General features: G+C 46.3%; 2 protein-coding genes across 2 annotated transcripts in view; one reads left to right on the forward strand and one right to left on the reverse strand.

Moving 5' to 3' along the window:
• Positions 1-13,388, forward strand: part of RECQL5 (RecQ like helicase 5) — a 41,091-nt gene extending 27,703 nt beyond the window's left edge. The window contains exons 9-21 of the mRNA XM_026090574.1: positions 3,043-3,270; positions 4,787-4,886; positions 5,405-5,441; positions 6,058-6,066; positions 6,214-6,272; positions 6,420-6,496; positions 6,982-7,075; positions 7,582-7,722; positions 9,276-9,946; positions 10,162-10,240; positions 11,160-11,411; positions 11,937-12,009; positions 12,112-13,388. Coding sequence (XP_025946359.1) covers positions 3,043-3,270; positions 4,787-4,886; positions 5,405-5,441; positions 6,058-6,066; positions 6,214-6,272; positions 6,420-6,496; positions 6,982-7,075; positions 7,582-7,722; positions 9,276-9,946; positions 10,162-10,240; positions 11,160-11,411; positions 11,937-12,009; positions 12,112-12,233 — 1,942 coding nt within the window. The 3' untranslated portion in view covers positions 12,234-13,388. The remainder of the gene's footprint in view (positions 1-3,042; positions 3,271-4,786; positions 4,887-5,404; positions 5,442-6,057; positions 6,067-6,213; positions 6,273-6,419; positions 6,497-6,981; positions 7,076-7,581; positions 7,723-9,275; positions 9,947-10,161; positions 10,241-11,159; positions 11,412-11,936; positions 12,010-12,111) is intronic.
• A 1,916-nt stretch (positions 13,389-15,304) lies between these two features.
• On the reverse strand, positions 15,305-42,145 carry MYO15B (myosin XVB). Its single transcript, XM_026090549.1, has 42 exons — positions 42,083-42,145; positions 39,640-39,697; positions 38,378-38,508; positions 38,173-38,268; positions 36,124-36,359; positions 35,861-36,039; positions 35,060-35,132; positions 34,424-34,629; positions 34,235-34,318; positions 33,999-34,096; positions 33,719-33,806; positions 32,170-32,283; positions 31,640-31,740; positions 30,872-31,084; positions 30,266-30,362; positions 29,768-29,914; positions 29,287-29,476; positions 29,063-29,153; positions 28,269-28,494; positions 26,627-26,742; positions 26,008-26,067; positions 25,686-25,761; positions 25,054-25,172; positions 24,496-24,614; positions 23,879-24,020; positions 23,639-23,750; positions 23,156-23,316; positions 22,797-22,909; positions 22,600-22,681; positions 22,314-22,386; positions 21,860-21,936; positions 21,405-21,481; positions 20,713-20,843; positions 20,004-20,098; positions 19,610-19,687; positions 19,227-19,335; positions 18,670-18,818; positions 18,080-18,210; positions 16,912-17,045; positions 16,295-16,428; positions 15,681-15,818; positions 15,305-15,394 (listed from the first exon to the last, which is right to left on the reverse strand). Exons 1-42 carry the CDS (start codon positions 42,083-42,085, stop codon positions 15,335-15,337), a joined length of 4,917 nt encoding a protein of 1,638 aa, XP_025946334.1. The 5' UTR covers positions 42,086-42,145; the 3' UTR covers positions 15,305-15,334.
• Between the last annotated feature and the right edge of the window lie 28,815 nt (positions 42,146-70,960).

Below are 70,960 nucleotides of genomic sequence, written 5' to 3' on the forward strand. Positions count from 1 at the left end.
AACTGGCATCTACCTAAATAATTTGTCTTTGTATGATTTTTGTCTTTTTAATGCTCTGAATTCTTGGCTTTATTCCAAGACTTGCTGTGTTTTCAGGGACCTCTTCCCATGCGGCTGGGAACCCTTCTGTGGCTCGTATGAGGGAACACTTTTTCCTGGTGTATTTTGATAGAGGCAAAGCTTCTTTTAGGAGGCACGTGACTTTGTTTCTTCCCTGATGCTTCATCTGTTTGTACAAATTGCAGGAATAGGGCTACAGTTTTATCTGATGTACAAAAGCGAGTAGTACCAAAAGGAGGCATGGTGCAGACATCCACGGGGTCAGTTTAGCACTTTCCTGAAATTTATTGCCACGGAAAAAACATATTAACAAAACCTGATTGTTTTCTGCTTTTTCATCCTATCCCATGATGTAAAACTAGAGTAGGATCTCTCAAATGAAATAATGATTTTTTTTTTGGACATTTTAAAGACAGATGGTCAGCTTATACATACTCTTGTTGAAGTGTGGGGGAGGCAACTAATAAAGTTGCATGTTTAAAGGACTAAGTTTAGGACATGTATAACAATGCAAACTGCCGATAATTGATGTAAACCAGATCTCTATCTCCGGTGCACTGTCAGCTGCTCCTGTGACTCAGGAAGTTTTCCCACAACGTGTTAATGCATAACTAGCTAGGTATAACTAGCTAGGACCTCTTGCCTTCAGTTAAGCATTAACGCAGTGGTTCCCTAGCATTTCTATTGGTGAACCTATTTGTGGCCTTTTCACAGTTCTGGGATTGCAATCTCAGTTTTGCAGCTGAATTTCCCTTGTGCCCGCACTCAGGAATACCGTTAGCTCAGGTGAGGCGGTGGCCCTGATTTGGGTAATCCTGCATGAAGATACAGGCAGTTATGKGAGGCTGGACCAAGAGAGCTTGGCTTTACACGCCTGATAAGCCACCAACTTGAAACTCTAAATTCTAGTGACTTCAGAGCTGATCTCTGCTTCTGCCAAAACACTCCCTTGGGGACATCTCTCTTGGCTTTAGGGGAGAGAGGTGCATGTGGGTGTCTCTCCCCAGCGTAAGTGTGGTGAGTAGGACTGTCGGAGAGGGGGAGAGGGCCTGACCATTACTGTATGCCTCAGTTAACTCTAATTCAGATCAGCGAGTGCGAGAGAGACAGGGACTAATGAGAATGCCTGCCTGTTTTCTTTCCGGGGAACAAAAAGCTGACTTGCAGCTTGCTGACATTTCTATTATCACGTTGCACTGGCAGGACAGGCAGCGCCAGTGGTTCTTTGGGAAAGGCAGGACAAGGGGATCGAATGTGTCGTCCCCGTCCCCCCGCCCTTCCCTGCCATGTGAAAGGAGCTCTTTCTTTGAGTGCGAGAGGAGAGTGAGTCAGTGCCGCTCTGCAGGGGGATATAAAGCCAGCTTTGTAGTAGCCCTTTCTAGGCGTTCAGTGCCCTACCCCGGGCAGCACAACGTCACCCCTGTTCCAGCGCTCCTTACCTGAGCGGTGCCAGGTCTGTCACACTTCAGCACACGCATTTCATCGCTTTGGCAACAGTAGGCTGGAACCTGCTGCTTTGCTGCTTCGCTCGCTCTCCTGCTTGGTAAATTAACCTCCAGGCCATGGGAATGAATGAGCCAACAGCCACCGCAGACCTTTACAGGGTTGGTTTGTGATGCTTTGATAGACATGCGGTCGTGTTACACACACACACACACACACACACACACACACACTCGCAAGCAAACTGCATTTGTTACTCAGCTTCCTGGCAGGTTCAGACATGCCTTAAAGAGTTTCTAATAAGAATAAATGAAATGTTCACTCTCTTACTTTTCTCCTCTGTGAACCATTTTGCACACCAAGTTGCTAAGCCAACAAGGGCAGTCCTTGGCAGAGAAGGAGAATCTCCACTTTGATCTTGCTTGAAGTAAAATAATTCTCTTTTAAAATAACTCTTGTTGCTGCCTGGCTGCAGGATTTGGTCTCTGAATGCCTGGGGAAGTGAGTGTCTCTGTGTGTCTGGTATCAGGATTTTAATTAAGAGACAATTGACCACCTCTGCTGTGAAATCCAAGTTTAAAAAAAAAAAAAAAAAACTCCTCTCAACTCTGCCAACTTTCTGAAAAAAGTGGCTGCCTGGTTCTTCATTCTCCAGCAAAATCGCAGTGTCTTCACTGGTTTAATTAAGGGGGTGTTCTGGAAGAGAATTTGCTTCCTGCCTGTATTGCTAATGAACATGTATCTGTCACTAATTTTTTTTTTTTTACGTAACCCAAAGCACTAATGTCTGCCAGAAATCTTTGAAGATTCTTGGAAAAATCTAATCATCTTCATGTGCCTAGTTTGCTCAGGCTCATAGAACTGGTTGTGCAATATTGTATGAGCAAATGGACTGGTATTCATCACAGTTTTCATGGTGGTTGGACTCTACCAGAACTTTAACCACTGATCTGAAGCAAGTCAAGAACCCAAATGTCCTTTTCTGAATAATGCTCCCTGTTACCTTAGTCCAGACTTTATTTCTGTGACTTAATGTACATTCCTGCTTTTTCAAATGTAGATTTGTTCACCTTCAGACCACAAACTATAAAATTAGAAGCTCTCCAATGTGAAATATATGGGTATATTCTAAACTCTGCGGTGTAGGGAACAAAATGACTTCTGTACATATTTATCTTAGAGCCGTTCTGATCGGACAGGGTTCACATGGAATATATTTGGCCAAYGATGCAGAATTAATAACTGCATATTTAATCCACTACACTTTTTGTAGATCTCAAAATCTGAAAGCATTTTGCAGAGTAGATTGATGCCACTGTTTGTTTTACACGTGAGGAAAGGAGGGCACAGAGCCCTTAAGCAGGGTGCCAGGAACAGAACCCCAGTTCTGCTCCAGGGCTTGATCCTTACGTCTCTGGCTGGAATTGGCATTCTCTGGGCAAAAAAGAGTCAAGTCTTCATCAAAAGACAACTTGTGCTTGGGGGTTGGAGATCTTCAATGAAAATAATTACCAGTTCACTTTCCCTTTTGTCTCCTAGCTGTCGCCATGCTGCCATAGCGAAGTACTTTGGCGATGTCACTCCGCCTTGTAACAAGTGCTGTGATTACTGCAAGAACCCAGGGGCAGTGAAAAGGCAGCTGGAGTCACTGGAGCGTTGCAGCAACAGCTGGAGCAAAACCTGCATTGGGCCCACAGGTTCCTCCTGGGATTGTTATGATCCAGAGCTGTATGAAGGAGGGAGAAGAGGTTGCAGAGGTTTTAGCAGGTCTGTATTTGGTAGCTCAAACTCAACTCGCTTGAGCTATCAGAGAGAGGAGAGCATCTTCCAGCTGCAGGCCCTGCCACTCCTGTTTTCAGCACGTGTTTCTGTGTGGTGTTTTCCTGTAACTTTCTGGCAGCAGGAGCTGGAATTTCATTTTCCACGCACTTTGGCAGCCTTGATCAAATGCATGTCTCGGAGAGCCAAAAGCTGTTTTGATCGACCTAAGAATTGCCCTGCAGAATGTAATTGGTTCAAGAAACTGACTTGAAAGTTTTGAAAGGAGTAAGGGGGCTTAGCCCCTGCTCACAGCCACAAGAACGCAAAATGTTTAAATTGAGACAGAGATGAGAGCAAAGTATGACATGGCCCAGAGCTCATTCCTGGCTTAGTACTGCTGTCTATGGGGCCAGCAGGCTGAGGCTCCATTGAGAGGACTTAGCCATCACAGAGGATGTAATGGGGTGCCAGTGTCAGATTCTTCTGCAGATTGCTAAATTTTAGTGACTCCTTAGCAGATGGATGGTAAAAKGAAGAGGTGCAGTGGGGAAACATGACTTATTCTGTAAAATGCTTGGCAGTGTGGAGATGACAACTTCTCTTCTCCTTTGCTCTCCACAAGAATCCTCATGTTAAAAAGCAAAGATAGGTGGCCTGGCTGGGTTGCAGCCATTGTGCAGGTGAGGCAGGGTGCAATCTTCCCTGCTTGCACTGCCAGTGACGCTCTGCCATGAGGCACAGCAGCCTGGCCTAGCCCTCTGCTTTACTTTAAACAGCTGGAGAGTAACCGTAGCTTTGTTCTTCAGGCTATTCCAGCTGAGTTGGAGGAAACTTCTGTACTTGTGACCTGAGTCTGTGTTTGATTCTAGGACTTGAGAAGACGCAGCCAGTGTTGTTGCTGTACAACACAGTTTGCCACTTGGTTTATTGAGCCTCTACGTGACTCACTCGTAGCTTTTCCTCAGAAGCTGTACTAGTCACCAGTCTTAGCATTCTGATTTGTGATACCTGGAAGTTTTGACTGTGACAGCTGTAGAAGGCCATTAACTCTTGAGCTACATCTGGGAAGAATAAGGCACAACATTTCAGAGTATTAGTGATGGTGATTTCATTTAATATATGAGTCTGTGAACAACTGCAGCTGAAGAATGGATGCTGTGCCCGTTCTGCCATCTCTGCTGCAAGGGCAGTAACAGCTGACAGAGAGAGAGAGAGGGTGGGCAGCTGGCGGCAGTGACCGCTCAACCCCATGGGAGAAGCTGGCAGAGCTTCTGAAATGGAGCTCTCCATTCTCAGAGCACTGGTTACCTGCTGTTAATCCCATGAATTGGAGGGGAGTACTACCCAGGCTGAGGGATGGTAGCAAAACTAAGAGCTATGACTTGTTCAGAAAGGATCTGAAATACCTCTTCTTTGTAAATACTGGGATGACCCAGGCTTTCCAAAGCCTGTGCCCCAACCAGCTAATGCTGCATCTGCCTGCAGGAATGGTTTTTTCCTCTTGCTCTCCTGCCTTATTCAGGTACGATGAGGAAAGCAGTGGGAATGGGGATGAAGTCAATGAAGAAAATCGGAAACGGGAGTGGAACAACTTCTACAAAAAGCAGATGAGTCTGCGCAAAGTGAGTTGATGTCCCCGTATAAGAGATGCACAGATTGTTTGCTTTTAGCATCTATGCTGTGAGCTTATGTTCCAGACTTAAAAGCTTCCTGGCACTACTGAAAGTCAATTATTGCACCTTGTTGTTGCTTGTTCTGATTTTTACTGATTACCTCTGCTTTTGCCATGCTGTCTGTATTCTGGATCAGTCCTGAAATGTGGAGGAACTCAACTTAATTACGTACTGATCTCTCTGCAGTGCTAATCAAGAGGATCCAGTTGTCTTTAGCATCTTTGATATTAGCAAAAACAGATTCTCCCATTCAGCTTCTCCTGTACATTCCTATAGTGAAGGTGAATCTCTGGCTTTGATTCCCATCCTTTGCCTCCCTTGCTCTGTTTTGCTGCCTTTTCAGCACCTTCATAATTTCATCAGTAATCTTCCCTGAAGCAGGGAGATAAAGAGTGTCTTGTGTGCTCCTAGACCTGTATGTGTGTTGCAGCATTGGAAATGTTTGACTGATCTGTTTTTTCTTCCAGGGCAAAGAACCAGAAAAGGAAGATTTTGTTCCTCCAAGTAAATATCTTCTTTGATTTATAGTGGGTTTTCTTTGGGAGAAGGGATTCTTGTATTTTGCAGCTGCATGTAATTTATGTTGCATCAACACTGGGGGTACCAATCCCTAAGCACAGAGGTTAGATTTTTGGCTGTGGAAGCCTGGCTGAAGGAGATCAGTCTGAGCTTAGTCCTGGTCGGGGTGAAGATATGGAATGCATCTTTATGAACAACTTTTCTAATGAGCAAGAGAGAAGAAAAACCCTGTCTATTCTGGGTTTTTAGGCTTCCTCTTTTCTGCAGTGGTTATGCAGCAGTAATCACTTGGGCTATATGGAAATTGCTGAGGAACTTTGCCATTTTTATTTGTACTACTTGGAGCCCTGTCTAACAACACAGTACTTAAACTATTGTAAACGAATACCTGATAGTTCATGTTACTCTATTCAGCCTCTTTATTTTTGGTTGCCATTGCAGGGGGGAGGGAAAGAATTGGGTTTTCTAAGAACTGGGATGTCTCAAAAAAGTGCTTCCTGGGATGGGGAGTTTTTGGAGAGCTGCCAGTCATAAGCTAGCAAAGTAGACATTCCCATCCAGAAAGAGAAATCTCACTTCAACTTCTGCCTGGTCTTTGTAGCTTCTCCAGGTAAGGAGGTGATTGTAGTGGCCCTTGGGGTGACTATGCAGGGAAGAGCATGCCAAGCAGTACTGGTCTGGCACCCTCCTAGTGAGATGTTCTCCATCAGCCCTGGCCCTGCTATGACATCTTTCCCAAACGTCTCTTCTGTGGTAGGTGCAGACTGCCCTTTGAAGGATGCCTTCAGCAGGAGAATCTCTAAGCTCACAGTGAAGGTAAGAAAGGCTGTTTAACATTCAATCTTGTTGATTCACAAAGGAGAGCAAAGGTTTTGCCTTCCCCATTTCTATTCCTTCAGGGATGAAAGTCCAAGGGGCATCATGACTTCCATAGAGCATGTCTAACTATCCTGTGTTTCCTAGGGACGGGAACATTGCTTGAAGATACTGGAAGAAGCTTTGACCAATAATCAGAAAGTTCCAGCAGCAACAGGAAAAGGGTATGGGATAAGAGAGAAAAGGGGTAGCAAACTGTATCTTAACATGGGGCCTACCCTGTCCTAAGCGAGATCACCATTCTCAGGAAATACCTTCTTAAGTTATTGGGTCCACGGATGTAGCTTTGCTTAACAGCATCCTTCTTGTGGTGATGTTAGGACCAGACATGAGGATTCCTGGGTCCAGTTTTGCTAATTCAGCTTGATTCTAGGAGTCACAATTCCTCCCTGCCCCACAAGATGGGGATAGCGTACTTCCCAAATCCAGCAACTGAAGAAGAGAACTTTGACTTAAATCTCTTCACCACCCCCTCCATTTCCCAGCAAGTCACCCCTGCATACCTTAGACCTTAATCGGGAGTTATCTCTCATTCTTGTACCAAAGGGTGTGAATTTTCTATACTTTCTGGGAGATGTTTAAGCATTAGTGTTCCCTTTACAGATATAGAAGTGTGTCTTGCCAGAAATCACCCCAGCCTGTGTTACAGGTCAGACCCTCACGCCTGTGCTGTGGAGCTGGAGTATGAAGCTTTCCGAACCAGTAAAATGGCTAACTCATACAAGGCAACTGTGTTAAAGAAGGTAGGGCCCTAGGTCTGCTATTGCTTCCTGATCTCTAAACAAGGTGTGGCCTCAGCTCAAGAGGAAATATGGTAGAGTTGTGTGCAGGAAAGGTGAAGGAGCAGCTTTGCTTTGCCTTGGATGTCTTCCAAACCTTTCTTCATGGTTTTGTTTCCAGGAGGAGCCACAATCACACTGGCTTCACATCTTTGTTGGCTTCAGCCCATAGGCTTTGGAAACCTACGTATCAGTGCAAGCTTATCCAGATATCATCTAGGTGTAGCGATAAAGGGAATGCAGAGTTCCTAGACTATCACTGACAGTAGAGAAAACTTGGTCTAACTGGCTGACAGAAGTCTCTTTCAGGATGCTCCTRTCCTTGAGATAGGTGTCTCTCCAGGGAAGACACGTCTTGCCACTAAGGCTTTTGGTACATACATCCAAGGCATATGTCGAGATGCCCATATGAGAGGCAGGCATACATCAAGATTTCTAGCCACTGGAGACCATTTCTGTTCTCTCTTCAGGTAGCAGAGATCAACAAGGCCTCAAAAGAAGGAGAAGTGTTCTCAGTCTTTGGGTCAGGAACTGGTAGCCACAGCAGCTTGGAGACAAAGTCTGGACATCCAGCAGAAGAGGACTTCCTCCCTGCATCCCAGGTTTACTCGGTGAGTGAGTACAGATGGGATAGACAAGGAAGGAATAATGTGGTGGGACAGACAAGGAAGGAATAATGTGGTTTGGCTATTCCCTTTAAAAAGGTTGTTTTGTTTTGTTTTGTTTTGTTTTGTTTTAAGTTCTTTGTGTGGCCATAGCTGTATGTTTAGACTGGAATTGCTTTCCCTGTCACCCTTTGTCTCCTGTCCGTGAAGCTGTTGGGGTGAGAACAACTAGTCATGCTGGTGATTATAACGTACGTGCAGGCCATACATCATATAAGTTTTTCTTATCTTGCTCTAACCAAGGGTGCTGTCTGTCTCCTATGACTTCAACCCAGTCCATTTCTCTAATGGCTCAGTTGATGGTTATGATGATGATGAGTCAGTTTTAGAGCCCACCCCAGGTTATGGGTGTATGTGCTGTGGTATATGGTGTGCTGTCCTGGGGTGCACTCAGGGCTTGTCCTGGTTAGTCACTGCTTGACTTCTCAGGAATGGCTTCTCCCTCAGATCACATTGCTCATCACTAATCTTTCCTCATCCACTGGCAGATATTACCCTTCCCAAACTAATGGTGACCAAAGCTCATCTGGTGGCTTTTCAGCAGGGGTGTGTGTATGAGAAACAAACCCGGCTGGCTTTCTGCAGGGATCAGGCTGCTGCACTGCAGGAGTCACTGCCGCAGTGCTTGGACTCCTTTACTGACAGCCTTTTTAAAGCAAGGCTCCCTGACCTGGTAGCTCCATCCCCAAGGCTCATAGGTGTGCTCCAGAGAGGGTTCCATCTGATCAGGATGAAGGAAGTATTTCTTTCCAATTCCTGTGCTGCAGTGAGCTCCATTGGTCCACCACTATTTATCAGGTACCTTTTCCATTAGTTGACCACTCTTACAAATTTTCAGGTGCTGCCAGTGTGTGTGGATGCTCTGCCTCCTCCACATCAAAATGAGGATCCTGAGATGCATCTGTTCACAATACAACAGGTGCTAGTCCTTTAGCCTCTGCTGAATCTCCTGCTAGAACTCAGTTTCCTCATCTGTGGCTCCACAAAATTAAGAAACTCTCTTTTAACCTCCTGCTGGCCCTGCTCAAAGTGGCAGTCAGGAAAAAAGGCTCTTCAGCAGAGCTGGTTGGCTGTGACACCCTGGCTCAGTCTGATCACTTAATATACCTTAGTAGCAACATCTGCTGAAGCTCCACAGGGCAGAAAGTGTCGATATGGCTTCTCTTTTCAGCATCCCTCATCATGTGTGTCTCTTCCAGTCTCCTGCTCCTATTCTTTCCCTTCCCCCCAAGGTTATTTGTTTGCCTAGTCCTATAGTCCTCCTGTTTTAAAGGCCAGTCCCTAATTTGGTGGGGTCTGTCCGTTGGCTCCAGAATACAAATTGGCTTCCACTTCTTAGTTTGCACAGCTCAAAAATAGGCCATTCTTCTGTCTCCTGGTACACTGCTGTGACAGTGCAGGCAAGGAAATGGAAACACTGCTCCTTTCAGGGTTCTGCACATGAAGCCTCCTTAATGCTCTCATATCCTAAATCTGTCTTCCCCTTCCTTTCTCCCTAGTTCAAACCCAAGCGTGTGGGAGCTGGGTTTCCAAAGAAATCTGGCTTGTTCCAGACAGCTTCAGAACTGCTGAAGATTGAGGAGGAGAGCAATGCCAAGCCTGTCAAAAAAGAAGATTGTCCAAATGGGCAGGACAACAGCAACTGCAATCTGGAACTGGACACCAGAATCCCGGTTCTCCAGGAGAAGGAAATAGCAACCAAAGCAGTGTGTGAGAGTGCTGGGGGAGAAGTACTCCTATCTGAAAAGCAGGAACAGCAACCAAGTCCAGACACAAAAGTTTCCCTTTGGGATAGCCCTCCTAAGAAGGCCAAACCTAGCAAGAAACAGCAAATGCTGGCAGAAGCGGCCAAAAAAGAATCACAGGATATTTCCAAGTTCTTCTCCCTCACTAAAGCTGGATCTAAAGCCACAAGTTGCAGCTCAGCAGAGGAAGACTGCTGTTCTGCAAGGACACTACCTCAGGTTTCTTCTCAAAGCATGTGTCAAGAGAAATTGATACCTCAGGAAATCAAAGATGTCTCTGGAGAGGATGTGACTGGACAGTCCCTGGCAGAAGATAAAGAGTTGGAGGAGATGGAAGGAAGACTGACTGAGAGAGAGGAGGACTTTAAGACCCAGCAGGCTGCTGAATCTGAACTACTTCAGACAGAAGTTGATGAAAAATCCAGGTAAAATCTTCACCTCTGTGCTCCCTACATTGCTTTACTAACTACCTGCAGAGCTCCACCAGCCTTGTCCTGGAAATTGAAAACGCATGTTGGAGGCTGGGGAGGGAGGCTCTTGCTTTACCATGGAGAGTCTCAAGGCCACTGACAGTGAATGCAGTAACGTCTTTACTGTGGAATAATTAAAATTGTCCTTCTCTCCACTCTTCCCATACCAGTGCTGCTGAAACTGTCACAGAAGGTGAGCTAACTGCTGTTGGGGAAGGTCAGAATGGAAAAAGACCAGGATCAGATGAGGTAAGACTTTAATGGATGCTGTTTTCCTCTGTTCCTTCTGCTCAGCTTGTGCCAAGTTTCTCTCTGGGAGTGATGTTCCCAGTATGAACTTCACCTAATAGTGTTATTTGGGGAGAGCCCAGCTGCAATCACAGCAAAGAGAACCATGGTCAAGTTGCCTTCCTGGTATGCCCCTTCTGCCCACTGGGCCCATGCTAGCAACCCACACTGCAGGTCTGGAAAGCCTCCCCTCYGCTTTGCTTTGTTTCCCCTTCTCTGAAATGCATGTGGTTGTACCCTTTGCTGATGACTTGCCTGGAATGAGTATCTCCATCCTGTCTAGATTGGTAACTAACTATAATTAGCAAGTTGCTTTCTCAAGTCAAGGGAGCAACTGTAGGCCAATAACCCACAGGACCACTCAGCAGCAGGCCATGGACACAGCCTTCCTTGCCTTTCAGTCCTTGGTTCTGCATTTGGTGTCTGTGACTGCCTGGTAGCTGTCTCTCCTGGACAGCGCAGTTTTTTCCTTCCTCTTCCGAGTTGAATGGGAGTGCAGCTCTCCTGTGGTGGTTGATTCTTCCTGAGAAGTGTATTCTCAGCAGACAGCCTGGGAGATATTTTCCTATCACTTTCCTGTATAAGAGAGGGTCTAGCAATTACCTGTCCTAATAAAGGCATAGGCTAATTCTAAATATGGTAGTCGGAAAGGGGCTTTGAAAAAGTCCTTTAATTTGTGTGGGAACCAGGATGATATTATGGCTGCACAGCTTCATGTCCCCAGGAAGGAGGCAAAATGGGTTATACAGATTCCTGCATGGTATTCACTATAGGGAGAGCCTGCTGCAAAGATTCGTGTTTTCAGAAGGCAATTGCTGCTTGGAAGGCTAATGCTGCTGCAGGAATCGATGGTTTTGGTTTTCTTCTGTCCTATCTCCAGGATATGGAAAGCCCTGCAACAAAGAGGCTACGGACAGCAGCAAAGTCTTCTATTCTGTCCCAGCCAGAAAGCAAAAGCGTTGGTCCAGCAAAGAAGAAAGTGACTTTTGATCCAAACATATCACAGTGTGATAAAGAAGGAACCAGCAAGACCATCCAGCCAGTGACCAAAGGCATGTCCCTCAAAGAGACAGCAGACATCGTTGTCAAATATTTGACCCCGTTCTACAAGGGTGGCAAATTTGCTTCCAAGGTAGGGCATGGTTCAAGGCCTTCTCTAGCAGAAGGATACTGAATCTACCTAGTGATCCGGGTGTCCAAGAAGGGAAAGATGTGATAGGGATATTTCTGCCAAGTCAAATGTTGGTACGTGCTGCTGTAGTGACTCTAGGTCCAGTAACTTGCCTCTCCCAGGAAAGGGTTTGCGTGTGATAAAGCGGCATCATGTTGGTCCTGTACTTGTTCAGAAGTGTTCATGTTTTCACACTAAACTCTGGCAGGTTTTTAGAACTCCTGCCTTGTGGAATGGCAGCAGATCAGGTTCAGCTTTGGTCTGGTTTATCTATCTGATGTATTCTGCAAGGCAGCATGTGTGTGCACATGCTAATTCAGCACTGAAGGGTCAGGTCTATTTGCAGGCTTACAGCACTCCTATAGTATAAATATTTGAACAGTTTGTGCTACAGCCAGCCCATGCTAAAGGCAGAACAAGTGTGGGAATGGTTCAGTGACACAACTAATCTTGACTTCCTGCTCTTTCTCCTCTCCATCCCTGCAGGATCTGTTTAAGGGCTTTGCTCGGCACCTGTCTCACCTACTGACTGAAGAGCAGAACCCTGCCCGCAAGACTGGTGAGTTGGTAGCTGGGGATAGCACCAACAGTCCTGGGTTCTTTTGATGCTAAGTGGATTGATCTATTAGAGGGGGCAGATGTCTTAAGTATCTTCTCAAAGGTGGTGCTGCTTCTCTTGCAGTGAAAGAAGAAGCACAGAGACTCATCAAGGAATTTTTCAAAACACGGGTCAGGTGTGAGAGCGAGACAGACTGGCAGGAGCTGCAGAGCTCAGAGACATAATCTTTGCATCTTGTTGGCTCTTTTCCTTCCTCGAGCAGGTGGGACCAGGGGACTTGCTGAGCTTGGCCAAGGAGAGTTTTGTGAAAATGCAGAAGGGAGCTTTTTCTTTCTGCTGCATTTTTGGTCTCTTCTGTCTGCAGTGTCACCTTAGTGACACACACTTCCAGGAAACCAGTTTCTGTGAACTTCTGGAGAGTTTCTCCAATTACCAGGGCACGGAAGCCCTCCAGCGCATCTTGCCAGGAGCTGTAAAGTCTGAATCTGCTGTGTAGATTAGAGGCTGCTGCCTCAGGTGTTCTGCAGTGCCTCCAACCTCTGCTCCCTGCAGCAGTCTGGGAAGGGCTCAGATTTTCCAGTTGGGACTCTGCTTTGGGATAGCGTCCTCTTGTTCCCTAGATGGCTCCTCCCCTTGCTCCCCCATCTCTTATGTTCTTATTTAAGTGTTACCAATAGAAGCCTTACACTATGAACATGTTCACATGCTTGCTCAGGGCTGCCAATGATGGAGTTGGTGGTTGAGTTCCTGGATGGAACATTTTCCCTTGGAGGGCAGTGTTTTGTTTTTACCATGGAGGCACTGCCTACTTTCTGAAGGTAGAGAAACTCGGATTCTTTTTGTTTTAATCCTAACTTTTTTTTAACTGTGTCTAATTCTGCCTGCCCTTTAATTTAAGTGGTGATGCTCTTTCAGTGTTAACTCTCCAAAGGTGGCACCAAGATTGCTGACACTTTTCCAGTATTTGCTTGTAACCCCTAAAGCCATATCTGCTCCCTGTGCCTCACCCACAGCACCCAGTATGGAGGGCAACACTGCTGTCACAACTGGTTAGCATAACTGCTGTGGCCCTCAAATTGATGCTGTGGTGCCTCTGCTGCTATATTTATATAAGGACCTGAACCTTTAGGGCATCAGTGTGCTTTAAATAACCTGATCCCCAAGCACAAGTCCTTTCTGTTGGGTTTTTGTTGGGTTCTGCCTTTGTTCTGTGCCTACAAGAGGATGGTGGCCTCAGGTACTAGTGCTGCTAGAGGAATCCACAGCCTGAGAAGCCATGAAAGAAACAAGCTTTTGAATCACTTGTACTCAACAGATTTTTTTTTTTAATATACTGAAGGGTATGTGCGGAACTGACAATAAAATGATATTATAGCTGCTGTGGACTCTTCTTGAAAGCTTTCTTACCTATCATATAAACTTGTCTCAAGTTACATTAAGACAATGCTCCATGCTCCATCACTGTGAATACAAACATGAAAGCTCATTCTTTTTGTTTGAACAGGCAGCTAATGAATGCAAGACTGGGATATGATGGGTGGGAAGTCTTTGGCAGTAGACATCTCCAATCCTGATAGCTTCAGGACTTTTCCAGCTAGAACTGTAAGAGGAGCTTGGAAATGTTTAACTCAAAGTCACTTTCATCTTCAGCTTGGTCTGGTAGGACTAAAAGAGCTCACTGRTAGGACCAAAGAGCTTTACAAGAAGCATTTTGCACACAAAAAAAGTGTTTTTCAGTTGTTGCTTGATGGTTTCTGCTTCACCTTCCATTAAAGATCCTGTATTACTGGCAACTTAAGTGGGATTACTGTCTCTAGTCTAGAGTTTAGTGCTTATAGAGTTCAACTGCTGTCTGGCTGGGTGAACTTCTCAGAAATACTTTGTGTGGCTTGTAAATCAGGGGGCTCTTGTAAGGGACCGTTATGACATGGTTTGTGTGAAACAGCATTGAAGCACCATGTTTAGCATTTCTAACCAGAAGAGCTGTGGGGAGTTCTGCCTCAGTGGAGGGTAGCAAAAGCTCATAAAAAGAGAAAGGGAAGAAGGATGAGTTAAGCATCAGAAATCTCTTCTTCTGTTTCATGTTGCTGTGGTGCTTCACCAGCCTTGCAGTGACACTGCTGAAGGGAGAGGATGGAGCATGCTTCAGCTGGGGCCTACCAGGCCACAGCAAGTAGCACTTGCAGGGAAGTTCCTGACAGAAAAGACTCAGCTGTTACTGCCAGCATCAGCTCACCAGCAAGGAGCCAGCTGTGGGTCATGGCTTGCATTGAGCACCCTCAGATCTAGTCCATTCCCAGCCAACAGTAACATCCTTTTCCTCAAGCTTCTCCAGGTACCTGCAGGTCAACCTTCTCATGTTATATGTAAACAAGGATCTGTCATATCATAGCTGCAAAACAGCTATTATGTGATTATTTTATTGCAGTCCCCTAAAAATGAAGGTATGTTTTATTTCATTAAGATAGCTGTAGTAATAAAAATAAATTAAGCATTTTTATACAACCCAGGCCTCTATCCTCTGCTGTAATACAAGTTCCATTTGAATATTTTTCTCCATGGGCATAGAGCCATCATTTAAATAGGACAGCTGCATGGACATGACTGAGTTCTTTATAGTAGAAGGAAAAAGATGCACATAATTATGTCAGTAAGAAATTAATTAACAATAAACATTCTTACCATTGCAGCTCAATCTGTGACCCAGCACATGTGGTAATTGCATATTAACACTGATCTGCTTTGTAATTAAGATGCTTTCTATAAGCTCCTGCTTCACAAACCCTGCTGCAGGGCATCTCTTGCACATCAAGATAGAGAAAAAAACTGGTCTTAGAAAAACACCAGCAGCCAGTGCAGTCATATCATAGCCCTGGCTTTGCTTTCCGATACAAAAATCTCCCGCAAGCATCAGTCTTTGCGCCTGTTCATTAATTCAAAAAAAGAAAGAGAAAAAACAGTCCCACACTGCATAGCCTGAAGGCAGTTGCCTCTGTGCTTCCATCTGTTCAGCTGCTCTATGATGGAGCAGGCTATGAAAAAGCAATGGTGTGAAAAATGTGTTGTGTGGTTCTTTCAGCCAGTGCATGCATCACTTCAAGGAAGAGTTCAACTCACAGGGACTGAATTGCGAGGCACATGGGGTGAGATTATGGGTCAGTTCATCAACAAACAGACCATCACTGTGGTGGCAGTCTTGGAAAGCAGCAGAGATCAAGGATGTCTTTTAGGAGAGCCATCCCCAGAGGACAGGGCAAGGAGCACTGAACAAGCCCAAAGAAAGGAAACCGGTGCTATTCTGCCTGGTCAGTTCTCTTCTCAGGCTCTAGTGCTGAAATTCAGTTTGACTCAAGATGACAGCAATTGTGTGATACACTTCTTTAGCCTGTCAAAACACAAATCAGGCCCCAGTTATTCTCTACTTACTGCTGCCGCAGAAATCCCTGCTTATTGTAATTAAATATTCCCATAATTAAGTATCTTCCCTTAATTAAGTATCAGCTATGCACTGGAACCCAAGCTGCATTCTAGGAACTGGGAAACACACTGCCCCAACCACCTCTGGGAGAGAAGAGAGCAGTAGTACTCTCTTGGTAGTGGCTCAGCTGGGCAGTGAAGGGCAATTTCTGAACTGCCAGGAGAAAGCTGTGGGTCAAGGCTGATCATTTCACCTGTGACAGTTCAATCCACAGAGTCTTGGGGCTGGCGGCTGAGCCATAGTTCAGTTCCACACCAGGAAGCCCACCGTCAGAGGCAGGCCGCAGAGTTCGCATCTTCTGCAGCTCTTTCAGTGGGATGACGCAGCAGATCTGTGCAAGGAGAAAAAGACACGGAGCACTCTGGCACAGTCTTTACGAACAAAACCACCTGGTTCTGGTCAAGGAGGATTTGTCTCAAGAGTCTCTTTAAAGCTGAGACAAGGAGTGAGGCACAGGGCAATGTGCACTGAAAACAGAAGGGCCAGAGCAATTGCTAGGCTCCTGCTGCCAATGTGTTCATACAACTGCTACAGGAATGAGACAAATAGGAATGGGACCCAGACTTAGTTTTACTACAGACCACGCTTGTTTCCAAGACAGTTGTACTTACAAAAGAGCACGTGGCAGCATGCATGTCTATTCTACCACTCTGTCTGTCACTTGCTTTGGGCTAGAGCTGTTGTTACAGCGAATGGCTGTCATGCAGGTAAATATAGTCTCCTCCTGCACAGGTTCTTCTAAAAGTCAAAGCTAATGTCTGGCAGGCATCAGGGTTCTGGGCTTGAGGGAAGAATTGTCTGGCATACCTGGGCAACGCTATCCACCACGATGATCTGTTCTTTATTCACGCCAAAGAAACAGGGCACAGGGATTGTCTCATCACTGACTCTCTCTACGAGGTAGATGTTGTAGCCAAAGAGAGGCAATTTGATCATGTGCTCTGTAAGAAAGCAAAAGGTGGCTTTCAGGCAGCAGCTTTCAGTCAAGAATCTACTGCACCAACCTAAGACAGTCAAAAGCTGCAAGTGTTCCCAAGCTTTTCTACATTAAAAAGTGAGACTGACAACTTCTCCCTCCTCCCCTAGGTCCCTGGTATTCAGTTGTCAGCAACACGAATGGATGTGCTATTGTTTAAAGAGCAGGAAACAGGCATGCAGCCAGAATATCAGTTTAAACATAATCATACAGGGCTCTGAAAATTTGTTGCAGGCTTTTACCAAGAGGTGGAACCTGTACCATGATCATCATGCTTGGGAACAAGTGCCGTTCTGCYGGGGGGGGCTGTCAGGGAGTCATGTGTATTGGGCCACTCCAGGCTCCAAAGATCCTTGCCAAGCTCAAGAATTGCCCCAAAAGTGGATTCAGAGGCAGCTGCCATCATGCTCGGGATGGGCTACTCTAGCAGATCTGGATGTCTCCTCACCTATAAACTGGATTTTTGCGTCCATTGGCTGGAGTGGTTGCCTGGTTCTCAGCAGCAGGCCAATGTGGTTCTGCAGAGCCTGGGGGCTGATGCGGGACTGCAGGAGCTTTGGCGTGTACTCCTTCAGCTCCTCCCTGTGCCAACAAGCAGAGACTGACTCACCCCCTGCCCAGCTAAAACAGAAAGTTCAGCCAGGGGAGTTAGAAGCAAGGAGGGGATGTAACAACAATTTTCACTGGCAAGGCCGGGAATGAGGGTGGGGGGAGAGAGAAGAGCACAAGAGGTTGTGTCCAAATTGAATAACGTGGAAGGAAACATCACAGACAGAGAGACCATCAGATTTCCACAGGGAAGAAAGCTGTGTACCACTGATTAGTACACTGAGAGAAATCCCTCCTTTCCAGAGACAACAGGAGCTCTTCAAGCAAGAACTGTAGCATGGAAGGAGAAGTACAGGGTGTTTGTTTCATAGGCAGTCTCAGCTGAAAAACACTGCACTCCATCTCTGTCTCGCTCCTGTGTCTCCAAAGTACTACACCGAGCAGAGTTCCCCATGCCCAGCAGGGCTATTCCATTACCCCTTAATGCTGATGCTTTAAGGGGATTTGATAGACATCCTACCACTAACACCACTCTGAGTGTACACAAGGATACAGGAAGAAACGAATGTGAAAATAAAGCTCGGGGCTTTAGGAGGGCTGCAGGACAGCAGCTGGGGCCTGAGGACCTTCCCCAGTACCCAAGGACACCTTCATTCCCATTAGACCTCACCACAGATTTCAGGTGCCCAGGATTGAAAACGTTGGCCCTCATGAGAAAGAGCAAAAGAGCATTCAGCCCAATTAAAAAGCTACAGCTATATAAGCTCAAGCACTTCCTTCTTGGTAACCTGAACATGGGACTGACAGCCAAGAGAAATGTCTGTGGCACCCTAATGGCCCTGAGCTCAGGAGGAGTCACAAAAGGAAATGTGGATAAGAGATGGTCAGCATTCAGAGTGTGAACAGGAAGTAAACTTTCTTGACTACAGGCAGGAGTCAGACACTAAGTGCTTGCAGTTAGTGTATAATGTTCACTAATTATCCACAGAGTAGTTTCAGGCACCTTCCCCTGACCCCTGCGATGCCAGCAGCCATTAGAGATACAGACCACCCTGAGACAAGCTTACCTGGAGGGAGCAGTGCTCTGCTGCTCTGTTGTTTTGGCCCAGTGCTGGAGCATTGCCAAAATGCTCACCTGCGTCTCCACTTCTTCACTATAGCCCAGCAGCATCCTCCCATTCAGGTAATCCCACAGCATCTGAGAGAGAGCACAACAAAGTGGCCTTTGTTAAACCTGCCAGAAGGTAAACGCAGGTCTGGGCAGCCCCAGGCTGCAGAGATCCGAATCCTGCCTTGCAGAGAGCTCAAGCTGAAAACACTAAAGCAGAAGCTTGCTGGGCTCTGGAAAAGCATGCAGAACTGCACAAACCACGTCTGGAACAGTGACGGCTGCCTCCTCCACCATCACTCTCCAGTACAGCTCATGGGCTAAGGCCATAGGGGTAGTGCCTTCCTTGGATCCATAGCATCAAATATTAGCCATTTCCAGAAACAGCAAACAAAGTCAATCAGCTAAAGTCCTCATGCTTTTTCAAGCCCCCTGGTTTTCCTGTTTTCCAGGAAAATCCCTGTTGGCCTGTACACCAGCTCTGCTGCAGGGCTCTCAGGAGCTACTGCTAGGGAGGTTTCTGGTGCACATGCTGCCTTTGTTGCTTACCTGTCCATAATGTACATCAGTATAAATCTTGTTCTCAAAGTGCAGAGGCGTTTTCCAGGTGACCCTCCGTAAACTCATGGTGATCAAGTTGTCCTCCAGCAGATAATCATGAAGATATTCCTCTGATCTCATTGGCCTCACCATTTTCTCTACATGTTAATGCAGAGAGATGGTCATCACTCTTAAAGCTAAGGCAGTGAGTCAAACTCTATGGCCTGGAAGGGGAGCCTTTCTGCACACCCCTATTCCACCCTGCCCCTACAACACCCAGCATCAGCCATTTCCAAGGGACATGGACACACACAGACCCACATGGATACACACGCACGCACGTGTGTGCGTACACGTACACACACACACACACACACACACACTCAGCTTTCAGGAGCAAGCAACACAGCCCCTGAGAAGGCACCATCCCTAACCTTAGTACAGGGGACACAACTGGAAAGGAACCTCCCCAAGGCCCGCAAGGGTGAGGAAACTATCAAAAGCAGTAGCCATGGTACTGCCTGTTGGGCAAACTTTAAGAAAGAAGCTAATTGCTCTCTACTTGCCGAGGTTACCACTGGCACTCCTGATAGCAAAGAGAGCAAATTCCTGGATCTCCTCCTGCTCGCCTGCTCCCATCTGCTCACAGATCTCCTGCAAGGGCTCCCTGGCCACCTGAAGCAAGAAAGAAGCCGATAAGCACTATGGCCAGGAAGCCCAAAGCAGCCCCAGAACAGTGAGACATGCTGGGCCTGYTGGAGGGCCTCCAGGCCTTGTGCAGAAATATGGGCTGGGTGTGGTGGTCCCAGCATGCTGCAGGCCCTGCAGAGATGTGCTGTGATGGCACCATGGGAAGCAGAGGCTAGGCCTGAGGATTTGACAGATAAAGGAGTTCCCTGGTGTGGCTCAGAGTCTGGATCAATGGAAAAATGCAAAGCAGAAAACTCACGGTGAATGTCTTGATTCTGGTGAGGAATTCCACACCTCCAGGCATGAAGATCACAAGTCGGCGGGCCCCACGCCCCTTCTGCAAAGGACAGTCTTCAGGCAGCAAGACACACAAGACCCTACCAGCCACACAGGTCTCCTCTTCATCTTCCCTCCTCATCTCTGCCTTCTACTACCTGACCCACAGCACTTGCCTCTTCCCTGCCCACATCTGTATCTACCCCATGGCATTGCACCCCCCAGTCCCCTTACAGATACATGCCTCATGTCCTCTCTTGGACCGCTAACTGCCCCCGCAACCTCTTCCACATGTAGCAACAGTGCACATCACACCTGCAGGCAAGCATCTGCCCTTCCTCTCTTCCCAGTATCCCCACTCCTCTGCCCCTCAGTACCAGCAGTGCCTCCATCTCCACAGGGAAAGGAAGGTGTCGACGGCCCCCATACATGACATTTTTCCGCAGGTTGCTCTGACAGATCTTGGCTATATCTGCAAGAAAAGGAAGAAGCTCCATGTGCTGGGCCAGACAGAAGGCTGAGCATTGACTCCTGCAGTGTTGGGTCATCCTGGCAGTGTTGAATTCAACCCGGTCCACTGCTAGGAGAGGAAAGAGACCTCACCCTGTCCCTCACTCTGTCAGGTCATGTCCAAATCGTGAGAGGCCAGCCCCAGATAGTGCCCAGGGCAGTAGGAGTACACAGGAGTGATGGGACCCTCTTCTTCTCTGGAAGGATTCCAGTCCAAATGCTTCACGTCTGATGACTCTGGAAGAGCACAGCCTACCTTGCCTCTAGAGTTTGACTGTCAAATTGGGTCTATGTCACAGAGCTAAGCTGAGGCCCAGAGAGAGACACATCGTTGTGCAGGTGAAGATGAAACAGGAAATGACCTCTGGAAGCAGGGAGATTTCAGACACAAAGCAGGTTATTGCCTGCAGGCCCAGCTCCCTTTGTATCCTGCTCATTTCTCCTGTTTGACAAAATCAAGGAGATTTCCCCATTGGCCCATGTCCCCCCCTGAATTCTGTCTTCTTTCCTTGACCACTGGGGCTTAGCAACAGGGAAGAGAGCTGTTTGTTTTACAGGGCACAGAAATAGCCATACCATGGTGGTTGCTGGATGGATCGCTGCTGGCTTGCTGCAGAAACTTGGTGGCGTAGGGCATCAGGACGTTGGAAGGGAGGAAATACCCAGTAAGCAGGTTCAGGAGCAGCCAACCACGCAGCAAACTCTCCCTATGGGACAGAAAGAACTGTGGACACCTTGGAACAAGACAAACTCTGCTCCAAGGAGCTCAAAGTGAACCTCTGCCCTTCTCAACACCTATGGGAGGTAGCAGCAAAAATGAGGTGGTGGCCCTTGGCCAGAGCATCCTTATGAAGAAGGGACTGACCAACCTACTCCAGCAGCAAAGAAAGGAACAGGCACAGCCACTCTAACACCACTGCTGCCACATCACAGGGCAGCATGGGATCAAGTCAGTCCTGGCTGCTGTACCAGCTCCCCAGGGCTCGGAAGAGGAAACCAAGGCTCTGAGCAGCACTGCAGCTGGGAGCTGCCAGGAACGTTTACCAGTGCCCAGATACCTCAGGAGCCAGAGACACAAGGACAATTGTCCTTTGAAGTGACAAAGCCAAACCCACTGACAGGTTAACCTCCTTGGGTGCTCAGCTAAAGCCCCAGCAACTAAGCAGCTGGGGACAACACACCTCTTCCCCTGCTCTGCTGTCCATCCAGCATGGCAGATGTTCCCCTGCAGCCATGCACCCACAGGAGCTGATGATGTGGGTACTCACTTTTGAGGGTTGTGGGTGACCTGTTTGATGACCTGGCAGTACACCTCATCATGCAAAATCTCCTTCTCCTTGCACAGCTGCATTCAGAGAGGGGACACAGCATCAGAGAGGCCCCAAGTCTGCTCCACAGCTCTCCTCTCCCAGCTCCTGAGCTCCCTCAGGAAATCCCTAACTCCCCACCATAGCCTAAAGCTGGGACTTCACAACCTCTGGTCTCTAGTGCTATCTGGGCCCAGAGAAGATGGCAGGTTGTGCTCTCATCCAGGGAGTGATATCCAGGTAAACCATTTACACACACATCCCTCTCCAATTTTTAAACAGCCTCTTTGTTTCGGTTTCTTTTCTCACCCAGGAGGTTGTGTTATGGCTCTCCCTGCTCTCTGCCTTCCCTGCAAGGCCTTGGCCCCTCATTCCCATCGGTGCTTCAGCACCTTGCCCAAGGGAAGGTCACAAACCTGAAGGATTTCATAGATGCATCCAACCTCATTCTGGTTCTTGAGTTTTGGCTGGTCTCCCATGAACCGCATTAGAGCTACAAAACAAGGGCTAGCATTTAGGTCTCAACAGAGCTGATTCTGCCATGGGGCAGGCAGTAGACTAGTAAAATCCTGAAGACCTTTCTGCTCCACAGACTATTATCACACTTGCACTGGACATACTTTCTGGATGGGGCGTCACCCAGGCAGTGTGTGATCTTGGGCACTTTGCGCTGAAGGCAAAGTGTATTTTACTGTGTGCTTCCAGCAAGGACGTGTGTGGCTATCAATAGCAAAAGTGCCTTAGGAGGGGCTCTGCTCACAACTTTCATTCCCCATCCCGAGCCCCAGGGTGTCTGTKTGTGGCCACCAAGGCCATCTTGCTCAGCCCTGCTCCAGCCTCTGCTGTGTTGTGTCTTGGGGAAATACTTACTCATGAAGTTCTTTGTAGCCAGCTCATTCAGCTCACTATCAGAGTACCGGAGCAAAGACTCCTGGATTGGGACCTGTGGGGCCAGAGCATAGGGGTAGGCAGGGGAGGCAGATCAGCACAGAGCTGCATTGCAGGCTTCATGAAAGACACAAGCTCCCAACATCTTGCATGCAGCACTGAAGAACAGGGGACACCTACGCTTCTGCAGAGACTGCAGCCAGGGATCTGCCCTGAGCACTTTTACCATGATGGAGAAAAGCTAGAAGCAATGCTAGCCTTGGTTCACCTTGGTGTGCTGGACTAGGTCGGCAGTACTCTTCTTTTCACCAGACATCATCTTTTCAGCAGTCATCCCCTTCCATCCCAGCCTAGCCAGAGGAGAGAGAACATAAGCCAGTCCAAGAGACACACACAGAAATGGCTGGCATGGGTCAGGCTACACAGGCCCATATGCCTCCTCAGGAAGGACCACGGCCTACTCACATGGACTGATCCTCTCGGAAGTGGGCTGTGGCAAAGTCCATCATGGTGTAATGATCACCAACAGGAACAAGCATGATGCTGTTGGGTTCTGATGTCAGGCTGGGAACAGAGCTCTGCAGGGACAGGCACCAAATCCACTTGAAGGTCAGCTGATGCAGTGCATATTCTCCTCACCTGCGAGACCTGGGCAGGCCTCATCTATGTGTGGTGCCTCCCTCTCCCATTATGATAGTATTGGTGGGCCTCCATCTACAAGGATTAAGCAATCCTCTCCTTCCCCCAGCCTTGGGTGTAAGACACTACCGGGGCCTTGGGCACACCCAGCCATGTCCCCCTTCAGTTCCCCAAAGACACCTCACCTCCCTGCTGGTGTTCCTGCCCTCCATGGGAGCTTTCATGCTCTTCCGCAGCCTTCCATGTCTGTCCATGCTGGTGTTGAGGTAATCAGGGGCTGCAGCCAATTGCACCAGGCTGGTGGGGAAAAGACCAGAGCGGCCACCAACAGAGCCAAACTGCCAGCCTGCAGAGATGGGGGAGAGAAACAGTCAGGCTGCATGGCAGCCACAAAGAGAAAGGAGCAGTGAGGCACCCTACAGGCAAAGGAGAGCATCAGTCTCTGACCAGGCTTTCCAGCATTCTAAGGCAACATCCGTTACAACTGTGGCAGCAGGAACAGAGTAGGTCACGATCAGAGAATGGCGGAGCCAAAGGTGCACAATGTCAGCCCTTAACAGTCTGCTTTCCTCTGGTCTGCTTGATAGCAGCATGTAGGGCTCCACGATCTAGCAGGCCCTTGAACCCAGTCCCCATCTTTCCCGCTGATCTCAGGAAAACTCCCTCACCTGGCTCCACGCCTTGCATGGGCAGTAACTGGATGAGGTCACCCTTCTTGAAGCTAAGGAGGCTCTTGTCATCTGTGAAATAGCTGCGCAGAGCAACAACGTAGTTGGTGTCCTGGGGAAAAAGTGATGGGGAGGTCAGATCTTGTCCCCAAGATGTAAGAGGCTCGGACCATGTCACCCTGTTGGGGCCATGGGGGAAAACCACCTTCATTCCCTGCTGCACCACAGCCACTCTCTCACCTGCCTCAGCTCCTGGATGAAGAGTTCCACCATGGCCTTGATGTGCTTAGCCTTTGCAGAGTGCAGGAGGAGCTGTTCTGTCTTCAGAGAGAACTCCAGGGTGTTGCTGCCCTTCAGCTCCACTGACAGCACATCTGCAAAGCTGAGAACACAGCCAGCATGTTCAGGCTGCTTCTGCCAGAGCTAGGGTCTGCCTGAACTGTAACCAGAAGCTCATGGGGATGGGGCTCTGAGGAGGCCAGAGAGCCCTCAGCATGCTCCAGAGGGTGGTCTTTCACCAATACTCATAACAATAAAGAGTAGCACTGTAGGCTGCTGAAGGTTTTTGCTGTACCACTCTGAGAACCTCCCTTCTGATGCCATGCATGGTGCTGAATCAGGCTTAGCACTTACTTATTTTAAGCAAAGTGCAATGTGGGAAGGAAAGGAAAACACCAAACTCATTAGAGGGAGGGTCAGTGAGTCATGACAGGACAGAGACGATCCTGGAGGGCACAGCACAACCAGGGAATTTGTCAGCTCACCCATTCAGTCTGCCTCCCACTGACTGACCACTCTAAAAGCAACCTGCAAGTCACAAACGTTCCTCCTGCAGCAATCAGTGCCCTTCTGCTCACCTGTAGCTGCAAAGAATCTTCAGGTGCTCAGGAGTATGGCCAGCCGCCCTTACCACCTTCAGCAGCCGCAGGCCCCGGTGAGAAACACCCAGGATCTGAATGTCACTTCCATTTTCACCCTAAAAGGGAAGTGCAGCAGTAGACAGGACACAGCGGGGAAGATGCTGCCACATGTACCAGGAAGGAGGCCTGGGCTGGCAGGGGTGCCAAACAGCAACATTTTTGCAGCAGCCTGGCAAATGGAGAAAGCAGGTAAAGGAAGACAGAGAAGCAAGAGTCTGAGGGTGGAGAGACACAAATGGGAGAACTATGGGGACAAAGACTCAAGGGACAACTGCCCAGCAGGGAGCTTTGCACTCTTACATCACAGCATGGAGCAGGGATTAGGGCATGAGAGCTAAGAAAATATGCAAGTGAAGAGAAAATTACAGAAAGCACAGAAGAGTGAGCGATGTGTGGCCAGGGAGGAAGAGATGGCCGAGACAGAAAGACATCCCAAATGAACCAGAGCCATGCAGCCACAGCACACCAGGGTCTGGTGAGACAATTAAGACTCACATGAACTGGGAAAAGGCGGGAGAAATAGTTAGCCCAGTTATCCCGAGCAGCCAGTACAATCCTCTTCTTTATCCCATCCTCCTGAATGGATTGGACATCAGCACCAACCCGAAACTCCGCTAGCAGAGATACAAAGCAGATGTTTTCTCAGCAAGGCAAAAATGGCCAAGCCTTCCTCTGCCCTGGGACTTGTTCACACCATTCTTTGTGATTTGGGGGCAGTAAACAGCATGCAGAGGCAAAAGGACACTGTGATGGGAAGAACCAACACAACCTGCACACACCAGTCTACTACGAGTGTCTGTCCCCCTCTCCATGAAACTCCTGTCAAAGAAGACAGATGGATTTTAAGACATTTCAAAATCCCATCTGTGTGCCTCAGTTTTCTCCCTCCACAATGAGCACATCAGAACTAAGTTTCCTTGGCTCAGAGAAATTCTGGGGCCATGTTCTGGCCACCGGGAATAAATGAATGTTTCTACACTGAACTACACAACACACACAAATGTGCTTTCTTGCTGCAGTGACAAACAATCCTCTGCACTAAATCCTGCCTGAAAGGGCTTGGAGGCCTGTTTCTCTGGGAGCTGGGGTGGGCACAGGGAGGGAAGGAGGATGGGACTGTTAATTACTCAGTAGATCTTTCATCTTGCGCTTCTCCTCCCTGGAGATCCGAAGGCAGGAATCAGAGAAGGTGTCACGGATGATCTGCAGAGGAAGGAAACAGAGAGGGTTCCATGGAAAGGGCCACAGCTGAGTGTGTTGGAGCATCTGAGGCTGTAAAACAGACTGGGTTTCAGAGAGAAGAGAGTAGGGACTTGGCTAGGTGGACCTGAGAAAGGGACCAACACTACTACGGATGCAGGAGTGAAGACAGCTTATGCAATATTATTACAGAATATTTTGTCCCCCAATGCAGAGGCGAGGGGCCCTGAGTCATACACCAGTACACACCTGTTCACACAGCAAGTTCAGATAATAAGGGTGACTGAAGTTTTCTTTGGGATAAAACACCTGCAAGAGGAGGAGAAAAGCAACATTGATGTTACAGATGTTGCAGAAATAGCTCGCCAGGGATGTTATGTAATCTATATGCCCTACTGCCAGAGAGGAGTGAGTCCATCTCTAAAGTCAGTGGGAGAAGAGACAGGGTGAATGTGAACGGAAGAACCAGAAGTGAAGGGTCAGAAGTAAAGTGGTGAGGCCACAGGGAAAACCTTGCTCAGTTCAGTGCATTCTCCAACACTTGATTTTAAACACATTTGTAATATTTTGAAGAGAAAGCAGCAGGTAACAACAGATTCACTTCATTTCTAGATCTCTCAGTTCTTTACAGAGGAAGGTAAGGACAGGTAGGGAAACTGAGGCACAAGATTCGGTAAGGTGGAGTAGGACCCTGATGCCCTAACTGCCAGATGATCCCCTAACTCCCACTCCTGCGTCATGCGGCCTCCTCCCAGAACTATCTTTGCACTCTTACATCACAGCAGGTGCAGAGGCAAAGGCAGATTTTAACCTACTGTGGGACCAGCTCCTTCCCCCTACAACAAGGCCCTCAGCAAATGGAGTGTACCTCTTTGCGCAGAAAGATTTTCCATGCAGGGTTGACATAGGAGAAGCTGACACTGGCAGTGAGCCTGTACAGCTGGGTCTTGATACCGTCRTCTTTTGCCATTGTTACAGTAGAGGCTGGGTGGGAAGAAAGAGCAGTAAAGATGGGCTTTGGTGACTACAGAGTCACCTTCCCCCCTTCTGCCCTACCAAGAGAAAGGGGACAGTGCCATGTGCCTCACAGAAGATTATTGTCAGGAACCCTCTTCAAGGTCAGTGATCAGCTAATGTGGATGCGCGCACAAAAAAGTCGTCATGTACCAGCATTTCCAATAGCACTTACACTTGCTGTACTAGCCACCAAGTTCAGTGCTCAAGATAAAAACGAAGCACTCCAGAGATAAGGAGTACRCAGCATCCCAGGCAAAATATTGCCACTGTGCTTAGGCTTGAAGACACATTTTCAGTTTACATCACTATAAAATGACTGTTGAAGGATTCAAAAGGACACAAAAGTTCTCCCAAGTTTGCATATTGTAAGGTTCAGGTACAAGGCATCTAGTACTTGCACTGGATTTTCTCTCTGCAGGAGAGGTATTAGAGATAGGTTCAGTTTGAAGGCAACCACTCAAAGGCATTCCTTTATGAGGTAGGAATGTCCTCATTTAAGAGTCACAACTTTTGAAATTTTGGAGTTCGCAGTCAAGAAATGCAATAGATCCCACTATGCAGCTATTTCTATATCCCTATAAAAAGAATCTAGGGATTTTTGAGGCTAATCCAGCTACCTAAGTTTGCTTTCACAGTACTTCCTAAACATTGGGKTTTTTTTTAAGAGAGTGGGAAAGAAATAATAGGGCAATTCTTTTATATCAGAGAAGCTGCTGCAGGATGTAAGCCTGCAGGAATGTGCATGGGCTCTTTGCATGTTATAAAATGCAATGCTGATGAGTGTTTGAAACAGCTTAAAAGACAGTGGTACATGTGTCCAAAATAGTATAGTATAAAATGAATTATGGCCCTAGGCTCCCATTGAAGTTCAGAGGCAAAACCTCGGATGGAATAACACTTCTGAAACACTGCTTGGAAGCATTAGCTACCCCATTTTTCAGGTGGGCAGCATCCAGACATACTTTATGTGGCCAGTGTTCAAGGATCTCCCAGGCTCCCATTCTCCCTCTGAGAAACACTCCCACATTCCTTAGCTCATCTCTAAGAGCCCTCCAGAGACTCTAGAAGGTAGAACACCTCCCTTTTCATTCCCCCTAGTCTAAAGTCTGTCCCTTGAATTGCAGCTTTGATAAAGCAACTATGATTCAGGTAGGCAATAAAATGTGTTGTGGTCTGGACTTTGATAAAGCTGTAGCCCAAAGGTCCTTTTTATTTTTAGCTGCATTTTTTAGAGAAACCCAGCCCCTTCTTCATCATTCCTGTCTGACCTCCTGCATTGCACTGGGAAGTAAGGAGTTAGAGCTGGGCCAGCGACTGTGGTGACAGCATCTCTGACTTCACACAGTCTTGTGCCTCTCCCCAGAGCCCACTCAGTCTTTGGCCAGCTAGCAAACAACAGAGTGTGTGCTGTGACTCTCCTCGCACCCTGGCCACTGGGTTGAATCTGATCCTCCACCTGCCACCAAACCCACTCTGGCAAAGTCAACACTCACCTTTCCCTGTAGATTCCTGCCAGCCTTGGTCCCCAGGCAGAAGTGGCGCGCGCAAAGGTGGGGAAGCAGGAGGGGTCTCAGAACCTGGAGGAGTACTTGGTGGGTCACCAAAGATGGACAGGAGAGGCATCTGCTTCTGCCTGATGGAGCTGGAAGCTGAGCCTTTCTTGGGTGGGGGAGGTGGAGGCATCCCTTTGGGACTCTTCTCTAGTGGCCCAGGAGATGGCTGCAAGGTAGCAAAACCATTCAAGACAGTCATTCTCTGCACCACTGCACTCTGCCCTGACACCGCTGTCAGAAATCATCCCCAGGGCAGCAGCTCAGTTCTGTAAGCAAGACCTGTGTGAGCAGGAGTACTGGAAACTGTAAGTCAGCGTACAATCACAAACAGATGAGGATCAAGCAAATCCAGGTGCAGAGAACCAAGTACTTGAGACTCTATCCTCCATTTGGAAAGGGGGGGAAAAAAGACATCAACAGAAGAAGACCTTGGGGCCAAATGTGGGGGACATGAATAGTTCTCTTTGAACTGTTTTCTTTCAGATCAGCCCTAAACATACCACAATAAGCCTTGTTGCTTCAGGGCCTTTCTCCGGGATCTGAAGGAACTTTACAGACAAGAATGCATTCTAGGATGGGCAGTACCATGAGCTCTGAAGCCACAGCTATCTTGTAACCAAAAAAGAAATCACCTGGCTCTTATTGCACTACCAGATAGCTCCCAACTCATTGGAAGCTGCATACACAGGCTCTCTCTGCTGAGATCTTGGCTGATCAGAGAGGAAGAAACTCACTGATTTGGGAGGCTGGAGATTCATCATCCCCAGCTTGGCCAGAGCCTCATTCTTGGGGTCATTCTTCTTCATAAATGGCTTGGACACTCTCCTGCAAAACAAGGGAAAACAGAGCTGCTGGGGCTGCAGTGGGGTCATGGCCACAACAGAGCCTTGTGGCAGTGCTGAGATGTGGTCCCCCTCATCTCCCTTTCTGCCCACCTGGGTGGCTCCCACCCTCTCACCTGACAGGCTCGATGGGCTGTGGCTCAGGGGCTGGCCTGCTCTGGTACATTTTGATGATGTTGCGGATCTCCCGGCTGGGTGCAGGCCGTGACTCAGGGCCCGAAGGCTTCACTACAGGTGGCTCCTTCTTCGCTGTTGGTGTCTGCTTTTCTGGCTTTGGCTCAGGAGGTGGCAAGATAGGAACAGGAGCTATTGGGAATGAGAGCTTTAACCAACAGACCAGCACAGGACAAAGCCCTTAATCCCATCTGAAAGTCCCTCCCTTTCACTCCTGGCCTGACTAGTCTTGGCCTTCCTGTGCCTTGCTTTGACATCCCACTTTATAAAGCCCAGGCCTTTCTCTCACTCCTCTGTTCTCAAGATGCAGACTCACAGAACAGCCAAATCCTTTCCTTCTCTGGCTATATCCTGGGCTGATGCTCACTCCTGGRAAGTTCCTGCTTGTCAGCCTGCTTGGGTCTCCACTGCATGTCATCTTACCTGCCTCTGTTTTAGGGCTGGGCTTCTCTTTTTCCTTCCTTTTCTCCTTCTCTTCCTTCTCCTCTTCCTCCTTTGGCTGAGGATTTGCTGGAGGAGTCCAGGTTTTAGAAGGAGGCCTGACTTTCTTCACTCGGATCTGTTGCTGTCCTGCACAGAAAGGGGGAGCCCGGCTCATCAAAGCCATAACAAACACCTAGCCCCTGGCATGGGGCTACCTGGTTCTCACCCTTGCATCAGTCAGCAGAAGCCTGTGCTTTCCAAGGGCAAAGGAGAATGTGGCAGTCACAAGCCCAAAATTTCTAGAAAACTGGCAACTCAATGCCTCACAATCTTAACTGCAGCCAGCTGAACAGGCACACAAAGTTCCTGATACATGCAGCACCACAAGCTCCTGCAGGGATCAGCTGGATTCCAGACAGGGAACCCTGCTGCTATGCTGTGGAGGCTGCAGAGCAAGATGATGTGATGAGTGAAATTCCCAAAGTGGTAGAGGCTCACCCATCTTCTGGAAATATTCTCTCTTCTGCTCGAAAGTCTCCCGAGGGTAGCCATCATCTTCACTGTCAGAGAACTGGTCTTTCGTGTAGTCAAAAATCTGCAAGCAGTTCACAACATGGTCAGTTAGTACTAGCCAGCAGGGACACCTCCAGAGTGACCTTAAACTCTAGAGATGACCTTCCCTCACTAGGGTTGGACCCTGACACAGAACTCCCCATCTGGCAGTGTCCCAAGAGATCGGGCTCTGACCCAAGAAAACATCAACCAAGTCCAGAGGAGAAGGAGGATGTTATAGCCCCAAGACAGCTTGCTGGAAGATAAAGAATTCGAAGTCATGAATTTCCTATATACCTCATTGAAATTCAGCTCAGCTGGGAATGAATTGGCCAGTACTGCAGCCAACCCTCCACGGACCTAAATGTCACCAAGGTTTGACCCTGTATCTTAAAGCCTCAGCAAGTAGAGTTTGAAAGGCTGCAGTGTCATAGATGAGTGTAGCTCTCTGCTCTCCTCTCTGCCGAACCACTGCCAGAATGGAAGGGGAGCAGAGCAAACACAAAATATGACATGCAAACCCAATTCACCACCACCATCTGTTCCTTGTACCGGTTCTTCCGCCTGAGCTGGAGGTTCTGGAGCCTTCGGTGGCTGTGCAACATTTTGGCTGCTGGGAGACTTCTTGGGTTTAGGGGAAGTGGCTGGGTTTCGTGGTGGAGTTGAGACTCTTGGCCTTGAGTTCTCAGAAGACTGCTGCTGCCGCTGCTGTAGCTGCTGCTGCTGCTGAGACAGGGTCATTGCTTGAAGGGTCATCTGCTGGGCCTGGAGGAAGGAATTGCAGTGTGCATGAGTCCTAGGCCTCACAAACAGCAACTATCAGTCAGGCTGCCCCATTCTTTCACTGGCAATCACAACTTCCCTGTCCCCCGCCTTTATGGACAAGGCAGGCCTTCAGAGCTCCTGACAACACCCCAAAGACTCAGCTATCAGTGATATAGCCTGGGGCCTTCCTGCCCTCACGGGGTTTTGTGCAGAAAGCAGAATACTGCAGATTTGCATCCCTAGCAAAYCCAGCTTAAATACATTTGGGAATTACAGCTGAGGCCTCTTGGGACCTGCTCTTACCCCTGCTACTCACTCACCCTGTGGTGCTTCAATGTCCCTATCTACACAAAGGGGCAAAGAGGGGATTCCCAGCTYTGCAGTCTTAAATAACTCCAACTTGACACACCTAACCCCCAGCACATAAGCACAGAGTGCTACAGAGCAGGCCCAAGGCAGAACGTAAGCATGGCTAATCTTTTCACAGCTCACATACACTAGTGTGTTTTTCTTCCCCAKTTCCCGGGCCTCTCCCACCCAGTCCCTTCCACTCACCATGAGCATGGCTTGCTGGTTGATAAAGGCTTGCTGTTGTGCTGCTAACTGATTGGGATCTACAGCTGGAACCACAGGCTGGGCCTGGGGCATAACCATGGCTGCGAAAGACAGACACACACGTATCTGCAAACACTCACAGGCAATCATTCCCCACTGTGCCTGAGCATCAGCCCAGAGCAGCCTGCCTGGCCCCATCTTTTTCTCACAGAGCTGAGCTACCCAAAGGCTGTACACTCAGCTCACCTGTTTCTGAAAGAGTTGGTCCTGGTTTCAGCCCCAACACAGATCACGCTACACTAACATGTGGCTGCACAGCTGCCAAACAGCTGGTGGACTACACTCTAGAGGTAGCTGCACTGCAGTGGCAGCTGCTGAACCTCCTGAATGTAAAGTCTGTGATTTCCCAGGAAAGGTCTAAAGTGCTATGATGACAAAATACTGCTAATATTCAAATGCACAGGCTTCATTAGGATGCCAGCCCTTCCATTCTCTTCCCCTGTATAGTTATTGAAACACTGTGTTATTACCTGGCATAGGTGCCATCCCACCAGCTCCTGGCATCATGGGCATGGATGCTGGCATCATCCCCGCCATCGCAGGCATAGGCTGGTAAGTTGGTACTTGCATCATTGCAGGGAGGCCTAGAGGCAAAGAGGCACATGCACAGTGCTTTTGGGGAATCCCAGATCAGAAAGCCCTGATCAGTCCTGCAGAACACGACACACAGGCTTGGTACCTCTGGTTCTCTCCACACACACCAAGCACAGAGATACGTGAAGGGCTTATCTCTTCATACACAGCAGGATACACAGCAAAACTCAGGTGAAAAAGGAAATCAAAGAGAAACGTGTGGCCTGATGAGCTTTTCAATAGCAGGAATCAGACTCTGTTTTTGCAGCCTTAGGACACCACATCCTTCATGACTAAGCATAAAGACACCTCCTGCCTGTGTATGATTATGGAGAAGGATTTCTTTTGAATGATGGGCAAAGAGCTCTGGAAATGCCACATCCATGTGGGTCTCTTTGCAGCAGGTAGCATGGGCGAACGAACAATGAGCCCTGGCCTGGGCTGATTTGAGTAGCATGTGAAGGTACTGTGGGGAGAAAGGAATTTCTCTGCTCCCAGCAGTCAGGACCCACACGAGACCACAGAACAGAAATCCCACTGAGCAAAGCCAGCGGAGCAAGAGGCACAAAGATCAGCGTCAGCTAGGAGTGAGACAGCATGCAGCAAAGGTCTTCTGAATCATGACGTTCTACCCAGTGAGAATGGCACAATTCCACAATTGACCAAAGGGCACAAAATTCTCTAATGGCACACTAAGAATAACATAAGTAGCCACATGAGTGACAAACTGGTCTCATGCCAGTGATCTGAAATAGGGCCTATGGTCATGCCCCAGAGGCTCTACAATAGCCATAAATAGCTCCAGTCTCACTGCAGAGGTGAACAGGACAATCCCCACCTTTCTGAAACAGTTGGGAGTGTTCCTACACATGCAGATTTCTCAGTGCCATTAATATAGTGGTGTTTGACTCCACCCTGCTGAAAATAACAAAGTCTTGGGCTCCACACAAACAAGGAAAAGTAAAGAAGCCAAACACACAAACCAAAACCTCCACAAAGTTCAGACTTACTAACCCATCGAATAGCTAGAGATGACGGGAAAGTCTGTAAAGAAGCAATATGAAAGATTAAAACCCTCACCTGAGAAAGGCAGCAATTGTTTTGGGAAAGTACAAGGTGCATTGAAAGTGAATGAAGGACTTATAAATACTGGCCTAGGGAAGAGGTGGTCTGGGTCAGAGGCAAGCTATCTGCTGCCTTATGCCCTAGACCAACTCAGGAGAGAAATTAAAAGCAAGACAAAGGTGGTACCCGTAGCTAGGCACCTTCTCCAAAGCATCTGTGTCTCCCAGCACCTGGGAGGGAGGAATACAAATTCTAATTACCTAAGCTGGAAGTCCAATGCTCTTCATGAAACAGCTGAGCCCATGCAATAATTAGCATTTGAGGCATTCAAGCACATGTAGCCCCACAGGTGTTCCTAGCTGTCCCCATCCCCTTACAGACCTGTGGAAGGAAAGATTCCTCTCTGTGTGGGTCCRATCTTCCCACCTCCTTTCATGCGGCCAGTCAGATTCTCTCTGCTCTCCATATCCTGCATCAACAAAAAACAGAGTTGTCTGTGCTCAGATAAATGGACTTCACAGTGGGGGAACCATCCAAACGCTTATCTGAGCTGAGGGAAGGCAGAGTGAACAGTCAGACTGAGGAATGCTTGAGGAGGGAGTCACAGGGAGAGGAGAGCTGCAGAGAGAAAGGAGGGAAGAGRGAACAGCAAGGAACTTACCAGTACCCTGGAACCTTGATGCAGCACAGGGCTGAAGAGATCATCCACGTAGTGATCCAAGCCCACAGGAGTCCTCAGGTCATCTCTGAATCTTGCATCTAAGAGCAGAGAGGAGTCTGGTGACAAGACAGGTAAGGAACATCTCCCTCTTTCCAGTCCTTATTAAACAGCCATGTTTTGGAGCAGAACCCTTGCCTTACTTTTACTTTTCATGAAGAAAAGTCAACCATTCTCACCTGTGTAGAGGTGGCTGAAGTCTGGAGGCAGATTAGGTGGTGGGAAGGTAGGGGCCTGGATGCCTGGAGCGGGGGGGATCCTGTTGAAGGTAAAAATGAGATCAGGACAGCACAGAGTGATGTGAGAAGAGATGGGCCTCTGGGTAACAGGGCCAGAAGTGGTGGAGCAGGAGGATGAGGTGACTCACGGATCCAGGGCAGAGTTCTGGAGGAAGCTTCTGTCCCGTTCAGGGTTGATGGGGTATGTGACTGAGGATTGAGAAGGGTTGCTGGGGCTCCTGGCCTCTTCCATCTCTCCAATGAGGTCCAGCACAAAGTCACAGCCCAGCAGATCCTGCCACGTGTTGCCGGTGAACATGGAGACAGACCACCCTCGAGGACACTTATCACAGCCCCTGGTAAAAGAGAAAGGAAGGAGAGAGAAGATGGCAGGGCAAGCATGGGGAAAGAGAAAGGGAAACACTGCGTTCAATTTCCTCTTGCCTTGTCTATCCTGGCTTAAGTCCTTAAGCTTCTGGGTGCGAACCAATGATTACGTGCACAAGGTCAGGAAGAAACTAGAATCACTTAAGATTTGTCCAATTTTTGCATCTTTTCTCTGAAGCAGCTCTGATAGATCGTATTTGTAAGACCTCTGCTCCTAGGAAAACCTGCAGTCTAAGCACAGATAAGGAAGGGAGAGGGAACAAGCATGTCCTGGGAGGGTGAAAGGAGGGGCTATTCCACATCTGACCATACTCTCTGTAGCCTGCAGCCCTGACCAATCTGAACTCTTAAGCTGGTCTCTTTCATAGCCCCAGATCTTCTCCCATCCTCTGGCAGTACCTTGCATTCAGGATACAGCCTGCATACTGCTCCCCGGTCATCCAGGACTCCACTTCAGCTGAGAACTTCTCCTCTAGCCCAGAAAAGAAAGAGTCAGTGCACACAGCCCCTGGCAAGGACCTAAGCAACACCTAGGCTCTGGAGAGCACAGGTAGAGCCCAGCTGAAAAGCCTCACACACTCCTGAAGGGGCCCACAAGAACTGAAAGCAGACGGAGGACTCTGCATGAGCACATTCAAATCTATAATGACCATTTCACAGCACATCTCAAAGCATTTCCAATCCAACAGCTGAAAGCCCTCACAACATTGTGGCTCATCTGGGCCATCACTCCCCTCACTAACAAGCCAGAGGAGGGATGCCCTGCACCCAGTTCGCAGAGCTTCTGAGCACTCAGGAAGTGGCATGAGCCAATGTTTGGGAGTAGAGAAAGGCTCAGAAAGTCTGTAACAAAGGCAGTGGATGCTGCTATGGGGCCTATGCAGTAATGGGTAACAGGAAAACTAGATCCAGAGAGATGCACCACCAGGACAGCAACCTCTGCTGAGATGGGCCCCAATCCAGAAGAATCCCATCGCTCAGGATGCCTGAGTAGCAGGTCTGAGCTGAGCAGGCTCAGGTTTTAGAGAGCTGGGGTCTGGATTCAGATGCTCCTATCCTCAGTGGCTGCACCAACCAGAAGCATTCGGTCTTCTGATCACTCTTCACCAAGCTGATGGAAGTATTTTCTGAATGCTAATTTCTGYGCTGGAGGAGTCGTTAGGGACTAGGTGATGGTGGAAGGGCAGAAGCATGAGTTACCATTAAAGGTATGGACATCCAGCACCATCTTCCCTCTCCTCTGGTTTGCAGTCCACTCCAGCTGAGTGGGAGGGTAGGCCCGGGAGGCTGCTGGGCCAGTCTGTGTGTGCTGTGCTGCTGTCAAGATCTTGCGCTGGCAAACAGCATTGTAGCCTTCCATGCCATGGTCTGACACAAATCTGGGAAAAGGCAGCTGCCTTTAGCACATTGCTCATCTCTCTCAGCCCTAATCAAAGCACAACCAGCCCTTCCCTCCTCCTTACTTCAGTAACGGCTTCTCCAGAGCTGGTGAAGGAGCAAAGGAGCTCAGCAAGGTTGTCATCAGGACCCAGGCTCGCTGGCTCTGCTCCATGTCTGGGTTCTTCCATGCCTGGCTGACCACCTGACTGAGGATTTCATCACGCAGGGACAGGTTATTCAAACCTCTGCCAGCAATGTAGTTGCCCAGAAGCACCTCCTGCCAGCCATGGAGGTTCTTGTCACCAATGAACCGCAAAATCTAGAAGCATCCAGGGGAAAAAGAGAGAGCTTTAGCTGCAAAGCTCTGGCCTAAACTGTGCTGCAAAGTGACCTCAAAACTCTGAGTTGTAGACATCAGGGTGTTTGTGACCCTAGGAAGAGTAGCCAACACTCACATCTGGATCTGTGCTCAGTTTTCATGCACCACCTAATTTCTGGGGAATTTGGGGGACGGTGTTCATAGGGATAGGACTCTGACTAAGTGTCAGGACTCCTTCAGTCTATTCTTATTCTGCCTCTGACACACAATTTGCTCTTGGGCAAAACAATTCCCCTTCTTTGGGCATCACAGCTCAGATAGATGAGCCTGTTACCATGGGCTATTTCTCCTGTGTCTGAGCCCACAGGCTGCTTAGCTGTAAAAATATGAAAAACAAATTGATTCAGAGCTGATCTCTGTGAAACACTCAGAGAACTAGACATGAAAAAATGCAGTCTAACAGCTCAATGTTAAAAAGACTTTGGTGTATTTAATATTATACCAAGTAGCATGAGACATGTTATGCTCAAACAACTCACTTAAGCAATGATTCAGCTTCTTTGCTAGGCACATCAGCATCACAGGTGTGCTTGTAATTTATATTTCTCACCCTTAGCTATAGAATAATTTCTTTTCAGCCTCTACAATTCAATATGTCATTAGATTAAAAATTTTCTAAAATGTGCCATGGACAGCTTTGAAAAGGACATTTATGAATGATGATCTATTTTTTCTCAAAGAGCAACACTTCTTAAAATCTCTGGCTGAAGGCAGTGGGGGTGTCAGAGACTACTGAGAAAAATCAGAGATGGTGGTTGTTTAGTTCTTTATGGAAGAGGGCTTATTTTAATTACACATAACTCCCCAAAGGATTAACAGATTTATTTACAAATTCTCTGAAGATTCATTCTATTTCAGAGAGTAAAAATCATCATTTTTAAGAAATGTACTTTTCACATCCACAGAGAAGAGGGCTGGACCCTCCTTATATAGGAAACTCAGTTTGTGTCTTCATAGGACAATTGCTATTGATACCTTCATGATACAGTAGCGCAGAACCATGCTGACCCAGGATATAATGGTGTCTCTCATTACACCAACACTACAGAATTAGGGTGTGGTTCCAGGTGTAGTTTTCTTGATGACAAAGTCCCTGCCTGTGGCCACTTGTTCCACCCTCTATACCACAGTTCACTGTCCCCTGTCGTGCACTGACGCAACTGTACATCTGTGACACACCGGTGTGTTTTAGCTATAAAYCATATCATGGAAAAGACCTGGGTTTCTGCCTGAGACCAGTTCTGACTGAGGTATAGGAATAAGTGCCTGAGGGAGGGAGGAGACAGATCTCCCTTATACCATATCATATATTGCTACTGAAGCTGCAACACTGCGAAACAAAGCTTAGCATTCTAATTCCTATATGCCCTGCCAAGTTATGAGACTATGCCACTAGGCAATTCACTTTGATCTCAGTCCTGCTCTCACTTGAATCAGTAGCAAAACTCCTACTGAGACTTCCTTTTACCTTCTAAGTCTTACTTAGGTACTCACTGAAGATAACATTTACCCTCTAGGGCTGGTCTGTGTCTCACCAAAAACACAGAAACCCTTCAGGGCTGCATGTGATCTCTGTCAGACAGCTCCAACGCCTAGAAGGAGCTGGAGTTTGTTCTGCTCTCCTAGCACACTGCATATTTTAAGAACAGCAGTAACCACCATGTGCTTCAGCATCTTGTATGAAGGCATCAAAGTATTCTCTTATGTCCACCTGTTCTTCAACAAGGCCCTGGTCAAGGAAGAAGTCTCTCACCAGTTTGTTGACCTCAAGTGCACTCTCCTGGTATTCAGCTTCCAGATGGGTTAAGGGGTGCTGCAAGGGCTGACCGGGGGCAGGGAAATCTGTCTTCTACAAGGAAACAAAAGGACAGAAACAAGGAGTCTGGTACTTGGTGTTACCAGAACTAGCATGTCCTCCCTGTAGGGAAGCAATGGAGAGATATGAGAAAGATTCCCACCTGGAAGTGTGACTTGATGAAGGAGGAGAAGGGATAGCTGTTGATGGCAGGTGGGAGGGAAAGGTCATCTTTGACCTTGACCTCTGGAGGCAATGCCTCAGTTATCTGGTTGGCTTGTGCTTGATACTGACCTGCAAGAGAAAGAAGTCCTGTGTTGTGGCAGGCAGAAATGCCGCCAGAGCATACCTGACTTGCAGCGCAACATGTGGTTATTCCACATATCTACTCTCACCCAAGCATCTGTACCAGACCCCTTGGCTCCAGAGACTCCCAACCCATCCCTGCTGCCCCCAACCCACCAAGCAGGCACATCCTCATGACCTTGAGTCCACAAGGCCTTACATCAGTGGGAAGCTTTTGCAGCTCTGATCTTTTGGACTCTTATGCCTGGGTAACACCCAGAGGACTGTCAACACCTGGCATTTCAATTCTGTTATGCAGAGCTTACAGGACAGGAAACACTGAGGTTACACAGAGATACTGCTGGCAACTGCTCAGTCAACAAATAAATTAGAGGTTATCATAATGAGGCATTGGATAAAGGATTTATCATGAATAATAGAGGAGCAAACATCTTTCTGAATGAAAAGATTTCTCAGTGCAGCACAGCTTCTGCTGCACTCCTCTATCTCCAAACCAATATGCCCCTTGATGCCCTCTGTCCTCCTCCCTGTTTACATCCCATCAGCATTAATTTCCAGTAGCTTCAGTGCAGTCCAGCCCCAAGCTCCTAGACCAGCTGATAGTTCCTGGAGGGGTACGCCATGAAGTATGGAGTACTAGGGAATCCAGCACAGTCTGTTCCAGTTCACAAGATTCTTCTGACTGATTATTACCTATTATTGCACTATATAGAAGGCCAAAGATAGGGCTGTCATTTTATTAGATGCTGTACCAACATGCCAAGGAGGCAATTCCTGTCTCAACACATTTGCAACTTAATCATATACATTGTACAAAGAGTTACAGAGGAAATGAAACTGTGAATAGCTTCTTGCTCAAGATCAGGTCAAGAGCCCGGCAAGTAATTTTGATTAATGGTATTTGAGTGATTTGAAAAAATAAAAGAAAACAAAAACACACACATACACAACATCCATTTGCCTTTATCATAATTACACTGCAATGCTAATAAAACAAATACAGCCCGGGTGAGAGACAGCAGGTAGAACAGGCACACACACAACCTCCTGCTAGGAAACAAGATAATAAACAAAGTAAAACAGTGCAGGAGAGGGAGGAAAGGAGAGAGAGTTTCTAACCTTCAGCTAAGTGCAAGAGTGCCGCAAGCTCTGCAGGTATCTCCAGCAGTCCCACATCCTGGGGAGAGAGTGAGCAAGTCAACCACTGGGGTACCAGAAATGGAAATTTCCTGCAGTTGAAACAACAGCTAAACCTGGACTCTGTTTTGCTGAGACCGGGTAAAGCCACCTTTGAAAAGCTGGCCATAACAAGGACTTGGGTATCTGAACAACAATAGTAATTTCTGCATGTGGCATGTTCAGAAAGGTTACAAATAAGGAAGTATCACATTAAAGCAAGTATCTGAGTTGGGTCAGCAAATCAAGGAAAGGTGAGTTCTTTCTACCAACAGCAATTGCCACAGAGAGAAGAGACAGGCACATTGATTTTCTTTGACTCATCTCTCATTACTCACAGGCTTTTCATTTTGCAAGGAAGAGACTGTGGTTTAAGGATAAGGGCAATTTCCTTCTGCTCCTTTTTCTGCTATTCTTAATTTTTCAGAGTGCTAAAGAGTGCTACAGCATAGCTAGAGAGAGATCTGATTCCAATTTTTGATGCACCACCACTATTCCTAAGGAAACTCATATTTTCACTACGGTAATTCAGATGAAAATCTGGCAGAGAACCTTGATTTTTCACTGTTTTGCACCTTGCACAATGCATACATTTGTGCAAGGTAGGAAGTAAATGGACCAGCGCACCACAACGTATCAAAATCAGTATCTGCATGTAATGTAAGACCAAAGATAATTGTGTTCTGGAGCATTGACCTGAGACTGCTGCTTCACATTGGTCCCAGTTCAGGGCAGGTATCTTGCTGGCCAGAGAGCCTTATTTATTTCTGACAAGACTACTCAGATGAAGAAACTATTTAACAGAGCAAAAGGGTCAGAAGCTTCACCTTTTTTTTTTTTTTTTTTTTTTTTTTTTAAGATCTGCATAATAAAGCCACTACTCACCAGCATACCATTCTGGCATCTCTCTCTAAATAATCTCTCAGCAATTATTAATTGATTCACAGTATTTTTGATCAGTTTGATTTTGCTCATCATAAAGTCTTTGATTTTAAAACAAGCTTCTCAGTGGAGCATTCAGGAAGTGTACTGTGAAATTCCACACTGCTGGATCCAAACCTGAGAAAGTAGGTGGTATTTTAAGAGCACCCAGAGCTGGATACAACTATTGTCATTACTGGCAAATCCACACAAAATTGTGGGTGATAAAGTGTCGACCAGCTTTCCTTGTTACATGCATCACAGCAAATGCACGCTGTCTAAATACACAAGTAATGACATCAGTTAGCAGTGTTACTTCAGTAATTGATACGGGTTACTCCTGTACACCATTAATGGCTTATGCAGTTATATTACTATAAAGCATTTAACATCTCTCTTCATCTACAACATCTTCCGTAAATACATTTGCCCAGAACTGCCTCATTCCTACCCTTCACAGCTGAACATATTCCTCTTCCTCCCAGATCCAGTGAACAGGTTTTAGTGCAACAAATGAACACCGTACTCTTCCTCAGGACCACTTTAGGATGCCTGACTATGCCCAGTGATTGGGAAACAATGACCTACCAAGATAGCTATACAGGTAAAAGGCTCTTCATATCAGGCTAAACTGCACCCTTACTGCTAGGTTTCCAGCCTACATGTGGGTTCTGTACACTGTCTAGGTGTTTTGCTGTTCCCCAACAAGCTTTCAGAGAAGCCACCTGCAGTATAAAGCCAGCCTACACCAAACAGTGCAAGAACACATAAAAATCCTTGCATCAGTTTCAAATGAACCCCAAGAGCAACGCTAAGATGGTATTGTCTCAACTCAACACCCAAACAGTAACAAGAAGGGTGGAAGTAAAAGAGGTGGCCTGTAGTGAAACTCCGGGGTGTCCAGTAGTAAATAAAAACGGAAATCCCAAACCAGGTTTTGAGGAAAAGTTTTAAAATTCCTAGTGGGAAATGCAGCACCAGATCACAGGCATGTTCTTGTTCTTTGCATGACTTCAGCAGCACCAAGTTTACATCACCCCAAATCTTTGTGTTCCTGCAAAGTGTCGAGCTCTCCCAGCTTCCACCACTGAGCAGGAATGAAACAGGCCCTACTACAAATGGGTGATCAGAGAATAGAATTAAATAGTAACTCATTAGCCCAGTCCATCCCCTCCTTGTGGATCCAAAGGATGAGCAAAATGGCAAGGGCCTCATTTTGGCAGGTCAGACAGAAAGGTTCCTAGAAGATGCTGAGTCATTTGGATGTTCCCATTCTGCACATTTTTATCCAGAATCTACAATGCCTAAGAATGTTTCCAGAGTTCAGCACTGTTCCATCTCACAGGTACCCCAGGGAATTCCCATCCATCAGTCCCCCAAGCTGAGGAGGCACAGGGGGCAGAGGAATGCCCTGAGAGCCTGCCTTGTTTTGTCTCAGACTCTTCAGGACTGCTTGTTAACCTACCATTCCCGGGCTGGGACCGTTCTCCTTGTCACCACTGGCCAGGGACTTCCTTCTTTGCTTCCCTTCCTCAAACTCCTGCTGTTAGGAGATAGGAGAGGGGGAGAAAAAGATGTATATAAGTCCAGCTAGTTCTGGGAGCAGACACTGTGGACAGGCAGGAGCTGGTGTCTTGCTCTAGCAGATAAAATGATGAAACAGCTACAGTGCCTTCTTAGGACTCATGACACAGAATGGGAAGGGGATGCTCAGGCAAAGCCTTTAGGTTTGCTCAAGCACCAAGTGCCTCGCACACCACAGTTCAACAGCAGCAGCCTTTGCCACCTGCCCAGCATCCCCACCACACCTTTCTTCCCTTGCCTGGCATTCGATGCATCTCAGGACAAAAGCAATAGCACACACGAGCTGTCAGAAACATTCACCTGTCTCCACCAGCGCCAGAGAAGGTGATAATGCAGCCTGAACAGAACCTAAGAGGTTGTCCATGAATAGGGACCCCTTTAGAGGGGGTGGGAGGGACAGCAACAGTCAAACTCTCTCGCAGCACTACCGGTTCCCATCCATTCTACTGTCCCATAGCCTCACCACTCACCTGCAGCCCGCTCCAAGGTAGAAAAGGAGGGTTTCAGTCTCTCCCTCTCTCTCTCCTGCTTGTCTGCGTTGCAGAATGGTGTGACTAGATGGGATGTTATGAGGGCTGGGCTGAGAAAGATGGTAGGCATACTAAAGTCCAAAGGGCAGGGCTGTGGGGAGGGAGGAAAGGAGGAAGAGGGCTGTCTCTCTCCAGCAGGTGAACTTTGAGAGCTTTATTGTTGCTACTGTACGTACTGTGGCTTCAGCAAGCAAACACTGGAGAAATAGAAACAGGTTCAAAAGAGCACTGCTGCTGTGGTTACCCGGGACAGAGAAAAGCTGGATCCTGTCCAAGCAGGAAGGGACAGGAGAAGGAACAGAAACACACGCTGGTCTAGGCACGGCATGGCAGAAGGCACCTCTGCAGAGTCTTCCAACAACATTGACCTGAACATTCTTTCCTGTGCTTTACTAGTCATGCCAGCAGCCGCATTGCTTTCCTCCCTCCCTAACTTGTGAAGCTGCCAGCTACAGGGACGCTAGCTGCTACCATGAGTGGTCTGGTTCCCTATTTTCAATTTTATTTTTAGCAGCTTGTGCAAAACATATTCAACACTTTCAACAGAATCATAGCTCCTTCCTGCAGACAGTTTTCTATCTTCCCAAACCACTGCCATCCTATTCTCACCCCAGCTATGAACCTGGCTGATTTCCAAAAGGCTAAGGACTCCAGCAGACTGAAGTAGCTGTAGGAGGTCAGTGAAGGATCACAGTGGACAGAAGAAATCTTGCATTTCAGTCACTATCTGGGATAACACCAGAAATTAAACTGGGCAACTGCAAGAGCAAGATGAATGACTCACTACAGCTTGAGCAGAACAGCAGTTCTGGAGTCCAGAGCTGGAACAGACTCAAGTCTTGTGTGGGGCAACCTAAAGAAGCTCACACTCACAGAAGTACTGCCTTTGCCGGTTCTATACCTTGTTTACAGAGAGAAGGCTCCAGTCTCAGTGACTGCTTCTTTTGACTACACTTATCTCAGTCAGAGAGTGAAAGACAGTTTTACCACATCATTGCCTCACTTCCAATAAACTGTCTTGAAGGCCAGCCCTGCCCTGGCCTCACCCACTCTCTACCTAGGGCAGAAATAGCTCTTGCAGTACAAGTTCTGTGAATAGGGCTGTTACCTGGCAGTACATCCTCCTTTGAACAAAGGGTCTGGAGATTAAAATCATGACCTTAAATTGCATCAAAGTTTTCTTCAGTCTCCTGTATTGTTTCCTAAAGGGTTGTGGAAAGAGAAGAATTGCAAATGAGAAGGAAATATCAACAAGTTTGGGCAAACTGCGGACTCAATTCAAGAGTATTGGGCAAACATAAGGTTAATGTAACCAGCCAATCTGGATGTGGTATTCCCTTGTTAAGCCTGGTCCTCATCAGGAACTGCCTCCACAGCCCACTGGGCTCCAGTGAGCTCCAGTCATTCCAGTAAGAGTTCATCCAACAGGATTCCCCACCCAGGGGCCTGGCCAGGCACATCCTCACCTTGTCATCCTAAGCAAGGACAAGGGCCAGACTTTGCCTGACCTTTGACTCCTGACCTTGCCTGATAACCACGGAAGTGAGCCTGAATGATCGTGACTTTTTCCTGGAGAATGCGGAGGCGCCTGCGGTGGAGGAGGCGGCGGAAGTTCCGCTGGAGGGTAACGATGGCCCAGCTCTGTCTCTGGTTCCACCGTCTCTCCAGCAGCTGCCTGGCCTTCTCCTTCAGGAACACCTGGGCAAAGGGAGAAGCTGCTGACCCACAAGGAAGCTGCCAGCTTCTCTAAGGAGTGATCAATAATAAAAAGCTGCTGGTTCACCTCCTTGGAGCCTTTGTTGGCTATAAGATCCCCTGCTAAGGGAAGTGCATTGCCTTCCATTGGGGAGGGCAGGAGGTTTAGGCACAGGAGACAGGAGGGAGGGATGGAAGTATTTTTGGAGGACAGTTCAGGAGCAGGCCATCAGGGAGTGATGGCGGTTAGCAGACAGGGAAGCAAGAAGCCCAGGCCTCCATTGAGGAACACTAGCTGGACCAAGGAGTTGGCCCTGCTACTACAACAACCTGGAGTCAGCATTTCCTGTTTTTCCATCCAAGTCACTAAAAATCTCTCCTTCATACCAACGGCAAGAGGCAAACCAAAATGGAGGCAGAGGCATGCAGGGCTCTCCCTCTTTGGGCAGAAAGGCTGAGGTGCTCACTCTCCATTGATACCCAGTGAACAGATGGCTGGAACTGTGCGATTGAGTTTCTCTATAGGCAGTACCTTTGTTACTCCAATCTGATAGAGTTCGGAGGGGTTCCCCACCACGTGAGACAACACTGCTGCACAGGCTTCCCTCTCCTCCAAGCAGTCATGTCCTCTCGCAGCCAGGAGTCCATACCTGGAAGACAATACAYTGATATAAGGGAAGTCAGGGCTCTACCTATAGTCACCAAAGAACAAATCTTGATATGCTGACAAGTCCACCCAGGCCTTGAGTGGAATCGCAAGCCAATAAACCACTCTACCTGGCTAGGAAGTTCTGGAATGGAAAACGAAATGGGTATCCCTCCTTTCTAATGTGGATGGCCTCCAGTATCCCAGAATGCCTCAGCTGACAAGTGACATACTCCACATCAAAGATATTTGACAGCTGTGGACATAAGACAGAATTAAAAATGGGAAAAGGGAGAAGAAAGAAAAAAGAAAGGAGACAGAGGGTTGGGTGCTTAGAAAGGGGCTCCTTCTATTGTCCTGTCTTCAGGTAGATCTTCCAATGGTCTACAGAGACAGGACACACTAATCATCGAATCCTTTGAGTCCCCATTTGACACTGGCTTCTTATCCCCTAGCATGTGGTCAGCTCACACAGCCACAGGGATGGGCGTGAGAGAAAGAAGGGGAAGAAAAGTCTCAGCTATCGATTGAAAAAATAAAAGCCCTAACCCCAGCTGTGGCAGGCAAGGTGCTGGAGAGGAGTGGAGTACTTCTGCTGCTCAGGATGCTGCCTTACCTTTTTGGGATTAGGGGTGATGCACCGAATGAAGAAGGCATGACTCCTGTAAAGCAGAAGAAAGGAAGAACCTTTCACCAGCCTCCTCTCTGTGCTGACTTGGGCAGACTTCACGAGCCTCCACCTTTCCAAGACACCTCTCTCCAACACACAACACCAGCCTCTCCTTCTGCCTCAGCAGCTCACAACCAGCCCCTGCTCAAGAACTCACTCCAATCCATCCCAAAATAACCAAGGAGGGGAAGCTTCTGGGTGCAGCAATCAGCCCAAAGTAGGGATGGCACCATAACAGCATCTCTCACCTCCTCAGTTTGGCTGTGAGGTCCTGCAGAGATTGCTGGAATTTGGACACCAAGGTGGAAGCCTGAGGCTTGAGCCCTTTCCCTCTGGCCCCCAGCTCCCTTTGCTGATTGTAGGCAGCCTTAGCCTTCTGGAAAATGTGAGACACCAACTGGAAAGACACAGAGGAACAGCCAAAGCTCCCTCAGCTACATGGAAAGAACARTCCCTTTTATCTGAAACTGGAGGATCATTCTCCCTTGCTCCCAGCACTGCCAGGACCCCCATCCTGAGGCAGTCTGTAAGTTTTATATATAAAATGCATTAATTGCAGCCAAAGAAGGGACTTGCTGAATTCCCAAGTGCCCTTCAGCAGAACAAATCTCACAGTTCCTCCAGGCTCTCCCCAAACCTGATCAGGCTCCTTCTGCTTCTCATATGAAAGCCATGAGGGGCTTGTTAGGTGCCTGAAGCAAAGATCCTCATCCTCATCCACTACAGTACCTTGAGGCGGCTCTGAGAGAAGATATCCAGCACCTCTGGACGCAGCTGGTCACGGTTTTTAGTAAGAAACTTGTGGACCTGCAAAGGCAAAGCCTGATTTAATGCACAGTACAGATCAACAAACCAGACCGGCAAACGCCTCTCCTACACACACCTTGACTTAAGACAGACAGCTGGAGAGGGGAGCTGGGGGTAAGTGCTAGAGACTGAGGCTTGCTGTTCCTGCTGCCACCAAGAGTGGAGAGGAAAGTGGCTGCTGCTTGTAGGAGGGATTGCTCCTTTTTCCCCTCACAGTGGAAGACACTGCCAGACAGGCTCTGATGTCTCACTTCATCCTCTTCAGCAGCACCAGCTTTCCTGGCTTTCCAGGGCTCTTGCATGAGCAAAAAGTAGGTAATTCCAGTTACCTACTTTGCTTCTGCCAGAGCCAGACCTGGTTGTCTCTCCTCATTCCTGATACACTGACAGTCTAAAGGGATGTACAGTTACAAAGAGAGGGTCTTGTTCACAGCACTCGGAGCTGGTCCATCAGGACACCCACAGCATGCTTCCACTCTGGCCCATTGCTCCCACTGCTCAGAACCCCCTGCCAGTCCACAGAGTTCACCTGATAGGTGACAGGGCCTGCATAGTGCTTCACAGTGAAGACTGGCAGAGGTAGCTTGGGCTTGGTGTACCAAGGGCTGTTTCCATGATGGTAATGGCACTTCTGGAGGAAAGTGTGGTCAGTGGCCTGAAAAGGAGATGATAAACATGTTTCCTGCCACTCAACATATTTTGTGGGACGAAAAGTCACTGCTAAACTGAAGGTTTCTACACTGTTACGTGTAGAAACACGTAACACCTCTGTAAACACACAAATACCTTTGTTAATGGGTATAACTACCCTGCCATATCCATCCCGTGAGAGGGATCAGATAAGAAGAGTTCCTCACCTGAGGCAGTGAAGTCTGGTCATCCAAGATACGCAAGATGCCATGGGGTTTTGCAGAAATGAAATCGAGGCATGACTCACTGTACATCTTGGAAATAGGAATCCAAACTAACTGCTCTTGGCTATATTCCTCCTGCATGTTAAAGATCAACTAGTCAAATCCAGCCATGAAAACAAGAACAAATTGAAGGAGTTAACAAACAGATTTGGTTTACTCTTCAGGAAGCTAGTGTTTCCCTGCTGTTAGAAACCTGCCTAGAATCATCTATTCTTGTCTTATGAAACTTTTTAAATCCACTAATGATTTTCCTAATTTGAAGGAGAAAGGCTTCTAGTTGGAATAAGATAAAGGGAATTATGAAAGTCAACAAGTCTGATAAATATGCTTCTATTTTCAGGAGCTTGTGAAGTTGTGAGCAAAATGCTACAACGAATCTATCAGAACAGGCTTTAGGAGTACCAACTGAGGTCCCTGATCCTGACCAAGTTGCTTATAAAATCTGTAAGAGGAAGAAGGCACTAACAATCTCTCTTTCTCTTAATTTACTACCAAATTAGTAAAAGGTAATAGCCAGCTTTCTTTGGATTAGGATCCCATGAGTACTGCTTAACAGGGCCAAGTCCATTCAGTTTCATTCTTCCCCATTAAAGGACACTCTCCAGCTGCTGCTGTCTCAAGCTCATTCCAAACGTGCTGCCCCTCATCTGCTGTCATGAGTTCCATTTACCTCCTCTTGGGCAATGATAGTCTGGCTGAAAAAATGCTGAAGATGCTCATTGGCAAAGTTGATGCAGAGCTGCTCTAAGCTGTTCACCCCTAGATCCTGCAAAGACAAAAAGGCATTACATGTCCAACCTGCAGCCTCCTAGAAGGCTGTGCCTTTTGGGCATAACACACAGCACCAGCTAGTGCTGATCTGAGCCCCCAGTCCAGGCAATTTGTTCTAATCAATAAGTGGTATTGAAGCTGAGAAATCCAAATCATCTTATGTTTGGTTTGCAAGCTCTCAGCCTGGTTTATTGACTAGCCCGAACAGCAAGAGGCAAAACAAGCTGTGAAGGAGCACGAAGAGAGATATACTCTTGGATGCACACCCCAACCTGTATATGTGCTATCATTCTCAGTGTGCACCAGTCCAAGCATAGACTTTAACATGAATCCTAAGCATAAGACTCACGGGCCTTGACAAGCACATACCACTCCATGCTCGTTCTGCATGTTATTTATTGCTCACAAGTCTGCGAAGCCCCTAGAAGCTCACTGAGGCAGGAACATGGGTCTATGCATGCCACAAGGGGACTTATTCCTGACTGAGAACTCTACATGCAACCCTAACCTCAATTTCAAAAAGTCTCATCTGCAAGGCCTTTGCTCACAAAAATCCCTGCAACTCTCCTATCCTTGGCCTGATCTAAAACATACTGGATCAGTGCAAATTTCTTCAGAAACTTCAGTGGATTCTGGACTAACTCTTACTCATGTTAGGAAGCCTTACTCAGGCTGAAGCACATGAAAAAAATACATTTTAATAGACTGTGTGAACATATTTCCAACTTCATTCAAGTCTTCAGGAACAAATGGGAACAGATTAAAACTGTGTTAAAAATGTTTTTCTTTTCTATGTTAGTAGTAGCATCAGCAATAATTAAAATGTGATTCATTAAGAGTTACCTCATTCAGCTCCCTCCATCAGTGTAGCTTATTTATATCAGAAATTCTTCTGGGTTTGGTCCATGAAAACAGGTTAGCGAATGATCTGGCTCCCTGAGCTACTGCAGAGCAGCAGAACACAGGCTGTGAGGAAAGGACTCCAAGCTGCTTTTTACAGGAATTTGTTTAAGAGTAAACACTCTAAGAACTTTTGGGGATTTTGTCAAATCTTCTTTATATAAGAACAGAACCATGGAGTCAAAATCACCATGTGTCCTGTTAACATTACAAATAACCTCCTTGATTTCTAAACTCCAGCACACTTGCTGAAACCACAGTTTTGATCTGTGTTCAATACAATGGGTTAATACAATGGGTCAGATTCACATTTTCACTGAAAGTGCTGGTTTGGTCTGATTTTAACCCAAATCATTTTCCTCTTCCTTAGAAAGCCAGATATATGCACTATTTATGCAGCACCATACTGGTCACTTCATGTAAAGATATGAAACATGTAAGGCTGAGATGGTGGGAGCACCAGAAACCATTCTCACCATTTGAGACTAGGTTTTTAACTGCCTACATCAGTTAGGACTCCACCTACACACCAATCCACCCAACTGTACATGCCTTAGGATTCTACCTATGCCACAAAGTCATGGGAGAGATGGGCTCCTCCACATGGCAATTCATGGCAAGAATCTATAGTAAATGTGTTAAATCATCTCCTGAAGGAGCCCTTTCCACTGCTTCTGAAGGAGAAGTACCCCCCGCAACAGAGGCACTTACATTACATGGTACAAATACTGTCTCCTTTCTGCAGACATGATCAGATTCTCTCCCATTTCTGGCAGTGACTGGAGAGAATTAGCACACACACTTGCAGCCCATAAAATATGAAAGGAATGGGAAAAGCAACCTCAAAACCATATATGTCCACAATGCCCACAGTGCAGTCCGTTTCCGAGGGAGCCAACCACTCATTGATCCTCAGCAGCAGCCATTCAAAGAGAAGGTAATACAGAGTCTTGGCAATGGAGTCCCTGAGAGGGAGAGGGGAGTAAAGACAGTTACAGCAGAGATAGCACCCTTGAGTGCATCTCACCAACCCAGACAAACAGCAGCAGGAACTACCTGGCATCAATGGCTCCTTCTACAGACAGAGGGGTGAAGATCTGATCATACGACATCACCTGGACACATAGAAAGAGCTGGGATTTACTGTTATTATCTTGCAAATATACCTCTCTTTTGAAAATCCACAAGAAAATTAGCCCAGCTTAACTACAGGATTTTCTTTTTGGCCTCAGAATTTCCCCAGGTGCCAAAAAGGAAAAAATAAAAGCAGAATTTTGCTGCCACATCTGTGTTGGGCAGTCAACTAGCCAAGATGTTAGGCCTGAAACCGTGTCATGTTAGAGAAGAGCCTCCTAGATGCGAGTTCTGCCACTTTACAATCTTTCCACCCTGACAGAGCTGCCTTGAGGGGTTCAGCCCATCCTTCTTGATCCAGCATAGGAACCATCTTACAGCATTTTATTTCTACAGTTACTTCCCAGATTTTCGACCCTGCAAGGTGGCAGCCCTTCTGATGACAGAGCATGTCATCCCTCAGGATGAACGAGAAAGGGCCACAGAGGTACTCACAGTGACCCGGTGAGTGACAGCACTTTGCAGGAGATCTGCTGAGACGCTCAACAAATTGGCCACAATCCGAATCTCAGTATCACTGGCAATGACTGCATGTTCAAATGATCCTTTCTAGATAATGGAGGAGAACAACAGATTCAACTGTGGACTAGATACCAGATGCCAGATAAAACTAATACTCTTGACAGCATCTCAGCAGCACAGAGACAGGTCACAGCCTGGGCAGAACACCACCATCTAGGTTCACTTTGGCTCCTCAAACAGCTGCCCATTGGTTGCCTCCCATCTTCTGTCCCTGCCTAGGTCAGTCTGGAACCTCATATGCTAGAAACAGGATGGTCTTCAGATCATATCATGTTCAGTCAAAAATAACATCCTTGGTCCCATCACATGGGACAACTGCAATGCTCAGCACTAGCAGCCCAATCCCAAGCTGCCAAGGGTTAGCATACCTCATAGGAGGTAAAGCAGATGTTCCCCAGTTGCAGAATGGCAGCCAGCACAGCCCACGTGGAGGTCAGCTGATCGTCTGAAAGGCTGATTCCCTCCAGAGCTTGCACCAAGACCACAAAGTCTTGACTGTCCTCCTTCCCCAGGATGTCACACACTCTGCCCTAAGAGAAAAGGGAGAAATAATCATAGTCAGCCCCCTTTGCCCCCAGCTGAAGCTGAGGTCCCAGCAGCAAGCTTCAGACCAGGATTTCAGGGGTAAGGGCTGGAGGCAGCTGAAACAGAAAGACCAGAGACATCACAACCAGCTGCCACTAGTGGGAGTTCAGCATTCAGAGAAGACCAGTCTCTTTTCTCCCTGAAGTTTTTGAGACCAAGATCTCTATTGCCCACAGATGATGTGTTTTGATTATGCTTTCAAGATAGGCACCCACAGACACCCCTTACCCACTACTGGAGTGCAGCTCAACAGGGGAGGGGATGCTAGAATCTCCTCCAGGTGAGGCATGCCAGAGTTACTACCTCAGATGGTACCAGAACCTGATGTATCAAGGCAAAGGGTTTCTATACACACAGAGAGCAGTCCGGCGTTATAGTCTCGCCTCTGACATAGAGTTTCACTATGGGTAAATCACTTCCATCCTTCTTGTGCCTTTCTCTGCAAGAATGACACTCCTAACAACTACCTGTGATCCTGAAGCACTTGGAGGTCCTGGGTCAAGGAAGTCTGTAGAACCTGTTTGTGTACAAGAGCAGTCTCTGACGAAAGCTCCCACCTGACATCAGATTCAGATAAGGAAAAGAATGAGGTCCAGGCAGCTCTTGGGCTTTTTCTTGCCAAGCCTGAGATCTAAGAGAAATCTGAGAGAGATTTTGTCAGTCTCTACTAAACTTCTTTCCACATGATCTGATCTTTTTCCATTTCTTCTCTGCAGCAGGCTGAGACACTCCTGTTAGCTATCACCTAGAACATCACATCTCATAGGGCCTGGTTTACAACACAGAGCCTTTGCCACTAGAAAATCCCCATGAGAATATAGGAGCATCTTTCTGCAGAGGTAGTTACATCCTCTCTGCAAACAGTGTTGTCTGAGCTGACAAAAAACACACTCCTAACAGAGCAGCAGCACCATATCCAGCAGGTTCTGGCAGGATAATGCTGGTGACAGGTGCAAGTTTTCCACAGCATACGTCAACACAACCTTGCCAGCAGACCTCAGAAACACTGATCCAGGCCAGAAACAGCATAGTCGTCTTGGTTATTCCCAGGTGGTGGAGAAAGGTATATTACCAACCTCCAAGACAGACTTCCCCTCAAGCAGGTAAGTTTTCTAGCCCTTAGCAATCATCTAATAAGTATCTATTGGGTAGGATGGGCCCTTAATTGTCCTCCATTCTTGAGTCATTAATGCTACTTGTCCCTTCCTTGCCTGAAGGAAAGATGATAGCAATCACTTGTCAAGTGTTCCTCAAAAGGCCATAGCTGCTATAAAAGAGTTTTTTTCACCTGGGAAAGTTGACCCACACAGCTGAAACAGGAAAGATGTCTTGCTGATGCTGTGAACTCCCTGGGTATGGAAACCATTCTCAAACAAAAGCAACCGTGCTCCAAGATGATGACTTGCCAAAAGTCTGGGGAACAATTTTCTGATTTAAATAAATCTTAATCAAAAGTTTATTTCAGTGGTTTTAGACTTTCCACACATTGACTCAGTCAAGTAATCATGCGCGTTTTGGAGAAGGTAAAAAGAAATTCCCCATGTTCTTTTCAGTCCCGTAATAAATGACAAATGCAAGAAAAGGTGACGAGCAAGGGATTTCCACACCACGAGGTGGAGCTATGGGGCCACACGATGGTTGGGCTTTTTTTAAAAGGCTTTCTTTGGGAGCAGCAGGGGCCATGAAGGGTGAGAAAAATAGGAAATTAGACACCAAGGCATTCCTTCTTGGGTCAAGTGTGAGAAGGAGCAGAGCAAACTTCAGCATAGTGCTGAGAGGGGCACATCAGGAGAGAAGCAAAGTTATCAGGTGCCTCATAAAGGGCCCTGCTAATCAGAGAGAAGTGATGTCTCAGCAATTTCACTTTATCACCTGCTGCAGAGCACCATCACCTCACTCACCTGATTCAGGTAAAAGTAAGACTCTGCCTCTTGCAAGTACAACTCCTCTTTCTGTTCCATAGGCAGCCCAGCCAGTAGCTCATAAAACACATGGTAGTTCCTCTCACCATGGGCCTAATAGGGTACACAGTTTATAGAATTGACTTGAGTCCAGTTCCAGGACCCTAGAGAATACATGCTTCCACAAACCAAACACTCAAATAGGTGGACAATGAAACTCTGAGGTCAGTAAGATGAGGGCAGAAACCACCCAAGAACTGGGTCATTTGAAAAGTTTCCAGCATTTCTCACTGACACCTTAAGAGCATTCCATCCAAGAGCAGTTCCTTTCACAGGGCTCCAATATCTGACCCTTTCCAGACTCCAGACATCATGAAAAATTAGGTGAGGAAAGACTTAACTTTCAGTAAGCCCTAATAAGTGGCTTAATTCAACCTGCTTGGAGTAGAGAGCTCCTATTTTATTCAAATAAGAGAAGCGGCCACCTTGTGACGTACTTCTTGCTGACAGAAGAAATGGGAGGCAATTATACTTATTCCCATCCCCTTTATTTAACAGTGAACTTAACATAAAATATGAATAATACAAAGAGAGTGAGGGACCCCTCTAGGAGGGAGGGGCTCATTGGTCCTCACCTGAAACACCACACGAGACTTCTCCAGCAGGTACTGGGAGATGGACATTCCCACCATGGCCCCACTGAGTATAAGAAGGAGACATTCTGTAAGAGGCTTGTGACAGATTTCCTGTAGATTGTTTCTCTGAGGATCTAGCAGAGGGAGTTGCTGCTAAGAAACAAGGGTACAATCTGACCAACTTGGTCTGAATTTTGAAGACATCCAACACTGGCATTTTGGATCAGACTATTACACAGAAAGTTGCCATAAAACATCCCTCAAGATTCCAACTTGGGTTCTGAACAACCTCCAGAGTACAAGGGAGCCTGAAGTTGAATGATTCTCACAGCTTATGTCCCCAAAATGTTCAGGGGACGAGCTACACACCTTCCCTTCAGTTGCATTATCACTCCCCTATCTGTCCTTACCCACCCATTCCTTATGTCAGGCTGACAGCTTTTGGGGACAGGGACCACCTTTTTGTTTTGTATTTGAACATAACCTTGCACAACATGATCCCAGACCAACAGCAGGAGGCCAAGTACTATAGCAATAGTGTGCTATGAGGCCAGCAGTTTGGAGTCAAGCTGCATGCAAGGATCTATAGGCCTGTAAGCCCATCTGCCTGTCTGTCCCAGGCAGATTAGGCAGAGGTGTAATGAAGGACAGAATTAGTAGGCATCTGAATAAATAGTTGATTTGAAAAGTGTCAATATGGCTTTGGTAAAATGAGGTCCTGCTTCACAAACCTCCTAGAGTTCTTCAGATGAGATGATAAGCATGTGGATATGGGCAATCTGACAGATATAGTCTACATGGATTTCCAAAAGGTTTTGATTAAGTTGTAGGACTTTTAAGGAAACTGAGCAATCATGCTATAAGAGGGAAGGTCTTGACATGGATATATAATTGGCTAAAAAGTAAGAAAACAATTCTAAGAGTAAATGGCCAATCCTCATAACACTGGGAGGTCACCACAGGAGTTCCACAGAGTGTCTGTTCTCTGACCTGTGATATGTAACTCAAGGTTTCATAAGTGACCTAAAAGAGGACCTGAGTAGAAAGATGACAAAGCTTGCTGATGATATGAAGTTATTCAAGGTAGCGAGGATGAAAGCCAACTGTGAATAAATGCAGAAAGACCTTACAATACTGAGTGACTGAGCAATAAAATGGCACATGAAATTCACTGTAGATAAATGTAAAGTGATGCACAAGTAATCCCAGCTTCAGATATAAACTGACAGGCTCTGAGCTAACCATTACTTAAGACTGAGACCTTTGGGTTATAATAGACAGTTCCACAAAAACATCAGCTCAGTGCCTGGCAACAGTCAAAAAAAAAAAAAAGAAAGAAAGAACCAGATGTTAGAAAGGCAGGTTCAAAACAAAAAGAGGTGTTTTTTCACGGAACTGGTTAGACCTGTAGAACACTCACCAAAGACTGTTGCAGATGCATGAAGTTTACATGAGTTCAAGAAGAAAATGGAAAACCACAACAGGCTCTGAAAAACTCCTGAGCTGAAAACAGCCAAGGGCTTTGAGAGTATTAGAGGGAAGCATCATATATATTTGGTCTGCTCTTACTGTTGCCTCAGTGGACACTTGTTGGCAGTGCTGGAGGCACAATATTGGTTTAGATCACCCCCTGATATAAACCAGTTCAGCCGTTCTTATGTCCTTAATTTATTTCCCATTTTGAGAGGTAAAGATCTATTCTTTTGCAGAGGAAACTTAAAAGCAAAGTAGGGGATTAAACTCACCCTCCTCCTATCCTGAGTGTGAGAGAGAGAGGGCTTTTGCATGATCCTTGACTACTGCTAGACTTTTCCTCATCAAGCACCCCCAGGCAGCTGGGAAGGGCAGCATCCCATGATGTCCCTTTAACTCACTGTTGCAGGTGGACATGCAGAAGCTTCCCAAAACGACTTGAGTTGTCATTGAGAATGGTTCTGGCATTCCCAAAACTCTCCAGGATAGGTAGGACATTGCAGGGCTTGAATAAGAGAGGGAGAGAACACCCTAGTAGGAGTCATAGATTTTAAACCCAAAAGGAACTTAAGTAACTGTTATTCTGAAAATCCAGGTAAGATGGGACTTCATTGAATTAATTCCAACTTGGCTACAGAGTCTCTTTTCGAATTTATCATGGTGTAATTATCTCCAACGATGGGTAAGTAGCTCTATGAGCTCTTCCCCTTCACTGCAATGATCTTTCACTTCTGCTCTGTGTTTGTTCAGATTCAACTCCCAGACTCTGTTATAAGGTCCCTGAGGCAGGTATCATCTTTCTGCTCAAACAGATACAGCAGCCTGTACAGCACCAGCGCTCCTAGATACTAAAATAAACAACAGCAGGTAAATCAGCTGTGCCCCTGGCTTCATGGCAGCTTCACCTTGAACCACAACCCATCCAAAGCCCAGTGAAACAGGAATGGAGAAACAGCATGAACAATATGGCCTCTTGCATTAACTTTGGCTTCCACTTCTTGCTAAGCCATCACAGCACAAACTCAGTTGCCTCTTACCTGAGTGAGCCTGCAGCTGTCTGATCTCTGGTACAGCATGGCCAGGTACTGCACAATTACTTTGGCAGCTTCTGTTTTACCTGATCCACTGTGTCCACTGGAAGAACAAGAGTTAAGGAAGCAGGGGTCAAAACAGATTTACCTCATATAACCATATCAGAGGTCTTGTTACAGTAAATCAGTGAAGTTGTACTGGTTTACAACAAATGAAGATCTGTCACATATTGTTTGAAACACTGAGAGTACTTGGCAAAAGAGGCCCAAATAAGAATCCACTGGGGAAGGACAAAGTCCTTTTCTCCCACTCCCCCAAACTGAGGAGAAACTAAATTCAAACTATATTTGTGCAAAGTGAAAGAAAAATCCATCTTATTTATGTTCTCTACTCACAGCCCTCACACAGGAGCCCGAGTGATAAACTCATGGTCAGTGAAATATAAAGATGAAAGTCTTAGGAAATGAATAAGCCTTTAAATCATTTCTTACCTGATGAGGACACATTGTTCTTGGGCTGATGACTGGGATAACGTGTAGGCCATTTCTGCTATGGCAAAGATGTGTCTAGTTGCACAGAAGGGAAACTCCAGTTAACTAAACTGACTCTACATTTCTGCCACACAAACATGGCACTGAAAGGTTATTCATCAGTGATCTACATTAGAGATGGGCCAGTACCATGATCTGAGAAATGCAAGGACTCAGGGAAATCAGAGCTTTGTTCCTGCTAACTTTAGGTCAATACCACTATTGACCTAAATTAAAAGGCATTACAAGGTTCAGGTTCCTGCAGAACCTCTTCAGCTCAACCCGAGCAATGCTCTGTGCCATGGTGTTTAATATAGGTGGCCCCAGCAGTCTTATCTGCACTAGAGGAACCTGCCTATGTTGCTAGCTCCAGCAGTGCTAGCACTGTGCCAGTGTTAGCAATAGGAAGCGCATATTGCCAGGAACTCCTCAGGTATAGGCACACATTACAGTCCCAGTCAGCATCCAATCTAGGACTTTCCACCAGTAGCGAAGAAACTTGAGCTAAAGAGATTAGCTCTGTAGTACTGCATGTTCAGGCAACTACCACTTTGGTAAATGGATTGTTCACTTCCTGTGGCATTCATCCTGCCCTATCAGACAGCCTGAAGCAAATAAAACAGTTTCCAGAGCCCAAAGGAAAAAGAGTCTAGGGAGTTATTTGAGAAAGAGAAACATACGGGGCATTTTTGGAGAGGCTCCCTTGCTGGTACTGGGTAGCCACATCTTCAGAGTAGATACTGAGGTCTTTGAAAGGATTCACAGAAACCAATATTTGTCCAATGTAAGTCTAGGCCAAAAATAAGAACAGGAGAAAAAGGTTTTGTTATGTCTGGTGGCTTATTAGAATTTTCTGAATGAGGAATGCCACCGACTGGGAAGACATATACTAATACAAAGATTAAAATGAGCTTTAAAGGAATACTATCTACTCTGACTATGCTGCCAGCTCATTCAGGGCATAGTGCAATTTTCTAGTGGTGTTTTTCAAAACTGCGTCATTAGTATTGTGGGAGAAAAGGGTATTTTTTCTTCTTTGGTCACTTCCTATTCTCCAAGCTCCACATGCTACTTCAGGCACAGGTTTGAACACCTGAGCCAGTAAGTGCAAAAGAGAACAGTCCAGACTGCAAAAAAAGAGAACTAGCTCCAGACTACAACACTGTGAAATGTTTGCTGAAACTCCAAAGTTTCATCTTGAGATGCACAAATTTTACTTGGAACTGGTTTGCTAAGACAGGGGAGTTCTCTCCATTAGGAGCAGCTGAGTCTGAAACTGAACACAAGCACACTCAAAAGTTGGCAACAAATACCAAAATTCAAGAGAAACTCTGGGGCTTTCAGGTTTTACCACAAACATTTCATGCTACCCCTTTTCTGAGTGAAAACAGTGTGTGTCCTTCTTATCACTGTTCCTAGGAATGAGCAAGCTCTTGTGCTACTTGGTGAAATATCAAAGCATGATGGAATGACAGAAATCATTTTCTCTTGAAGCTCCTTGTTCAGAATGAATGAGCACTGAAGAAAAAAATATATCGCTACCCGTACATAAATGAGATTGCGATGGAACCTCTTCTTCAGACACAGCAGAACTGAGCGCTCACAGACTTCCCTAGAAACAAAGGAAAGGACTTGTCAGCTATAGGCTTCACTTGCATGTTTTAATGTTAACCTTTCTGCCCTTCCACAATTTTTGTAGGAGGCTAGGATATGAGACTATTCACTGGCCTTAAGCATTTCCAACCTGTCCAGGATTAACCACATCAGAGAGAATAAAGCAACCAAAGCTCAGAACATGCAGCCTGTCCCTGTCTGTGTCATGCTCATGTCTCCTTGCATACAGCCTTTATAGTTGTCTCTCCAAGCAGCATGTTAAGGGTACAGGCTGTCAGGGCATGTGTGAGGAGTCATGTTAGGTGTTCCTCTTTTGACAATAGCAGTACACCCAAGACTTTAAAACTGTTAAAGATTTAGGGCTTGAGTTTGCCATAGTTGCAGGCAATGGGAGTTGCAAAAGCCACAGATGTCAGTGCTGGTAGGAATATGACAGAAATGTGCCTCTCATCCTGTAAGTCTTCCTGATTTACTGACCATTTCATCAAAAAGAATGGTATGTTCAATTCCCAGTTCTGTCCCTCTGCAACATCACAGAAGTCACATCAGCCTCTGGACCTCATTTTTACTATCTGTAAAGTAGATTTGTTTTTTAAAATTCATTTCAGGACTGGGAATAGTTTAGCAGGAGAGCTAGAGTTTTGCGGATGCATCTGTAAGAAAGTCTGCTAGCCCCCGTGAGCTACTCCCTCTCTGGTGTGTGACACTCAAGATTCAGTGTGCACTCCGTGCAGCAGAGCATGGGGACACACTGCACACAACATAGTCAGGAGTTCCCTCTACACCTGACTCAGTACAGGTCCATGACTTAAATAGCACAATTCAGCCTTTTACTTAGCTTTTCTCAGGAGCATCATACCCTCTACTAGGGGTATTCTATTTTCTCAAGGGATAGCCGAGGATCTACAATGTTCTTTCTGCTGCTGAGCCAACAGGAGCTTTAAAGGCAACAAAAAAGCCCCTGTGACTTTGAGTCAGCTGCAGAACACTGCTGACAATACATACTCCAGTCCAGTTAGATCTTCAATCTCCTCAACTTCCACACTGTTCTCTTCACTCATGTACACCTGAAATACACAAACACATTATTGAAAATCAGAAGTTCAGCTTCATCCCAAACCACTGTGTTCAAATGACTCCTGAAGACATCACCTGTACCTGTTTCTGCATTAAATCCACCTCTAGCATATCCTCAGTAATATCTTCTGCTTCCCACTGATCCTTGAAGTCCTTCATCCCACAGCTGTTTGACAGATGTGGGTCCTTGTAAATGGTCCATTTGCTTAGGTTCTCAATGGTGAGTCGTGGAAGCAGCAATTCAGAGTTCAGCCATGCTGCAGGATCATGTCCCTGAGCCTGCTGCTGAGACCAGTGAATACAAGATGTGACTTTTGACCCTGCAGTCTGAAGGACACCTGAACTCTCTTTGACATCTACCTCACTGGAATAATCTGCTATATACCTTGGATCCTCTTCTTGCTGTGGAAGGAAGCCCAGAGCATAACAGTAATTTCCAGATGCTTCTGAAGAAAGGGAGAGTTTAGTGTCTTTGTGGTGAGACTGCAAGTCTTGCCCAGTGGTGAAGAACTGGGATGTGGAAGCTCCCTCAGGAGTTTTGATCTGCTGGGGTGAGGAGCTCGGAAGCCTAGTCACTCCGTACTGGGTTGCGGTAGATGTCATCTGTCTTGCACTGCCTGCTGTCGATGCAAATATTTCATCATTGCAGGAATATTGTTGGCTGTTTCTCTGAGGGGTTTGATCCATCAAAGATCTGGGAATGTCACATTTGAATCTGCAACCCTGTTGCACAGGTATCCCAGATTTTCTGCTTGATAGAGCTGTCACTTTCTCTAGGGAATAATCACTACCAGAGCGCCCAGATAAGGAACTCTTTGTCTGAACCATGCTGTGGACTCTAGGGAACACTATAGCAAACTTGGCATCAGCAGCATTGTTCTCCTCCTCATCCAAGCTACGTATGTATGGAAAGGAACTGGTTCCATGAAGAGGGGAACCATCAGAATGAAAATCAGTATGTCCCAGCTCCTCTGTTGTTTCAGCACCACCTTTCCCCTCTACTAATGGCCAAGAAGATTCTTTGTCATTCAACTCATCCATCCCCAGCTGTCCTGCTGCACCAGGGCAGGTTTTGCCAGACCTACCAACCCACCCAGTGGTGCTTACAATCCTAATTGCCATTCTCCTTCTGAACCCAAAAGGCTTGCTGCTCTTCTTCCTTTTCCCAAATTTTTTCAGAAGCCATCCTGAGATACCAATTGCACGTGCCACACTCAAAAGACGAGCTTTCAGGCTTGCTTTCTTGGCAGGTTTTTGACTGAGCCAGCTGGTGACTCTTCTGAAAGTAGAAAGGGTATGCAAGTACTTGGATCCTTTCCTATCTTGCACATTTTCTTTTTCAGAAGGTGCATCTGCAGTCACTTCTTCCTTTGCTTTCTCTTCTTCTGCCTCTAGAGTCTGGCCTGAACCCAGTTTAACCTTTCCAATAACTTTTCCAACTTTCTTCCTCTTGCAAAGGAGCTGCCTATCAGATGTTTTTTTTGTAATAGAGGAGCAGTTTGAAATATTTGAAAGATTTAATCTTTTCTCTGCAAAACTCTGAGCTATTTCGGGCTCCTTATGCATATTGAGGGTTTCTAGAGTGGTAGGTTTTGAACAGATGCTTTCAACCTTTTTCAGGTCAGGGTTGGTTTCCAAAGCCATCTGGACAGAATTTGTTTTACAGCTTGTTAATAGTTTCATCTCAGCATCTTTATGTTTGCTTTTCATATTGAGAAGGACTTGGGATGAAGAAGAGCACTTGTTTGTAAACATCACTGCTAACTCCTGCTTGCTACAGTCTAAGGAAGAATTGTCTGTCTGTATATGTCCCACCACTTCACTTTGTTCTGCAGTATCACACCTCCTGGATTTCTCTGTCAATGTCATTTGTTGCTTGGACAGCAAAGGGCTATCTTCCAGTGTGTTGCCTTCATCATTCACTTTCTTTTCTTCTTCAGTTCCCTGAAGTACTTTGCTAAGGTCAGTGTGGTGGAGTTTTGCTTTCACAGCCCTAGACAATGGTTTTCTTCCTACTACTTCTTTTCCTTTGTCAATGCTCACTTCAGTGTTATTCTCCCCATTGCTGTAAGAATGATCATGGTCATCTTTTAACATGTCTTGATCCTTGTCCTTTTCTAATATATTTTCCTTGCCTTCTCCATTATTGTCATTTTCTCTGTTAGAACTTTTGAGTTGGCACCCTGAAACACTTGCCTCATCATCTTCCTCACTGCTCTCAGTTAGAATAGATTTTGTTTGTCTTGGCATGTCATCTTGCTTCTTCAGTTTCTCCTCTACCTCTAATCCTGAAAAGTAAGTGCCTTCATCCTCAGATTCCTTCCTTCCATCCGTGGTCACCTGCTGCCTTTCAGTTACACTAGCTGCTTCATTGCTTTCATCGAGCAGCTTCTCGTAGCCTTTTCCTTCAGCTGCAGGAAGTTCTTCCAGCATGGCTTCTTTCTCATTGATGCCATCTTCCTCTGAAGAGCTTCTCTTCTCTTCACTGCTTTCAGTGCTGTCAACTCCAGTCTTTTTTTTACCTCTTTTAGGGGTCCAATGGGCTTCACTGCTGCAGTCAGAACAAGAGTTATCTGAAGTTTCCAGGATCTTTTCTTCTGCACTTTCAGTGACAATAATCCTGGTATGTTTTCCAATTTCCTTTCCTCCAGTTCTCTCACCTTTGCCCTGTGCTGCACTGCCTTGGAATTGAGAACCTGACTTCCTCTCAGAAGCTTCCTTAGAGCCACGATTCTCATTGTGTCTTTTCCTAGGCCTGGCATTGTGTGTTTTCTGTGGCAAGTCATGTTTCTGAAAAGAGCCTTCAACACTTTGCACTGCAAAGGACTTTACAGACTCTGACTCGGTGACTTTTTCACCAACAACAGGATGCTTTCCACACTTCCTTGTACAACTCTGTTTCTTGCTGTTTACAGTGGTCTTTTCCTCCTTACTAGTACTGTCATCACTTTCTTGTCCTGATGTCAGATCCCGTTGTCTGGAGGCCTTTCCTTTTTTCTTCACTTTGGACACTAATTGTTCTCCATGTTTTCTCCCAAAAGCAGATTCTCTTTGATCATTTCTCTTGGAGGCTCTCTCCTCCCGGAATAACTTCTTGTGGCCACCTTCTTTGCTTCCCTTAGGCCTCACCGGCCTCTGGCTTTTTAAGGTGTCCTGTTCAAGGGTTTCATCTTGTTCAGGCAATGACTCTTTGCCTGTCAGCTGGCCTTTACTCTTTTCTTCCCACAGTGTCCCACAATGGATCTTTGAATCTCCCGGAGAGCTTGCCTTTTTCTCACAGTTCAGCACTTTCTCTTTTCCAAACTTTTTGTGCCGAGTCTTGGATCGGGAAGGAGCCATTTCTCCAGTGTTCAGGAGGATGTGAGTGCTTATCTCAGTTCACCTATGAAAGAAAACATTGTGCATTTTGCTGTGAAATAAGCTACAAAGACAGGCCAGGTCCTCGTAAGTGATAATTACCTCTTTTCTGTAGAACTGAACAAATGTTTGCAGAACCACACCTATACAGCTGTGGAGTACCAAGCTGACTGTCTTGCACCAGGTTAGTCTCTATTTCATTTTGTCATGAATCACCCTTTTTTTCCTTCTTTTATTAGGTCTCTTTCCAGAGGCCAGTCATATATAGACAACTGAACCAAAGTCCATGATTTTCCACAGCTGACAAAAGTTTGGCCATGCTGTAGTTTAAGAAAGAAAGATTATTTCATTTCAGGTTTTCCTTCTCTTTTAACCTTCTTTATGCTGAAGGAGAGAGAAACACATCTAATGATCTACAGCAAATTAATGAACAGTAAATCATTAACTCAGTTTCCTAGGTACCCAGAATCACAACTGGACCTACATGAACAACGCTAGCTTGAAGGCTGAAAATACAGAATACTGAGTAGATGCTGTATCACTGAGTAGAACTGAAAAGACGGCAACCAATTGTTTAAAAAAAGGCATCTAACTCAAACTGTTCCAGTTGCATTGATACTGAAGTACTAGAATTCAAACTAGAATTGATGCAAAAATATAACCCCTGGTTTTTGTGATCATTTGCTAATCTTCCCCCTTTTATTCTAGCACTTCTCTCCTAACAAATAAGTGCTGACTAAATTTAAATAAATGTGTTAATTTTAGTTAAATAGTAATTGTTTATCCCAGGGAAAACCTTTTACGTTTTCTGCAGTGCAAGAGAAGGACATTATTAAATAGATCATGCTCAAGATTTGACCCATCCTGAAAGTACAGTTTAGCCCAAGTAGCAAAATTTATATGTGGAAACCAGCTCTCATAGCAAATAATAAGTCTGCCCCTTAACAGCTCTGTTGAAATCTTATTGGAGAGAAGGCTAAATAAATAAATGAATAAATGAGGAATGGGAAGAAAAGAAATTAAGTGGTGGAAAAATAAATATCATAGGGAGAGTGGAGAGTAACAATAAAAATCCAGTCAAGTGATCAGACAATCTCTGCAGAAAAAAAGCAGTTAAAACTAAGTACGTTAACTTTGTAGTATAAGTCCGCTCTTCAAAATTGCTTCTGATACATAAAATACTGAGGGAAGATTGGTTTTTTTTTTAGGATAGCGTATGTTCGTTCCCTGCAGCAAAAGGATTTTCACCAATATAACTGATTCTACATTAGGATTTTTGTGCATACATAACTGTATTGCAAAAGTACCCAAATAAATCCTTGCAAACATATTTATGCCAAAGAAAACTTCTACTACGGACCAAGTGCATGTCAGTGGATTTGTTTGACTCCATCTTTTCTTTCACCATGATGGGGCTTGATTCTGAATGGTGTGTTCCAGGAACAAGTGTTCAGTGTCTTTCTGGCTAGACTGAGCAAGAAGTCACAAGCAAATATTGCTCCATTAGGCAAAGGCATCTCCACACAAGTCCTCCTGAGTGTGCTGTTATTAGCTGGCAGTCTAGGGAATGGTCAGTATTCCAAATGTTAATCAGCATTACTTACCTCTTTATCTTTCCTCTAATCATAGGCAGGAAATAAGGGACGTAAAAGTGCCCATAGGTTAAGTCCCGATCTTTCAGTCTGTTGGAAAATATCACCTCTATCCTTTTCAGTTATAAAGAACTTTTATGAGTCAGCCTCTTGCTAGTCTTCAATATCATTTCCAAAGAAAAAAGGTAAAAAGCCTCCTATTAGGGACATTCATAGTTACCTTAGAGATGACACTAGCCAACCATGCATAAGGACAAACCAACACACAGGACACGGGGAAATTCTGTTATGTATTTTGTCCTCTCACCTCCTTCTATGTTAAACTCTTCTCTCCCTTTGCTCCTTCATTCTCTTTCTCTTTGCTTTACAGCCAACTCTGTGGATTCTCTACAGGGAGAAGAGATCCTTCTATCATATTCTTACAATTTCTCTCAACAGGCAACTGAAGACCTAGCAGCCAAGATTCTGTTAGTAATTTCCACCTTCACTGTAACTCCATGAGGTGTTAACTTACCTAAAGGATGAAATACAGGGTCTGGAAGCCTTCAGTCAGAAGTAGGACTATTGACAGGATACTGGAAACACGTTTATCTGGTTCACAGCTCTTACCCTGCATCTCAGCAGTCATGGTTGCACTGTACAAGTTGTGACAGTAATACCCAATAGCAATGGGGACTGCAAAGACAGACACACAAGGGTGGCAGGCAATTTTTGATAGATGGGATTGAGTTGGGAGGATTAGCTATACTATACAGTACCAATGTTTTCTTCCCCATACGAAAAGTAAACCCTTGCTGGGTACTGTACACACTCTGCTAGCCTGAAAGGGTTCTGGCCAAAGTTTTTTGAAATGTGCTTCCATCCCGTCTAAAGCCTCCTCTTGCCCTAGGGCAGGAGGAGGGGGAGGAAGAGTGAGTAGTCAAGATGGCAAGTCAGCATAAAGCTTTAAATCTTTGTAGCTACTATAAAACTTGATGAGGAATGAGAATTTTTAACATTTAGCACTGCAAGAAGGCAGTCCACTAATGAAGTCCACCCGCTCTCTAGAATGCCCTATGACTTGCTTGCAGACCAAGCATCCTTAGAAGTTGTTTAAAAACAAATAACAAAGAAAATACATTCCAGTGCTCTGGGAAYGACAAACTGGTAAAGGACAATTCAGCTGATCAAAGTCTGCTTGGCCTCACCCACCCCAAGGAGAGCAGCAAAACCACATTTGAGATTTACCTAGTCCAGGAAGACTGATACTCTAAAAAGAGCACAGTAGGTGTATAAAGCACATRGTTTTACTGCAAGTATTTTCTTGTGTACTAATTTTGTTCTCTCCTGCACGGCAGAACAATCCTCTGCATCTGGAAAAACAGTATCTCCTTCTTCCCCAGCTGCAGCTCTGATGTTGAGCCACTAGCTGCTGCCCAGAAAGCACTGTTACGTTGCCTCAACATCAGGGAGAAGCAAGTAATAGAAACAGCACTGCACACCTGGCTAGAAAAACAACAATCAGTGTTTTTAGGGAGCCCTCTAAACTTGCTTTTTTACTTTGGTCTAGATCTGACACTATTCATAGCATCCTGGATGTGTATGTTGCACAGTATAGAGTTCATTTCCTAACATCAAATCCTCTTCCTTTATCCTCTCTTTAAACAGTAGTCTCTCAAAAACGTAAATCTCTAGTCACTTTATTTCAGTTCCGCATGCTTAATACACCAATACTAGTGGCCTAGATCTTTAAATCCTGCAACAGGACTTTTGTCACTGAGATTAATGGTAGCTGAATTAGACCCTAAATCCTCAGCACAGGATAGGTGTTAATATTCTGTCCTCCTGAAGGCTTAAAGTTGGTACTGCTTCTCTACAATGTCAAATGAAGTTTAAAATAAATAAATAAATAAATAAATAAGGTCTGTTTTTATGTATTACTGCTAGATAGTCAGTGTCCAGAAAGCTAAAATCTTCCACCAAATAAAAGTGCTGCAACACTTGGATGATGAGGAATATCGGGAACACTGCCGAAGTCTGTAGGGAGCTTGGACACAGGACTTTAGTTTGACTCACTGTAAAGATAGTACCTCAGATTCAGAATCTGGGTTAGAACATGAAAATCTGGAGCGCACAGTTTTTTCTGAGACAGGGTTTTAAAGTAGACTGCTTTGTGACACTGCTGCTATCACTGGGAACTGTAAGATGAATCATTGCTTATATAAACAATTCCTTTGACACCAGCCCTGCTTTCTGACTGCCCTGGACCATCTGCCTCCTTGACACACTGCAGCAGGTGAAAGATCCTGCTCATCAGTTTTTCAGTTCAACTCATTGTAACAACTCCACCCAAATCACCACAGGAAAAAAGAACAGTTTGATTTTATTCTGCCTTTTTAGAGGAAATGAGAATTGCTTACATCAGAGAGAAGAACCTCAATGCTATCAAGAAACACAGCATGAATCTACAGACAGAAAGAAGTGCAGATACCTGTTATTATTTTAAGACCAGTAAGAGAAGTGAATCTCATCTTCCATAAACACAGTACTCCAGACTGGTTTCTCCTACCTCATACAGAGGATAAAGTACAGTCATTAGTCTTAAAAGAAAATGTTTGGAACTTTGTCTTAGCAGCTTATGTTTTCATTCACCTGTAAGAATTGCTCAAGCTCCTTCTTTATCACTCTGCATAGTAAATTTCTCAACGTACCTACACTGTCCGCTTGATCCCAGCAAGTTGCTCAGCACCACATATCATAGCTCATATTCGTGTATACGGTAATATATTCATCCTCCTGTGCCTTGTTTCCAAGCAGCCGCAGTCTGTCCCAGCGTCCTTGCAAGCCCGCCCAGCTGTGGAGTCTAACATCGATTCTGGCCGGGCTGGGCCAGGCGTAGGGAAGGAAACTGGCATGAATAATTCAAGCTTTCTCATGGCACCTTTGAACTTTTCAACCAGCCATGTCACCAGCTGGTTGGCAGGGTTTGGGATAAGAGGATAGGAGAGATTTCACCCCAGCAGAAGCTAGGCTCAGAGATGGTATGACTGGGTACATCTCTAGAGACTGAAAAGGATACGTCGATTCCAGTACCAAAAATGGCTGTTACAGTCCAAGAGACTATCAGTCAAGGCACTGTGAATACCATCCAAATAAGAGCTTAAATTGGTGAAAAGAACTAAATTATAGGCCTCTTTATTCTGCAACCTTGGAGCTTTATTTCAGGGAGCCAAGTATGTGCAGCTCAGGTAGCCTTTTCCTCTTCTCCTTGCCAACACCAAGTTCTCTGCTGACAACAGGAAAGCAGCTTCCAGCTCAGCACTGAGATGGCAGCAAAACCAGCACCATTCTTGCCCTCACTTTGCCTAAATCTCTCAGTCCAATAACAAGCAGAAAGACTGAATGTCCATGCAGTTTGCTTTTCCAAATAAAGTTCCGCTCCCCTTTGGACAAAGCTTTTGCAGGCAGGTCAAGGTTACTCCCAGCAGGAGCGGACAGAAACTGATTATGTCCACGCAACATTGCTGCCACATTCATTGATGGTTTTCCCCTTTCTAGGTTTTTCTGAAATCAGTGATGGTTTTCCCCTTGCTAGGTTTTTCCCCAAGAAAGCAGAGAGCAATGCAAGCGCGCACACGTGGGCTGTACGCACATTCTCCCTCTGCACTCACCAGGTTGCAAACGGACAGTGTGCTTAGTGCCGTGCTTAACTCCCGTGAAGGTGGCCCTGGTTCTTTAAAGCACAGTCCCCTTCTACCCATACTCCCCTCCCAAAATGGCTTTTCTGAAGGGGGGAGAGATTAAACAAGATAAGTTTAGGTGGGGCCAGCAACCAGAACAAGTGGCCCTAACCTAAAATGTGATTAGTGCTGTTAAGATAAGATAGTGGATGCTTAAAAGCGTTTGCTTGGGTGGGGCCTGTTTTCCCGTCTCCTTCCAAGAACCCCTTGGCTGTTATGCACTATGCTTTGAGGTCTCCTCCACCGAGAAGGAAAGACAAAAACCGGGTGCTGAGCTGGAGAACTTAAAAAATCCACTTTACCTAAGCTTTCTGCCACTGGATGGTCCTCTCCTCCTTAGCTCACTAAGAATGAGCCTGTAGAACAGCAGGTTAGTTAACTATTTCATCACCTTATTTCATTCATTATTTATAAATAACTCTGGTGAGAAGAGAGATCCTTTCTTTAAAGCCCAAAATGACTGGTGCCATCTGGAGCATGAATTTCTTTTCTAACCATGCAAAAAACCCCTGGGCAATTAGCTCTAAACTTCGGGGGTGGGGGGGGGGAAGAAACTTTTCTGAAAACTCCAACTCTTGAGGGTTCCTGTGGAGAAAGTGGCTCTAACAAAGTATGTCATTATCAGCTGGAGGTTCTTTGAGGCTCTGAACCCAAGGCAGAACTGGAGCCCTCCGTATTTCTTTGATTTCTTTGATTTGTCAGAAGTCTCAGACAGTATGATTGGTTTTTGCCTGAGGAGGACAGCTGAGAAGAAGGCACGGATCAAGTTAGCTCTCTTATCAGAGTTATCATCTGCTTTGAGCTACACTGAAATGAGAGAGGCTAAATTGATTCTCTGCAAATATTCCCTCTCCACCTTTATTCAGTCTCAAGCCTGTCTGCCTCAGCACCTCTAACCTGAATTCTCTGCACAGACTAAACACTACATTTGTTTGGCTTTTAAAGTGCTCCTAGCAAAATGTTGGCAGTTTGTTCATATCTTTTTAAAGGAAGGGAAGGTAACCAACAGCAAAGATGGGACATTTCCAGATTTCACCTACAGATCCCTGAGCAAACTGGACCATGGAGCACGTAGCCCAAGTCTTGGGTTCAGTGCCCATCTCGGCCACTGATTTACCGCGTAGGTTTGCACACGCCATTGCGTCAAAGACAAGACAAATTCACTTCAGAGGGGAGTATGAGCAGTGACGCAGCTTGCCCTCATGCAGAGCCCCCTTAAAACTTGATACATGCAATGGGAATTAAGTCATCTTTGGAACTAAAATCTTGCTTGCACTTTCCCAGTTTCACTTCCATTCTCCCCCTGTGCCCTCTCCTGTCTGGACATAGAGGGTTGAGAAGGCAGTGCTGGGTGGGGTAAGCAGCTGGAAAGCAGATCATCTTTGCCATCTACGTGCTACCCAGGGACACCAGTACCAAGGGGAATTTCCAGCTAGACAGGTCCTCTGATTTAAAAGGCCTTTTACCTCGGAGAAAGAGCTTTAACTGGGGAATGCAGCAGCAGATGGAAGAAACAAAAGGCTTAAAAAGAGGCTATGTTCCCTGAGGACGTACAGGACTCCCCAGTTTCCTAAAGATTCCTTCATTTATGCAAAACATCAAGTCATTTCAGCTAGTATTCAGCCACCATTTTAAAAATGTGATTAAAAACAGGTAACACATCAGTGCCTCCTTCTCACTGCAAATTCTTCTTAAATCAACAACAGGAAATAAAAGCATTGATGCCATTGCAGCAAAGAGCTAATAAGGTCACCGAATTTTAAAAATGGCTAAATCACAGGCATAAATGAGCAGACAACGGTCATGACTGATCAGAGAGATGACACTGTGCATAGATGCACAACAATCCTGTTTGGGGGTAGTTGGGGGTGATGGTGGCCAATGCTGTTCTGTTTTTTTCTAGCTCTCATGGCATTAATAGACAATATCAATGCTGTTCCTTCCATACCTCATGCTGCCTCATACTGACAGAAAACATCCTCCCTTGAGCCTGCACCCTAGGCTACTGTGAGGGGATTCCAGTCCTCTCTCCGCTCCAAAATGATAAAGTCTCTGGCCCCTTCCTCCAGCCGTTTTAAGATGAGCTAGGTGGTCTCCGAGGGCCTCTTCCCCAGCAGTAACCCGAGGAAGCCAAATAAAGTATTCATGACTGCAAGAAGAAACCAAAACAATTAAGTTACACACGTTTGAAAACAACCTCCTTGAATATTTCAGGAGTGCTTTGTTGCCCAATTGTCTGCCATTCAATAAGGCTGGATGATCCTGTTGCACTGCGAGCCAATGTCCCATGTCCCTTACCCAGAGGTCAGCCAGAAGGACACACTGACACACTGTACAGATGGCATTACACCAAACTGGAGGGATGGATTTTATTTGGGTCTGAGCCGAAAGACTTTGCACTCTGCTAAGACCCAGCTCAAGCTTCCTCCTTTTATTCCCCTGACCTACATCTGTAGTTAGTGCCTAAAAAGAGCAAAGGAAAGATATCAGGCCCCGCAAACCTGTACTGACTTCAATCTTGACGGACCGGTAACCACAGCAGGTAACAATATAGTGAGTAACTGGTGGGGTAATGAGAGCAGCAGGAACTCTGACATTACTAGAAAGTGGAAAACAGGCCCAACTGTCGTTCGACTGCATCTTCACTGCTGTTGT

Source organism: Apteryx rowi, unplaced genomic scaffold (assembly GCF_003343035.1).
Source record: "Apteryx rowi isolate R43461 unplaced genomic scaffold, aptRow1 scaffold_86, whole genome shotgun sequence".
NCBI lineage: Eukaryota > Metazoa > Chordata > Aves > Apterygiformes > Apterygidae > Apteryx > Apteryx rowi.